Source organism: Homalodisca vitripennis, chromosome 6 (assembly GCF_021130785.1).
Source record: "Homalodisca vitripennis isolate AUS2020 chromosome 6, UT_GWSS_2.1, whole genome shotgun sequence".
Taxonomy (NCBI): Eukaryota; Metazoa; Arthropoda; class Insecta; order Hemiptera; family Cicadellidae; genus Homalodisca; species Homalodisca vitripennis.
The window spans coordinates 113,020,066-113,092,154 of NC_060212.1; positions in this window are offsets into that span (position 1 = coordinate 113,020,066).

A 72,089-nucleotide genomic window follows, 5' to 3' on the forward strand; every position below is an offset into this window, starting at 1 on the left:
TGAAATGAAAAATGCCTTTATTAAAGAGGCGGGGTTAGGGCTATTAAGCCCTCTCTACCACTCAACCTCATATTATATATACAGTCAATTTACAATAGTCTGATACAATTTCAGTAAATTATAAAATTATCATTTAAATATAAAATAACAAAATATCTTAACCTCCACAAAATTAAATGCGCTTAAAGTAAAAATCTACATATTAAAATACATAGATTTAGAAGGATGAACGCAAAAAATTAAATACTTTAATTTATATTTTCATTTTTTTTTTTTTTTTAAATTCTTTCATATTTTCCTGAATGATGATATTCATGGTTAATGGCATTAATTAAGTATTTTTCAACGTAATGGCTTTGGAATTTTTAACACTTTCAGGAGTTTTACACTGAAAGAATCTGTCAGATCAATTTTTTTTTTTTCGAATTTTAGTACACTTATTTGTCGAGGTCATAAAATGGCTAATTTAAAATGGTAGTCTATTTCCCTGAACCCGTATTTCTTGAGGCGACAAAAATAGATGATTCAATATGTATATGGACATAACTGTACCCTTAATTGTTGAGATAATAACAATAAATTTTACTCAATATGACTAAACCATTATAACATTTCGTAGTTTATTAGTATCGTGTGAACTTAAGGCTACACGACATGAACGTAAGCCTAACTTTTATTTTAATGTAAAGTAAGTAATTTTTAAATATTACGCAATGCTTACAGTGTTGATGTCCTGTCCTATTATTATTGTCCTGGAACCATGATGATCATAGTATATTAGTTGATAAACGATTTTTAATTTCTAAATATTGAAAATTTAATTTAATTTACTACTTCCTCATTGTATATTTGGTCAGAACCTTTCTTTTGGTTAGTTTACGTTCGATGTTTACACAAATGCGAGGGAAACATTAACCGCTAAAAAGTAAATGGGCGTTAGTAAAGAACAACTGTTGTGTTATTTACACCTCTTTTCATGGTTACCGAATAGAAAGTGTAGAGCACTTGGAAATGTTAGAACCTAGCTTTCTTGGGATTCCTACCCTGTATTTTAACTGTATTACAGGTGAAAATGTATAAACAATCAAATAAATAGTAACTAATTAGCTGTCTATGTTCACAATCACAATAGGAATTATACCGACTATTTCATAGTTGTTAAAATAGTTTACAACATAGTTGTATTTATTCACTTTTAATTAACATAGAAGTGTCACATAGCTCTTCATGTAACACACTTTACTGATGTTGCATACTGTTTCAAGTCTGTATATAGTTTATTTCATTCATGAAATATCCTGCTGTAAGAAATACAGACAGTCGTACTGTACAAATAATAGGACAATACAATTAGGACAGGACATCAACACTGTAAGCATTGCATAATATTTAAAAGTCACTTACTTAACAACAAAAACCAAGGGTAGGGTACGATAAGCGGACCCGCTTTTTTATATAGAAGAATGTAATCATCGATACCTAATATTCGCATCTCAAATCCTAGACTATCAATCGATATAAAAGTATCTGTAGTTCGCAACAACAAACATATGTTTTAAATTAAAATGTGAATTTACTATTAACAGTGATGAAACAAATTATTATAAAAAATTAGGAAAACTGAAGACGACCATATTTGCTCCTCTCACAGTTACATTTGTTTCTTTCCCACAAATTTCACATAATGGGTTTTTCGGTATGAGTCCTACATGTTGAAGCCACGAAAAACATGTCTTATCATCTTTAAAAGCAATGGTGTGTAGTTTTCTAAAATGGACTGCCATTCTTAATAATCAAATGTTACTTATGTAAAATTGAAATATTACCTTACGTGTATTATTTGAAAGTGTTTACAGCTGTTGATATATATTATTTAAGTTAATTGTTAAAAATAATTAATTAGTATCGATTGATTATATCGATGGTTATGATTGAGTAATATCGTTTGCCAATTTCGATATAAAAACCGGGTCCGCTTATCGTACCCTACCCAAAACCAATTATAGGCTTACGTTCATTTCGTGTAATGTTAGGTTCGCTCGACACTAATTAACTACGAACTTGTTATCATGGTTTGGTGATATTGTCTAAAATTTAATGTTATCATATCAACAATTAATGGTACAGTTATATCCGTATACATATTGAATTATCTATTTTTGTCGCTACCTACGTAATGCGAGAGAAAAATTAACCATTAAAAAGTAAATGGCCTACAGTAATGAGTAATTTTATTTTTTTATTATTTGTGGAATAACGTTGTCGTAAACACTTTTTTCGTGGTTATTAAATATAAAGAATAGAACACTTGGATATTGTAGAACCTAGCTTTCTTGCAATTCCTATTCTGCATTACAGGTAAAAAGTTGTAAACAATCAAATCGTAACTAATTAGCTGTCTATGTTCTCAATTACAATAGAATATGAATTATGCCGAAGATTTCATAGTTGTAAAAATTATTTACAACATAGTTGTATTTACTCACCTTTAATTAAGGTAGAAGTAACACAGCACTTCGTGTTGCAACACACTTTACTGAGGTTGCAAACTTTTTCAAGTCTCTAGATCTTTTAATTTTGTAAATATCCTGCGGTAAGAAATACAGACAGTCGTACTGTAAAAACATTACACTCTCCGAGAAGACAAAAGAGAAATTGTGACAGCATACTGAGTGATAGGCTTCTGACAGACAAATCCCATGGATGGTCATAATGGTACCATTGCAACGTAGAACTAAGTCTTGTCAAGCCTACAGATGAAATTCTTCTAGAAGTTTCTTGCACACAATTCGGGTACATGTGATATTATATCACATTTGTCGTATAGTTTGTTTCAACACTCAGCCAAATCACACGGAGTGACATGCCGTAACCTAAACTGCGTTTGTTATACAGAAAAAAAGCTTCATGCAAAATTTCAAGTCGTTCTCGATATTTCGAAACAGAAGTGACATTTATCCAACAACTCGGACGATAGGCTTCGCTGACGCTCAGCCAACAAGAATGATGGAGCCCGGAGCAATATGTATACATCAGTACAGCAGTACAGCAGGTGGAATGACTCCACAATTACCAGGTGACGCGTGACAAGGGTCGTGACGTCAGAGCCAGTTAGGCAAACGTGGTCGAACACAGCGCACACACGCGCAGCTAACCTTTATTTATGTCCGGCCTAAGTCCATTGTTTCCCGCTGGACACGAGTTGTGTTTTTGTAGGTGCTTGATATATTTGGCGCCCGAGTAGAAACCGGGGTAGACCATCAATCGTGGGGCGGGGTGGGGGCGGCGGGGGTGGCTGGCGGCGTCGCATACAAGGGGGCTGCTTATGATAACGCGATCACACCTCCGGTGGATAAATCTGGACGGGAAAATTACAAGAGGTACCGATGAAAAGGGTCGTACATAAAGGAGGCCGAGATAGAAAGAACATTGTATTTGCCCAGGTCTGAGGGGGAGGGGAGGGCGATGTATACATTTCCCCGCTTTATATTATACCAGTCGCTTTTCCCCGAGTTTAGAGAAGAAAGCACTTTCATAAATCTGTTTTAAGAGATATATCGCCAGCACAATTTCCGGGCCCGGCCATTAAGGAGCGCCGCCATACTTGCAGGTCTGCGATGACGATACGTGCAGATTACCGCTTTTATTGCGTTCCGGAATAATATCAGGTTTGCGCTTCCCGCAACGTGGAGGCGCGGGGTGGCGGTGGTATTTATGGTTATGTGCGCCAGATATGGTGGAATGGATCGTGCCTACCCCCCCCCCCCCGCCTCGTGCACATCCCAACCCTTCATTTGACGTTTTCATGCATATTTAGCCCAGATTTCTTCCTTCTTACTCTAAAGAATTGCCTTTTGTAATGCTCTTATTTAGCGCCCTTTCTAGAGCCAATTTAAAGATTTGTGTTTCGATTTAAACCACGTACATAAAACTTTGTCGACTTTTTTATATTATTTTAAAGTTCGCAGCAAAATAATAATAATGCCGTTTATTGTGAAAAGGCAATGTCCTAAATGTAATTTAACCATTCTCGCTGACAATGACCTACTCAACACACATGACCTCATTCAAACTTCTCTCTTACAGTTTACAGGTCCGGTAATACGATTTTGTGAATGTTTCTACTCGTGATTGTCCCAGATGGTGTACCTCTAGAGCTAAGATTACGCTAAAAACTTCTTGTACACCATTCTCCATTGTGTGTCTACTAACTTAAAAACTATTTCATAAGTCCAGCTTTACACAGTTAATTTTGATCATAATAAAATAAAATATTGTTCGTTTAAATTACTGTACATCTCGGGCTATGCTTATGATAAAAATGTTTGCCGAACTCCTTGTAGACCTTCCTCCATTGGATGTGAAGAGTCAATACCTACCTTAAAAACTATTTCTTCAATTCAGTATTCATTTACTAAGTTTAACTTTCACAACTTGATCCACGACAAGAAAACCACCTAGAACAGGACCTGCATTGTAAATGTTTCAAACTTTAAACCAGTATAAATTTTTAAAAAGTGAACCCTTTGAGGTCGGATTTGCGGCATTTGACTCTACTAATAAAGACCTTTAATTTGATGTACTACTCGACGTATGGTATCATTTAAGATTTTCTTCTTAAATAATCTTAATCTTAATATTATCTTCCATAGTTCCAGTCACATTGTTATAATTAATTTGTTAGTGAGATTTTTTTGAAGCTGGGCTATATGCATTGTATTAGTCACAGAAAAGATAACTCACCTAACGCTATGAATTGCGACTCAGTAAGAATGAACGCTCGGACTGCCATCTGTGGAGTGAGAAGTGAAGTAGTAAATATTTGAACAGTAACAATCAAAGTTACGTTGCGCAGCCCTAGCGTTGAACCTCAGAACTAACTGAGATTATCGCCTGGACCTCAGCACACGACACCTGTGTAAGTAATACAATCAAAGTTGTTACCTTATAAGTCTTTATAGAGCATACAGTGTACATCCGTATGTGGATTGTGCTGTAAAATACTTTCCGATAATAGCAAGTTCTGTGCCACGTTTCGTGGACAGCTTCACCGCACTTAATCATGTGCACAATAGAATTGATGGTAAAATCATGTTTTATACATTTTGATGAATTGAATTAAGATACAATGTAGTTTAAGTAAAGGCTAATTAAATTGTATTATCATTTTAACGATTTACATAATATTCATTACAAACTACTTATTACTAGTATTTTTACTTAATAAAGTTTCTGTTTGCAGTTATATATACAGGTTGTAATATAGTCCCGCACGGGCTTCATAATTTCGATTGCAGGTAAAGCAATAGAACTTCGTACATCATTACTGCACATATAAATCTACTTTTTGAAGTAAGTACCTTTTTTGTCATGTCAGGGGATGGCCCTGGCGCAAGGAGTCGTAAGAAAATCTTAAATTAGATCATAGGTTGAGTAGTACATCAAATTAAAGGTCTCTATTAGTAGAGTAAAATGCCGTATATTCGACCTGAAAGTGTTCACTCTATGAAAAATTTCGCTGTTTTAAGGTTTGAATCATTTACAATTTAAGTTATGTTCTAGGTGGTTTAATATTCTTGTCTTGGCACAAGTTGTGAAAGTTAAACTTAGTAAATACGTACTGGACCTAAGAAATAGTTTTAAAGATAGTTTTTGACCCTTCACATCAAATATTGTTAGTTTAAAATAATGTAGATGTTAAGTTATGCTCACGTTAAATTCTTTTGCCGAACTCCTTGTAGACCATCCTCCATTGGATATGAAGAGACAATAACTACCCTTAAAAACTATTTCTTCAATTCAGTATTCATTTACTAGTTTAACTTTCACAACTTGATCCAAGACAAGAATAACTATCTAGAACAGGACCTACATTTAAATGTTACAAACTTTAAAACCGGCGTAATGTTTTAAAGAGTGAACCCTTTGAGGTCTGATTTGCGGCATTGTACTCTACTAATAAAGACATTTAATTTGATGTACTACTCAACCTATGCTCTAATTTAAGATTTCCTTCTGACTCCTTGCAGACCATCCCCCTGAAATGACAAAAATGATAGTTACTTCAAAAAGTAGATTTGTAGGTGCAGTAACGATGTAAGAAGTTGTATTACTTTACCTGTAATCGTTAGGGAATTATCAAGCCCGTGCGGGACTTTTTACACCCTGTAGAGCGCTCTGATAGTACGTTTCAGACTAACAAATTTAAGCTCAATTAAGCTTCATGTTTGTTTTTACTATTTTATATTCTCACAGAGTTCTCTATTGCCAAAGGCAGCACTGTTTAACGAGGTATATAAATATCATGTATCTTGTAATTTTACCATAAATTATACTTGATCTATAATAAATTGAACCATCACGTTAAAAATGTACAATTTCCTACACTTTAATAGGAGTCTAATAGTCTAAAGTTTTTGAAACCTAAGCTGAACCGCTATAGTTGTTTTGGAAAAATAGGTTTCTTAAAAATTGAGTATGTAGTTCGACTTATGTACTAAAATGCACACCCACACGTTAATGTTTTAAGGATTATTTTGTTATCAGGGAAGCCGAAAGTATTTTTTTTTAATAAATCCAAACGAAACAACAAATATTTTTCCCTTTATTCAATGACAACGGTGAAAATTGTTTATTATAAAAATGGTTAGGTAAAGCTAAAGTATTCGAAATATGTATATATTATAGCCACCCACGGTTCCTTTCCTCATATCAAATTTCATATTCCTCATATACTTCCTCCTGATGCGTTTATGCCTATAAAAATCATTCGGATGATGATGAATGAACATTTCACATAAGTAAATAGGTTTTAATCTTTTAAAATTATACTACATGTACATTATAGCTTAACCAGAATTTTGCATGTTCTGTTCATGATAATTTTGTGAAAACGTGTTTGTTTATAAACAAGTTTAATTTTATCCATGCTATTTTTTTATTTTTATAAAATTATACTTAATTAAACATAACGTTAAAATAAATTGTAAGAATAAACATTTCACTTCATTAAGTTTAAAACTCGCATACATATTGTAAATTTTCAGATGTGACCCTAATTAAAATTTCACGTAGGTTGATAAAAAAAGTTTTCCTACTTGTCTTTTATTTAGGGAAGTTATCTTAAAGGGCTATGGATTTAACATAAAAAAGTTTCCAAACCCAAAATTGATTGTACTTAACATCTTTGATCCAAGGAATAATTACATCGCGAGGATTGAAAAATGTCATAAACCTAGTTTGAGGTAGAAGATTAAGAAGGTGTAATCGGTCATTGGATGTTTTTAATTTTTAAAACCATTTTAAGTCCCTGCTCCTTAATATACCTTTTCTGGAGTAGAAAGAAATATAAAATTGTTTACCATTCTGCAAGGAACAGTAGACATTAGAGGTAGATATTGTGTGTGCATCTTGAAATCAGCATAATACAGCTTAAGTTCAGAACACTGAAGATGATGTCATAAAAAAATTTAATAATTCAATACATGCAATTCCTCTAAGTAATATTTTATTTATAAATATACAATTAATTATTGATCCTTTAATTATCATTAGAAACATTTCATTGTCTGAACCCATAATCCACAAAAAATTAAAAATCTTATCTTCAGCAGTTTTGCTCAGAATCCCAACTTCAAATGCCTTGGTTTATGAAAAACATTTTCAATTTTTCTTGATGTCAGACAAAGACAGAGAAGGCTGAAGGCTTTGGCAGAATCCTGCCAAATTGTTTCCTAAAACACCTTTTATCTGTCCCATCTGTTATAAATATCGACGAATGAGGCTTTTTGGAGATTAAAATTAACTATTCATTTTTCAAAAGAGTATATGACCATTTATACGTGACGAGTGTCAACAATTTTCAAGACATTATGGATCATCAAACTTTTAAAATCGAGTTACGCAATGAAATACTCGTAGTATAGTAATATTTATTGCATATACATCAGAGGGCATAACAATGTCAAAAGTGCATAATACAGCACGCGCATTCTTCCTGTAAATAACTGAGCGCTGTGTTTGTTCGTTTATTGTGAGAAAAAAACATATATAAGATGGTGAGAAGGAAATAACGTTTGATATATGAATACAAACTACTGGACGTTTTCATATAGTAAAGACACGTAAGAATACTGAAGATGACTGGAACATTCTAGCGACCCAGAAATTCGTGAGAGATGAGTTAATAACAGAATGTCATTAAACATATAAATTAACATTTTCTCCGAATGCTGCGTTCTGATCATTTCACCCACCGCTTCTTCTTCTTCTACGGGGCGGCCTTTCGCCATGCACTTAAGCCTCAAAGGCCTCTTGCGCACCCCGGAAGCACACCATGAGGCCTACCAGTCTATGATTTCAGCAGTTCCACAAACTGCCGAAAACAACCTATCAGGTCCTCCTGGGGAAATTCACCACCCTTGTCCACACTACCAAAGATGGCATACCGCTTCCTTGCTATTGAAGGACAGTCAAAGAGCAGGTGTTCAGCAGTTTCCTCCTGCTCATCACGCGTTCTACAGAGCGAATCCTCCTGAAGGATGCCGACTCCGTGAAAATGCTTCCTCAGCTTAGTGCAGCGTCACTTTCACGATTCCTGGAATTTGGAGTCCACGTCCGTCTGAAGAGATCCGAAAAAATCGGCGAGAGGGAGACAATCCAAACGAACTTTTTGCATCGTCTCGACATCAGAGACACACACAGACTGTCTCTGTGTTGCCTAGATGGAAGGGCATTCTCATTGTCTCGTCAGTTGCACAATTCTCGACAGTGTTAGATTTCAGATGTTGCACTTAGTGGAAGAGAGACATGGAGCTGAACTGAACACTTGCATCTCAATGATTCATCAACCCTTCCCACGCTATGTGTAGAAAGCCATTCATTATTAAGGCCACTATAAAATGACATTATATGATGTTGGCATACATCTTGTGAAGACGCATAAATGTTAGTTTTTTCAAATTCATTATGTAAATAAAGACACACAAAACATCCCTTCCGGCTCAGTTGGAAGAAAGGTAGATTTCACACGTTGCCGTCATCTCTAAATGTCCACCGTAGATGCACTATTTGTTTAGATGTTTGATTTGCACAACACAGATGGGATAACAACTCTCAATGTTGGCGTAGTAATATTATCGTAACACGTTTAGTAACTGTATAATCTTGAAAACTTGCAAGATGAAAATTGTAGATTTACACCATACTTCGAACAGAGGCAATATTTTGTATATAGCTTATAGTTTGTTAGACAGTTTTAACTAAAAAATTGCTAAATGGCGGACAATCACATTCCAGCATAAGTTTTAACTTCACTAATTCCCAACAGAGATCCAAAACGATATTTTGTCAATATAATGGGTAATTATACAAAACATTTGTTCTTTAAATTTTGAAAAGAAAAGGAATATTTATACACTTATAAGTGTTTTAGAAATCCCAGATAATTTATAATAATGTTTGTTATTGCGTGATTTTTATTATCTCGTAAGACTTCCAGATAGCGAAATTACAACATTTTAAATAGTATACAGCATTGTGGGAATCATTGTGAACATGATAACTACCGTAGTTATTAATAGACTCAGATAAATCAGGTACAGATACCGTATTTGCACACAGCTTGGTTGAGTTTTTTTTTATCCAGGCTTAACCAATAAAATGTCTTTAGAATGACGGTAGATCATATTTTGGCAAAGTTATTATCTCAACTATATCATAAATAAAAATTGACAGCTTTCCTTACATTTTTAAGCAATTTAAAGAAACATTTATTCCTACACATCTTCGGTAACTCTTAAGGCTTTAAACTGGTGGAAGTTTAAAGTTATGTAAGTATATACTGAACCGTTTTAAGTGAATTTTTATCTTGTAAGTTTCAAGATTACAGATTTTCTAAAAGTTTAAAAGTGTTATACTTTTCGGCTAAACTGCACCAAACCTGGAGATTCGTATCCCATTAGGGGTATCATCAGAGTGGTTACGTGGATGGGAAGATATCCTTTCTGTTATACTAAGATTAAGAATGATTCTTAGGAGAAATACAAGTTGATCTAAAAAAGTGGCTTTCAAGAGAGATAACATCGATCATATGAATATGGAGGGATGTCTTTATGTAATTCAGTGATGATACTTGGAAAATGTTTCTACATCGAATGTCACACCTCAAAACAACAGACCCAGAAAGTTCGAGATTTCAGGGGAGTCAATGAGAGTTCAAGCACATCTTGCTTTTTAAATTTGAGGAACATTGCTAAGTTATGTAGTCCTGCAAATTTGGCATTATTTTGACCAGACTATGATGTTGTATCACCAATTTTTGTGTAATCACCAATTTCATAATAGGTAATTACAGAATTGTAAGTAAGAAGAGAAAGTTTTAGATGTCAAAAACTAGAAATTTTGTTGACCATTCCTGTTTTTGACAACACATAACGTAGCTTTGGTGGGAGGGATTGATTCAATGTGAATAATGATTTAAGTTTCAGTTCACCTTCTTCTGACTCCTGGAATCTGCAGTCATGTTCGTCTGAAGAGACCCAAAAAATTCGGACACAAAGAAGCTCAAAATGGACTATTCACATAATTTCGACATAGCTTTAATTACATTTGTCACCGAACAGCCTATTTTGTAATTTCATAATAAGGTTCAGACGTCATTTTAAAGTGTGTGATGTTGGTGAGGATCTCCTAAATACGTCTTAAATATTCCCTACAAATCTACGCTTTAAGACTGTGTGTTCACTAATTATTAAACTCATCAACAACAAACTTTTCTTTATTAATAACCCTGAGTTAACTATTGAAACCATTTAACATCAATGATAAACTAATTAAAATCAACATAAGTTTTTAAGTATTAAAGTTAAAATTTATTAACGTTTCTCCCACATAAAATAATTTACATTTATACACTTATTAAAAGTATTTCATACTAAAGTATTCATGTTATTTCATATAACCCAAATTTAGAACTATTTGTTTTAGTAATAAGTTTCAAGTCCAAAATAAAAAGCAATTAATACTACACGACCATCAAAAGAATTCCTTCGAATCACACAAATCGGCAAACACGTCCCCTAACCGACTCCAATAAGGGCGGAAATAGCCACAAGTAAAAGATTAAAGGGCCACCGACAAGCCAAAGGAATTATTGAAAATTGGTCTAATAGAAGTTGACGTCGCGTGTTGCGGGGCAATTTGGGAAGTGGGAAGTGGAAGAGGGTCGTGGGCGGGGGTGCAGGGGGTTGTATTAATCGCGTGCCTAGCGGTAACTACATAATAGAGAACACGGTCTAGATTGGCAATCAGCAGTCCAACAAGCGAAGTCGACAGTTGGCCGAAATAATCGCTATGAATACTGCATGCACATTTCTGTGGTGGTGCGGTCATTGACAGCTCACAATTGAGAAATCTTAGTGAGGCGTAATAGTGCATGCACATTTCAGTGGTGGTGCGGTCATTGACAGCTCACAATTGAGAAATCTTAGTGAGGCGTAATAGTGCATGCACATTTCAGTGGTGGTGCGGTCATTGACAGCTCACAATTGAGAAATCTTAGTGAGGCGTAATAGTGCATGCACATTTCTGTGGTGGTGCGGTCATTGACAGCTCACAATTGAGAAATCTTAGTGAGGCGTAATAGTGCATGCACATTTCAGTGGTGGTGCGGTCATTGACAGCTCACAATTGAGAAATCTTAGTGAGGCGTAATAGTGCATGCACATTTCTGTGGTGGTGCGGTCATTGACAGCTCACAATTGAGAAATCTTAGTGAGGCGTAATAGTGCATGCACATTTCAGTGGTGGTGCGGTCATTGACAGCTCACAATTGAGAAATCTTAGTGAGGCGTAATAGTGCATGCACATTTCAGTGCGGTCATTAACAGCTCACAATTGAGACATGTTAGTGAGGCGTTACATACTCTAAAAAAGTAATGTGGCCAGTTTAAACAATATCGGTGACAACGGATTGCTCTGCCTTAATACACGCACACGCCATAAGTCTGCAACTTTTCGCCTTTCGGCTCGATCACAATAGAAACTTTTGCGCACTAATACTACTAATTATCATGCGCTCTTGAAAAAATTTCGATACTCAAAGTCTTTGAAGTAAATGACTAAGTTCTCGAGCTGACAAACATGTGGCCTCCATATCATGTAAGGATACAACATGAAGTCAACACAATATTTACATAACTTCTGGCAAGAAACTTTTGTTTACGATAAATCCGTACCGTGCTAACCAGATCAATCTCTTTAATGTAAAATGAATTAAAATTATTTAAGTGCAAGTCTCCCAATATCCATTTGGAATTTTAACTGATGCTAAGTTCAAACCAAACATAATATTTTATCTACTGTAGTATGTAAATGTACCTTTTTATGAACTTTCGTCCGAGATCGACGCAGAGACAACCAAGTAGCAGAGAGTAAGCAGCCCTGAACTGTGATTAGTCAGTATCGACGTATTAGCCAAGTTCCTAATGATGTTATTACAACCGAGGATGGTACGAAGGAAGGGATGAGGGGGAAAGTCTGACCACGACAGCCTCATACTTCATCCCCCCACCAATGCACCCTGTCTGCTCGTTAGGGTCTTTCAATCAGCGGTGCCAGATCCACCGTTGGGGGGGAGGGGGGTCACTTTTAATAGCTCCATTTATGTCTCGGTTATAAATTTTGTGACGGTAATCTAGATCTGGAGGGGCGCGGAGGGGAGATGCTTCTTGGGGAAGGAGTTAGGACAAATTCGCAGGTCTCTGTTGTGGACAGGGTCATTCATCGTCAGGTGTTCTCTCCCCCCCCTCCACCGTACCACCCCCGGAGGGAACTCAAGCAACGCAACCCATTTTATGAAACAAACGGCCCAACTTGGCGCTAGCTCGCGCTAATTTAGAGCCCGGAGATAAAAAGATTTCTGAAGAAAGGAAGAGGCGAAATATAAAGGAAGATTCAGAGAGGAGAGCTGAGTTTATGTTTATATAAAGAAAGATTCAGTAAGGGACGAGGGCTGAGTTTATGTTTATTAGATTTCTCGCAGTGGGTTAACTTAAGTAAAGGAGAATTTATCCTGATATTTATTCTGCCAGACCGACCGAACTACTTTCGCTGTATTTCTATTTTGCTAAACTTAAGTTATTTTGCAACACCGATTACAGTAAATTAACATAAGATTATTTTACATCACAACAATAGAGGTCAAACATTGTTGGGGCAAACCAATTCAAACAGAGACAATAACACATTGATTAATAAGTACAAAAAATACACACTTTAAAGTATTAAAGTATTGTTTACACGAAATAAGCGTATTTTTATATACCTCAAGGAAAAATTATATCGAACTTTATATATTTATTGCAGTTACACATTTTGTAATATACCAAATTATTGTCTTAATATGAAATACGTACAACGTAAATAATAAAATTTAATTTGTCTCAATGTAAAGAAGTTAAAACAATTCAATTAATCATTGAATGGATGATAAACCAAATAATTGTTAAACCCTATAATATGAGCAAGAGTGTGACAAGATTCACTCTATAGCGATGTCTTTATTGATTATATAGTGTTTAAAAGTGAGTTCATATAAGCAACTTTCAGTAAAATGTCTTTCTGACAAGCTCGTTCATGTCCGAAGAATGATTTTCATTCCTTCAACAGATGTACTCGAAAATTAAACATAGCCTAAGAGCATATACGGTAGTCAACCTTACACTGAAGACAACTAGAAAAAAGATTGAAAAATCGTCATTTTCAAGTGTCTGTACATCGTTAGATAATATAATTTGATTTAAAAGGCAAGAAAAAAATGATATGAGAAAATAATAGGGTACTTCTCTTTGGTCAATAGTAGGCTTTACTATGGAATATTTTGTTAGGGTAGAGCCTATGAAACAAATCTAAAGCCACTTCTAACTCAACAAAAGAAATTCATAAGGTTGATTAAACAAAAACGAAGAATGGAGAAATCTTTTCCTCTTTTTCGTTGATTTAAATATTCTTCCCCTTAAATATATGTTTGTTTATAAAGTTTAAAAATATTTTATGTCATAAGTGGCAATTTACCAGAATTAAAAAATATTTACAAAAACAAATTAAGAAAGCAAGAACCAATACCAGTTCCAAAGCTTAACTTAGCATTTTTTTTTCAAATAGTTATTGTTTTTTGGGACCTAAAATGTTTAGTATAATTTCTTCAATTATTAGTTGTGAAAATATAAAGTTATTTCCAAAAACATTAAAGAAGTGGTTATTGGGTTTTGATAAATTATATTTTCTTCTCTGCATAGATTCCTAGTTAATTAAAGAAGGTAACAGTAAATTTTAGTTTGAATTTATTTAAGTGGATTTTTCATTTGCTTTGTAACTGCAGCAGCACACTTTTAATCAATTGTTTTAGGAGCTTATAAAAAATCAAAGTTTTGTTGATATTTTCTTTGAGCTGAAAAATATTTTTGTTATAAAAGGAATCTCTCCACAGGCACTTGCCTCTAGAGGCCCTAGTTATTTTTGAAAATATTTCTTTTAATTTACGAGTGTTTTTGTTTTAATTTTATTTACAAGAATGTTAAATTTTTAATTAACTTTGCACATTAGGTTTGTACATTGTGTATACATTTGGTTGTTTAGGTGACTTTATTGATTTATTACATTGTGTATACCATTGTATATAATGTGTTATTGTAATATTTTCAAAAATAAATCCTATTCTATAATTACCATTTCAAAACTTTAACCCTTTTGATACTCTCTCATTTCAACCTTCGCCAAAGGTAACGCGGCTGACGATCGATTCTTTCTCAATGGAAATTCCTCTATCGAATTCAGAAAAAAACTAGATTGTGGCTTGCTTGTACAGTGCGAGTTGGCTCTAGGCTCCTGGACTAATAGTTTGGTATATGTGTGTTTGAAACATATATAAGGATTCGTACATACCCGTTGCTTCGCTCACAATTTATATGCAGCATTCAGTGTAGTTTGTTTGGATAGCTCCCGCGATTTCAGTAGCACTTAAACTATTTTAGATATATGTAGAGGAACTCCAAATTCGAAGTTCATAGCTTTCTAGTGAAATGACTTGTGACGTAATATGGTGGGGTTCTATGATATTTTTGAAGTAGAATTAGTTATATATCGTTCATCAGGTATTCATTTTACGGAATTCATGATTAAGAGGACCAGAAGTTAAGCAAAAGTGTTATTAATTCTTATTTCAGGGTTTGCGCTTCTATTTCAAATTAATTATATTTCCAACGCGAATAGGAGTTTGCTATTTTGCTCCGAGAAACAATATACATAGAATATATTAAATATATATTTTTAATGATATTTAATATTATATATATTTAATATATATGTATATATCAATATGATATTAAATATAATTTTGTAATGTAATCATTCAAACAGCAGTTTTCTAAATTTTATAGGTATAAATATTGTTGTTGAAAATATAAAACTAAAATCAACATCCATAATACTAACACATTTAAATGCTTATGTTACGACAGTTACCGGTACCATCATATGTAAATATAATACATGATACAGTAAAGTTCTTGCTTCCCAATCCAAGTTCGCTGCATCATACTATTTCATCAGTGCAGTCTAGGAATTATAGCAGTATTTATATACCTAACTCATCAGTGAAAAATGGATGCGATGTCACCTGGACGATTCTCTGTCATAAAAATTCCATTTAGTGTCTCGTGTATTGCTTTGTAACCCAGAATAAATAAAGTGGTTTGCCTTGTTACAATGAATTGAAATAAGAAGTGTTGTTACTTTTTTTATGCTTTCACTCTATAAATGTAAACAAATTGAAAATATTGGTTAAATTAAACGTATGGTCATGCTGTCATATTACAATGTTTACACACATAAGAGTAGAATACATTTAACTCGCTCTTTGAATTCACATTACACAACTTTAGATACCAAGATGGGATATTTTGCTGCTTTATAAACCAGTGGGGCGTAGCCCGGAAGGATTTACGAAACAAGAATATACCTATGTTCATCCTAGGGACCCTAGGAATGTTCATGAAAGATTTCAGTACATTGGATGAATAGTTCATACGTGAATGCAAAATAAAGGCACTTTCGCAAATATAATATTGTTAGGATGATATTCTCAAAATTTGTAATAAACAATATGCGATATAGATTACACATAATAACGTAAGTAATTACGTAAGTAAATCCTTATAAGAAGTATTAATTTTTCTGTTACCACAAAACCTAGTGTACTGTGGATAGGATTATGTATTCCCATTGACATAATTCTAGTATGTAGTCTAATTCTATTACTGCTGATTTTATTTAAATGGTAGTTTTCCAGCTTCTTTCTTTGCTGGAAAAATAAAATTCATACAATGTTTTTGTAATTCAAGTACGAACTTCACCTGCACTACCCATTTCACTCAAATATGTGTCCATATCATTTAAACCAATTTGTAAGGGGAACTCTTATTTACTTACGAGGATTAAAAAACACTTCTTTGAGAACCTACAATCAGTGATAAACGAATCATAGTCGTTAATCTAGTAATACGAATCAAGACAGTCTTATCAAGTAAAGGGATTGTGGGAGGGAGCTCATATAATTACAAGAGCAAAAATATCATAAACTATTTTTGGAAGCAAAGAAAATGTGAAAACTATAATTTAAAGGAGATACAAGGCAGGTGTTCCCATTAGAGGGACAAATTGACAGATTGATGTTTGTTTAACCAGTTATGTTATACGAGTACGGCCTGAGCCAAGTCGTTTAATCATAGAAGCGCGTGGACAGGCGTCGCGACGCTATGTGACGTCACACGGTCATATCTCCGACACGGCACACCAGTCATAGTGCCACCACACGTCGCTCTCGCTCATTCATATTATTTATACAGGCACGTCATAGCCCATTAGTCACCCAGATATTTTCGACCTGCGGGAATTTCGATTGCTCAATTTCCGTGACTGAAAAGAAAGTTTGGGTTTCAAATAAACGCACTGTTCGTGGGGGGCTCTCAAAGGGTGCTAAATGTGGAAAAGAGGGTTGGAACGTTAAATTAAGAGGGAAATTTCCCGTATCTCAACCGTTCAGCGTGTGTATGGATAAGTGTTTATTACAAAATCAATGAAATATTCTAGACCTTTATGCATGCGAGACGTAGGCTACGGGAAAGCCTGCGGTTAGAGAACCAAGGGATCACGAATTCGATTTCCATTATGATAAATGACAAATTGCAAATGCTCTTGAGCCGTTTCCCCTTAAAATTATTCGGTAGACACTATTAAATACCATTTGAGTTGAAAAAAATACAAAATAAGAAGTTACCGTTACTGGAAAGAGTTTGGTTTCCAGTTTAAATATCACAATATGTGATATGATAAATCAAACATCTAATAGAAATTTTAAACATTTCTAAATTAATTGTAAAAGTAAAGTGAAATTGGTCGAATATTGTACTGAATGGATAAAAGTACGTGCATACTTGAGTACTGAAAATAAAAGTACGAACTGAAACCTTTTACGAATTTTTGTTTGTTTGTTGTGTTTCAAAGTTTATTAGAAGTAAAAATGCGATTTTGCCGACGTTTATAGACTGATTTATATACTGATTTACAGTAAACAATGCATTGAACATTATACAGTTATTAGCGCAGTATTTACGTTTGTTAAATTCTTTATGCCATTATTTTGCTTTTTATAAATTCAACACAACTTTTAAAATAAATAATATATATTTTTTGCACACGAACAGCAACCAACGCTTGTTACGTTAAGTAATGTAACAAGCTCCAAGACATAACAAGACTACTTTTACTTCGTAACAACTCATTAGTTTTAATGAGAGTTCAGCTCTAATCGGACTACAGAAATTAGTTTTCATGTCAATAGTAAAAAAATAACAAGGTGATTTAAACTGTACTTTTGACGCCTTAGAGTTTACGTTTGAGGTTTGATATTCAAATCAATTAAAGTTAAACATAGAAAACATTATTGTAAGCACAGTATTCATATACAGGATGCCATCTTAACGTTATACTATCATAGCTATATAAAAACGGCTCAATTAAATATTAAAATTAAATAATTTAAGTTTCAATATTTTTTCACTATTTCCTGGTGAAGGGGACCACGTTAAAATTTCTGTTAAATCACAAAACTGAAACACAAGATTAAGATTCAAGACTCAAACAATATATGTTCCGTTCTTTCTCTTAAATGAGGTATAGCGTTATTGCTATTTCTAAATGCTTTTCTAGTTTTATTCTATTTACAGATAAGCTTCTTAACGCTAATCAAAGGCAGATATCTGAAACATAATAGTTTGCTTTGTTCCTCATGATTAACCATTGCGTTGAGCAGAAAACCATGAATTTAGTAATTATACCAAATTTACATCGACAAGTTTGCCACGTAGAGGTTAAGGTTGTCGGAGGGTTAAGTAGAATATGGGTAAAGTTCAGCTATAACTGTTAGCTATTAAGGTGTTGCGTTTAAAAGAAGTTAAGTGTACTGGAGGTCAGAATTGATAAGGATGTTAATTTAAAGATTAAATGATTAGGTATCCCTCGTAATTGGACCTACAGTCCATAATTTTCACAGTGATAAGAACAATTGAAGAGTAAATGAAGAGCGACTATTCTTTGAATTATTTCGCTCGCACAACACGGTGTCCTGTAATATCTCAAGAACCAAAAGCTGTATTGTAATGCTATATTATCCGAAGAGGCACTATAACATTGTTTTGTAAAGAGTTTTACAAGTCCAGCGTGGCGCGGATATGTTGGTCTGAGACTCGCTGAGAGCTACAAAACTTACGAGAGGCAGTAACAGTTTATAACCTGGCTTTATTGCTTAAGTGACTTTTGACCTCATCGTCTTATAAAACTCGTATCTTACAGCGTTTACCTGATAACTCTACGTAGAAACCAATATCCTACCTTTGTCTTTGTAACAAATCGTGCACGATCTTTCCTCCGGCTGGCATTTATATGTGCTTTTTAAGTGAATTACTTTGTGACGATTTATAACTTAAGTGACTTTTGACCTTATCGTCTTATAAAACTCTCTTCAGCGTTTATCTGATAACTCTACGTATGAATCAATATTGTACCTTTGTCTTTATAACAAAATCGTGCACGATTCTCCGGGTAGTACTTATATGTGCTTTTTAAGTGAATTACTTTGTGACGATTTATAACTTAAGTGACTTTTGACCTTATCGTCTTATAAAACTCTTCAGCCTTTATCTGATAACTCTACGTATGAATCAATATTGTACCTTTGTCTTTGTAACAGATTGTGCACGATTCTCTCCGGGTAGTATTTATATGTGCTTTTTTGAGAGAATTACTTTGTGACGATTTATAACTTAAATGACTTTTGACCTTATCGTCGTATAAAACTCGTATCTTCAGCGTTTATGTGATAACTCTACGTATGAATCAATATCGTACCTTTGTATTTGTAACAAATCGTGCACGATTCTCTCCGGGTAGTATTTATATGTGTTTTTTAAGTGAATTACTTTGTAACGGACGATCAACAACTTAAGTGACCTTTGACCTCGTCGCCTTAAAAAACTCCTATCTTTCAGCGTTTACCTGATAACTTTACGTAGAAACCAGTATCGTACCTTTGTCTTTTGAATAAATCGTGCATGATTTTCTCCGGCTAGTTATTAATATGTGCTTTTTTAAGTGAATTACTTTGTGACGATTTATGAAATAAGTGAATTTTGTCTGAGTTGTCAGACACATATGCAACTATTCTTATTTCAAGGTCTCTATGATGGCTGAGCGTCAGCGAAGCCAGTTACTCTATGAGCTGGAAACATTCTACATAATATGTCTGTCTCTCTGTCTTTCCGCATAATATCTCGAGCACAAACTTGACCTACGGACTTGAAACTTTGTACGAAGCTTCATTTCTATTCAAGCAACTTCAAATATGATGGTGGTGTATGTCACGCCATGGGATTTGGCTGAGCGTAAAGAACATCTAATGGGTTTTATGGGTTTTATGGGTAACCATGATGAACGAAAAAATTGCAGAATAAAAGAATCTGTAAACAAACTAAATACAACCATATGCGCTTTTTACATGTGACATAGATATTTCTTAAGTTTTAAGTTTCAAAATTAAAACTCTAGGAGCAAAAATGTAGGTACATTTGAATATATAATTGGTTTACGCAATTCAAAATGCAACATGTACGTACGATAAAGAATGTCACTCCTTAAGTATATTTCCAATATAATTCCGTGGTTTTTTTTTTTTTTTTTTTTTTTTCCTTTGGGATATTGGGGTGGATTCCTAGATCCTCACACGTCAACCTGAGCTTATTGTGTGCCCCTTTGATGTTAGAGGGGTAAGCCTATCTTCGTGCCCTTAATTAGGCTAAGAAGCTTTTCCCCGATACTAGCATCTGGTTCGTCGCCTGGTTGTTTATCACCGAAAAGAGCCCTTCTCCTTGCTCCCAGTCTCTCACAGTCCAGTATTATGTGTTTTGCAGTCTCTTCAGACTTATTGCAGAGTCTACACTCCGAGTCCTCATTTCGTAAACCTAGAGTGTTTAGGTGTTTCCTGAAGTGGCCGTGTCCAGTGATCAAGGCAATCACTTGCTTAACCCGATCCCTCCCCAGCCCCATCAGCCATCTGGTGAAATCCGGAGCTAGAATCGGCAAGCAGTCTTTTGCCGAGTGCTTGTCCTTGGTGACTCTGCCACCGCACGCAAGCGGTGTGTGTTCTTCCTGGACCATTTGTTTATACTTTGATAAGCGGCTGACTTGCTTATACCACAACTCGGTTCTGGACCGGTGTATGGCATGCTTGCTCCGCTTTTGGCAAGCCTGTCGGCGCATTCGTTGCCACCTATGCCTGTGTGGCCCGGTACCCAACCAAGACGCACCACAGTTGCGTGATCCAAGCTTGCAGAGAGTGTTAAAGCACTCCCACACAAGCTTGGATGAAATGCTGTTGGAGTCAAGAGCTTTAAGAGCTGCCTGACTGTCTGACATTTATACAGATGTTCATTTCCTGGGTACCTTCTGGTGAGGCCTAGGTTGGCACAGGCTAGGATACCATAGATTTCGGCTTGGAAATATGGAGCAGTTCCGACCCAAACTTCCGCTAAGGGCAGTTCTAGGGGATTGACTAAACACTCCATATCCAGTTCTACCCTTAATAAGCGAGCCATCCGTGTACCAGACAAAGCTCTTTCTTATTGTTGGGATGTTATCTTGCGATTTCCACTCATCTCTGGAGTAGAAGTCAACAGAGAATGGCTTATTGAATACGAACTCCGTTTCATTGTGTCGGAGACCATTTCGAGAATAGCGCTTGGGTTTACAGCTTCAGTGATGGCGCCATGGCTCGCGTTAGACGCGCCATTCCTCCACAAGCCAGCAACCATCAGCCGATAAGCTGACTTACGCGCTTCAGCTTTTATATGAACATCAAGAGGTAGAAGTCCTAAAGCCACCTCGAGGGTCGCTGAGGGACTGCTCCTGAATGCTCCGGTTACAAAGATTGTGCCAAGCCTTTGTAAGCTTTCAAGCTTGGCTTTGGCAGTTACCTGATTCCCTTTGTCCACCAGACTAATGAACCATAAGTGATTTGAGGCCTTACAACTGCTTTGTAAAGCCATAGTGCTATATGGGGTTTTACGCCCCATGAGATTCCTGCAAGTCTCCTGGACGTCATGAGCGCCCACTTTGCTTTGTGCAGGATATTATTAAGATGATCATTCCACGTAAGCTTATGGTCTAGAGTCAGTCCTAAATATTTGACTGTCTTTGACCACTCCAGCTGAGTGGATGCGAGTTTCAGCCTAGAAAGAGACTCTAGGTTCTTTTTTCTAGTGAATGGTACAACTACTGTCTTAGAGGGATTTACTTTCAGTCCCTCTCCCTGACACCAGTTGTGTACATGTTGAAGGTTGGTATTCATGATATCAACAACAACATTTGTGTATTTTCCCTGTACCATAAGGACTATGTCGTCTGCATATCCTTGGACATAGATTCCGTTGTTAGTAAGGTCCTCAAGTAGACCATCTACTACTAGGTTCCACAGTAGAGGTGACAGGATGCCTCCTTGAGGACATCCCCTTGATTCCGTGTTTAGTTTCAATCGTTAACAAATATTTCTTCCTGATATTAAGGTTAGCGTGTGAAAATAGCCGTTTAAGTATAAAACCATACTAAATTTTAAAACATGTACGTAACTGTAAGAAACAATATCAACACTTACTGTGAACAAAAAACATAACAAATGGATTTATGCATAATATATTACCGTCACTTACAGATTTTGAAGTATACTTAAATTTGTTCTAAGTTAAATACGTACCAAAATACTGGTACTAAGGCTGTACATGTTGGAGTTCAACATTTGCCTTGAGGTACGCCAACTGCCAAGAAATTAATGAGGAGCGTATCAGCGCAACAAAACAAAAATGAAGTTGTACCGTATTGTTCCATTGTTTCCAACGTATTAAACGATCCCAGAGAAAAATTAAATAATAAATTTACTGAGGCCACGCCAGGAATTATAAACAGTTCTAAAATTAATTTACATACTGAGATGAGTAACAGTCCAATCCCAGCGCTAAAGTTAGCACAATACTGTACAGGGCGCTGGTCCGCTACCATGACACACGGGCGACCTAATGAGCCCGGGATCTGAGGGACAAATCGGCCGCTGGTGATTATACGGAAATAAACGGCGATAAAACATATTCCACTGGATTTATGTGGCACTTACACGCAGTTTTGAAAAATGATATGACGCGGCGGTTTATAAACGGGCGGGCGGGTCAGAGCCTGATAATTGGCCGAGTGTGTAGCCGCAGCGCCTGTCAGCCTGTCATCGCAGGATGAGTGGCTGCGGTCTGTCATTTCTGACATTATAATCTTTCTGTGTGACTGATTCATTTGTGGCTGTCCAGACGGTGAATTACTCTTCATTAAGGTCGCGTTGTATTAAATGTTTTTATTTTACAAAGGATTATATATAATCTCGAAGAGAAAGGTTAAAATTATAGTCCAGATGAGAAAGATTTTCATAATCAACCGCACAAAATGAAATGTTATCAAAAGGGTTAAAAATATAAAATAATTTTTTCTTAGTTCACGTTCTTTATTTTTTAAACACTTTTAAACCCGTGTTAAATAAGTTAAATCGCGAATACATGTTGAATCAGCGGCAGTTAACACAAATAAACGCTTCATTAGAACAGGGCTTTCAGTATGTTTATCTAGTTGCCTGTCAGTGGTACTATTATTTTATGATGCTAAGTGTAGAAAGGAAAAATAATTATAATCTTAACACAAAAACTTTCGTTTTTATTTTTTAAACTTATTTTTAAAAAGCACGCAGTGTACTAATGCAGACCAAATTGGTTCTTGGCTCTGAGACTAGTCACTAGAATATTGTCACTAAAAATTGATCTCAACGTCCTCATAAGAATTAAAAATGGAAAGATTTTTCTGCAATAACTTATGAAAAACAGTTACATAGGCAACGGGTGGTATTACAATTAGCTCAATATGGAATATTTAATTTACCTGTGTAACTAATTTCCTAAAAATAAAGTAGGGGATTATTGTCTTTACATCCTGATAAGCTACCTGGTATCAGTAGTAGTGGTAAAATATTCAAGAAGACAACACTATCTGGAGGAGGAACCTCTATTGTTTACAATAGTTCCAGCGACAGGAACAAGACAATATCGCGTGCAGACAAGACACAATGCTGGGTGGTCCACAACAACACAACGTTGCCCCGCCATATTAGTCACCAGATATGATCTGGTCTGTAGCAGTTATACAATGCCCAAGAAGACAACACTGTCTTGAGGGAGAACCGCTATTGTTTACAATAGTTCCACCTACAGGAACAAGACAATATCGCGTGCAGACAAGACACAATGCTGGGTGGTCCACAACAACACAACGTTGCCCCGCCCCGCCATATTAGTCACCAGATATGATCTGGTCTGTAGCAGTTATACAATGCCCAAGAAGACAACACTGTCTTGAGGGAGAACCGCTATTGTTTACAATAGTTCCACCGACAGGAACAAGACAATATCGCGTGCAGACAAGACACAATGCTGGGTGGTCCACAACAACACAACGTTGCCCCGCCATATTAGTCACCAGATATGATCTGGTCTGTAGCAGTTATACAATGCCCAAGAAGACAACACTGTCTTGAGGGAGAACCGCTATTGTTTACAATAGTTCCACCGACAGGAACAAGACAATATCGCGTGCAGACAAGACACAATGCTGGGTGGTCCACAACAACACAACGTTGCCCCGCCATATTAGTCACCAGATATGATCTGGTCTGTAGCAGTTATACAATGCCCAAGAAGACAACACTGTCTTGAGGGAGAACCGCTATTGTTTACAATAGTTCCAGCGACAGGAACAAGACAATATCGCGTGCAGACAAGACACAATGCTGGGTGGTCCACAACAACACAACGTTGCCCAGATATGAGACATCGCCGCGGAACAATATTTTGACACGTCGCGACGCGGATATTAATAATGCCGCCGCGCTCAGTTTTACCGGCATTTGTCAACACGACGCCGTGACGGGGGCAGGGTGGGGTCGTCTCGCCGCCTCAAGTAAATACAACGTTTCATTTACCAGCAATATTATTAGTCTCATGGATCTGAAAATATTGCTCCAACCTCCCTGTTTTCTTTCCGGTTAGGCACGTATTACAGAGGGGTCTTTTGTTTATTATTTTCCTCTTACTCAGGTACAGTAAATTTTAAAATGTCATGTCTTACGTTTTTTTAATTTATCGTTGGTCTGATGGATTCACAGAATGTGGTTATACACAGTCAGAGGATGTGTCTAAGTGGATGATTACTATGTAAATGGTTAACCAGTAATAGTGCTATGATAATGCTAATAAAATAATGCTTTGTTCTATTATGAAAACAACTGGCGACAAACAAACCTTTGTTTATGTTTGATTAAAATCTTACTTGCGTATTACAATATTGAGTTAGTTAGTAGATACCTTTTCCCTGCCCGGTGGAAATAACTACCGATAAAAGATATGGGCGTTTCTACAAGGTATATAGGTATTTAATTAATTCCAGTTAAGGTGGGTTTTGAGGGCCCTCATCCAGCAACCTTTGGAATGTGAGAAATGCCAATGGTAGATTTACGATCTGGACTCACAGTCCCTTTACCAACCGAAGGTTAAACCTCATGGGTGGTTGCCAATGTGCCAGAAATAACAGCTCATATGCCTGCGAATTTCAAAGAATTTTTAGCATCTTCACCTAACAGATTCAGGGTATTATAGTAGAAATCTTGTTGTAATGCACTTGAATTTATTGTTTTAAAGTGTTAATTATAATTCAAATACGGAATGAAATACGTCATTTTTATTACTGCCATTCTGCACTATAATCTAAAACATCTTAATAATATTGTAAACGCGAAAGTGCCTTTGTTTAGTTTGTTTTGTTTTCACGCTTAAACTACTCAACCGATTGTACTGAAATTTTACACGGACATTCTTATTTTCCTGGTATGAATATAGGGCTATTCTAATTTTTGAAAATCCCTCCGGGCTACGCCCTACTGGTCCTTAAGCAAGCGTAAAATCCCATATAGGTCTCTAAAGTGAATGAGCCTATCATATGTAATAAACTGTTTTATGTAAACATTGTTTATTATTATCAACTTGTTTAAATTTATAGCAAGTAAATTGTCTGAAAAGTAACCATAATGTTTAATGCTGTTTTAGATTTCAGTGATTAGGTAAGTACTAATCTACCTCAGAAAATGTCCTAAGACTCTCTTTGATGCAGTAAACAAGTACAATGCTGAATAAAATTTCGCTGGATTCTACTTTTGAAGTAATATACCAATTCCAGCTCTAAATGTTCTAAAATATTAAAAAACTTTTACTATAAATTTAAAGACCGATATAAAATCAATCTTAGTTCTCTTTTGAAGAAGTAGGCTTCTCTGATCTGTGATATATATCACAGTTGATATATATATATATATATATATATATATATATTATAGTTGATTAGGTTTGGTTTCCCGATATATATATATATTTTCTTGATCGGGAAACCAAACCTAATCAACTATGGAACAAAACATACTAACAACAGAGTAAGTTACAATGGCCATAATTATAAACTTGTTGACGTATTATCTTGATCGTGGCAACAAGGAAAATTTCACATTGGCGTCGGAAATATAATTCACTCGAACTAGATGTGCTCATTCAAGTGCAAAACCTACGAAATTGCGTGCGAAGCCGCTGGTATATACTGCTAGAATGTTTAATATAACTAAACTAACCAACAACATTATGAACATTATGTTAAACCAGCTGTTTATAATAGAATACTTTTAAAACGTAATATTCTATGTGCGAAATCTTGATAGCATCGTTTTAATAAAGTAATTATAGTAATTTGAAATTGTTCACATTTAAATTTCAGTTGCATTGTTTGTTTTTTTCTGTGAGATTTCAAAATATGTGATATTTAACCATCACTGTAGATGAAATCTTTTTAGTGATGAACTACTTCAAAACTGTTAGTGACTTTAACAATTAACGAAAAATTTAGTTAATTAACGTGATTCTACCGGTACTAAAAGAATAAACAAATATAATTTCTGCGAAATAATGTCTCTGGAAAAAGTTTATATTTAATCAATGTTTGAATGAAACATGCCCAGCCGTCATTGGTCTACAGTATCCTGATTTAAAAGTCAAATCGAAGTGATTCGCTTGTAAAAACTTCAACGCTTTAAAACCACTCTCAATATTCCTTTTTAAATAAAGAATTACAAAAAACGAAGGTCCTTTCATGTAGATTCTATGGCTCGTTTCAATTCGCGGTTACTTTGAATTATTTCCTCAGCCGGGGTAATCTGCGGAATTTTCAGAAGTACTTCGCAAACTCTTCCTTTCTTTGACAATAAACACTGAAACTTTGAGGGAATTCAGCCGGTTTTTGCTTTGATATATTTTCAGTTTCTCTTTTCCAGCTATTTACTAATCGCTTTTGCAGCTGTACTTAATATCTAAGAATATCTAAGTAGAATGTCAAATCCAATCTTGTTCTTGTTGCACTAATTAGTAATAAGAATTACACATCTATATTTTTGACATCGAGTTAAAAAACCTCATCTTTAGAGAGAATATATTTCATTAGATAAGCGTTTCGTAGTTTATGTAAAAAATTTAACAATATATTTTTACCATAAACCCGAATTATTACCAACATACTGAAATTATTACACATTTAAAATTATGAACCACCTAAGATGAAAAGGCCTTAAGTTTCACCCATTGAGCGCAATACTTGGAATACTTGATTGCAAGTATTCGTTGTCGTAAAATTATGGGATATATATTATTTTAAAAGATATCGATAATGTACTTCTAAACACTTTTTAGTTTTCTTCAAAAGTTGTTTTAAATATTCAAACGATGAGACGATAAAGCACAACAATTTTGAGATTTTTACGATACCGAATAAAAATTTCAAAAAACCAAAAAGAGTTTGGATGCGACTGAACTGTGAAATAAGACATTTCCAACAATTCTAATTGTTTTAGTAATTATATTAAAAGTAATAGTGTTACAAGTAAAGGTGTTTAAAGTTGACACTTGTCGTTATTTGAAAAGAATGAAGACGGCACCAAGTATATCCCACGGTTCATAAGTTATTACAACTAAACATAACCAAATATACGTCATTAAGTACAAAGTTTAATGGAATCGTCGCTGAAGAAATAGAAACTAACCTCCAGAAAGACATTAGCACGAGGCAAATGACCCGGATATGAAATTCAAAATGAGTGTGTGCGAGTGCGTGAACGAATTTTACAAAGCAATCTCAGTTTAATTAAGGCAGCTGCTGCGTCGACAAAGACAGCGTCACCTTTGCATATTTCAGCTGCGGCAATATAGTCTACTGTGTTACCTTGCATACTCCACTGTGTTAATGTTACACGAGCGTGGGGGCGTGTGTTCTGGTGTATAGAAGTGAATCTTGTGTTACTGGTAGGGATTCTTGTTGTGACTTCAGAAATGTGGGTTTTGGGCTAGATAGTCACTTTAGCGACTTCATTTGCTGAGCTTTAGTGAAGCACTCCACTTGTGGGGCTCTCTGTCTGTTTGCATGAAATCTCGAAAACGAATTTTAAATAGACTGAAAATTTTGCATGAAGTTTCAATTCTAAATGAGGAAAAGTGAGTACCTTTTTGGTGTATGTCATTCCATGGATTTCTTCGGCTGATTATTCGCGATTATTTTTAAATTGGTCTTATGATAGCCATGATAGCAACGAGAACATAGCAGAATAAATAATTTTGCAAGCTAACACAATGCACACATAAGAGATTCAAACATGTGCCATTGTAAAACATGTAGCCTAACTATCCCAACAGATACAACATCATTTGATATTCCAAATATAATGAATACCCCAATGTAAGTAATTAATATCTGAGTGTATCATGTGGCAAGATATGTTGAGAATGATTTCATATCTAGACTGCAAACTTAGCTTGAAAGTTCATTTAATGGACTGTTATGAAACGTATCTAAGTTGTTTTTTTTGGACAGAAGTAGGCTTCTTAGAGCTGTGTATGTATGTATGTATATATATATATATATATATATATATATATATATATATATATATATATAATTTCAATAAACATTGAATCGCAAAAAGTACTTGCTCCGCCGGGACTCGAATCCGGATCTCTCTCTTTCCGGGTGAATGTGCTACCATTACACCACAGAGCCCTCAATTTTTACGATTTAATTATTTTGTATTTGGCCGTATCTGTCACATATGCGTTTAAATAATCAAACTAACATATGATCAGAAGACCAAATACCTGTCAAATGACTTTTATTTACATTAAATTTGTATAAATGGCAGCCCTATTTCATTTCATTTCAATAAACAATATATATATATATATATATATATATATATATATATATATATATTTGCAAAGAGGCAAAATCAGCTTTAAAGCAAAAAATACTAAGTCCGGAAAAAATAAGAAATCCATAAATATACATTTTTTGACATTTTCTTGGCCGTGAGAATAAGGCAAACTCAAGATTGGCATCGGAAATATAATTATTCGAACCAGAAGTGTTCATACTGGTGCCAAACTTACGACATAACGTGCGAAGCTGTGGTTAACTGCTAATGAATTGTAAAAAACCGTCCATTGTAAAAATATCTATGCTTTAAACACTACGAAAGTTGAAAAAACCAAAACAGAAACATGAAAATACGAGACTTCTGGTTATTTTTAACACTCAAACGTTGATCAGTTCATGTTTCACCTTCCCGACTAACACAAATAACCCCATAGAGATTCACTAATAAGAGGGCGCTACCTTTTCCTATGAGTGTAAAGAAGGAGAGGTAGCATATCATCAGGACAGCAGGATTGAGTCGTAGTCGAGAGGCTGTATTCCCTGTACTGCAGTTACAACAAATGTGTGATTAGCCGAGGTAATGCGGTCTGCGGTCCCTCTCTAATTATAACAGGGCGTCACAGTCTCTGCTGCTTCTTAATCTCTCATGACTCCAGAGTATTCCGTAATATGCCGTTCTTATTACATCGTTTTTTTTCCGTCTTTAGTCTCTCTTGCAACAATGTTCTAACAGTATTTCTTTTTCTATGAGTAAAGAAGGACAGGTAGCATATAATCAGGACAGCAGGATTGAGTCATAGTCGAGAGGCTGTATTCCCTGTACTGCAGGCACAACAAATGTGTGATTAGCCGAGGTAATGCGGTCTGCGGTCCCTCTCTAATTATAACAGGGCGTCACAGTCTCTGCCGCTTCTTAATCTCTCATGACTCCAGAGTATTCCGTAATATGCCGTTCTTATTACATCGTTTTTCCGTCTTTAGTCTCTCTTGCAACAATGTTCTAACAGTATTTCTTTTTCTATGAGTAAAGAAGGACAGGTAGCATATAATCAGGACAGCAGGATTGAGTAATAGTCGAGAGGCTGTATTCCCTGTACTGCAGGCACAACAAATGTGTGATTAGCCGAGGTAATGCGGTCTGCGGTCCCTCTCTAATTATAACAGGGCGTCACAGTCTCTGCTGCTTCTTAATCTCTCATGACTCCAGAGTATTCCGTAATATGCCGTTCTTATTACATCGTTTTTCCGTCTTTAGTCTCTCTTGCAACAATGTTCTAACAGTATTTCTTTTTCTATGAGTAAAGAAGGACAGGTAGCATATAATCAGGACAGCAGGATTGAGTCATAGTCGAGAGGCTGTATTCCCTGTACTGCAGGCACAACAAATGTGTGATTAGCCGAGGTAATGCGGTCTGCGGTCCCTCTCTAATTATAACAGGGCGTCACAGTCTCTGCTGCTTCTTAATCTCTCATGACTCCAGAGTATTCCGTAATGTGCCGTTCTTATTGCATCGTTGTTCCTTCGTCAGTTCGTCTTGTAACATTGTTCTAAAAGTATTTTTTTTTTAAATACTAATCAAGTGATTAGTTTTATAAGTATAAAACATTTACTCAACTTAATGTTCATTTTATACAAAAACAAATTTGAAAAGTATGTTAAATTTGAAAGAGTAACGGGATTTCGGTAATTTGACATAGTTTGTGTTACAAAAATAGAACATGACGTTCACGGTAACAAATTAAACAGTATGGCGAAACTTGCCACACACTTTTCCCCACAACTTTTATTCCCTCTCTTCTACCTTCACTTGTGCGAGTGAAATGTGTTGTGTTAATAAAACTAAAAAACATCGGTATTTATTGTGTTTTATTTATTGTGTAATAAATTTACGACATAATTTGCTAATTAAAAAAAGTCAGTGAAACACATTGGTTAGTAGAGTGAAACTCCGCCAACCGCATCAGAATACGACGATCCAGTCAGAAATGGCAGCGCATAATGTACTTTACAATGTGAATGTGAGATGCGGTTGGCGGCATTACTTTACTAAGTGAGCTCTTTCAAATGAGGTATCACTCTACCCATGCTTCAATTTAAGATTTCCATGTTTTCCTCTGTGGGCCGTCCCCCCATGGTTGGTATGTCACGGTAATACCAAGAAAAAATAGTTTACATAGCCATATGACACTGTGCAAAGTTTATAGATGTTATCTCCTATGGTTTTTAAAATATTAAGCCGTACCCATACTTTTCAAACACCCTGTATAGAGTTAGATATTTCCTGTCCATGTTTACAAGTCGGTACGCTACCAGTAACGTATTGTTTCGTTTTTTTCACCGACAACAATATAGTTTGTTGCCAAATTTACTTTAGTATGTAGCAAGTAAATCGCCGTACATTTTTGTTTTTAATTTTATGTGAATGTTTAGCTTTTTTTGTATTACGGTTTGTAACACCTCAGGAAGATTTGAAATTTCGTCTTCAAAACGTAGTGTACTATATTTTTGTAACATATAACAATGGCAAATCCTATTATAAGTCCGAAATCCAATTATCCTTTCAAACTGGTTTACAACATTCTTAACGTAATTTTTCACATACGGGAAGATTGTGGGGGGTCTGTGGTTAAAAATCATGAACAACGTAGCTATTACAATAAAAGAATAAAATATAATAATATTCTCACGTAAATCGTTATTGGTTGTGCAACATTTCGGATAAGAATCGTAATATTTTATTCAAATTTAAACCAATTAAATTGATTTTTTTAATGATTGTAGGTGTTATCAATTGGATTTTGATTTTTCCGCATTAAATTGATTGGGAATAATCATTGTTTTTGTGTGTGTCTTGCCCACTCAATGGGTAAACAAATCGTGAGACAATTCAATATTATATCAAACAAAAGTGATACAAATGGATTTCTCTTCTACCCAAGGAAAATATTAATTTTTAAGGAAAAGACATTCTGTCAAAATAAAAAAAAGTATACTCAGCATGGCATTACAGTGATTGAAATAGAAACTAAACTAGTGTTTCGATTTCAATTAAAAATGTTTTAAGACAATTTGATTTGATTATGTCATAACAGGTAGAGTCAAGAACCTTAGAATACTTTTGGATTTTTTATAATATTAGATAAAATAGATTCCTCTAAGCTAGTGCAAAGTGAAATTCTAAATCCGTTTACAAATTAGACCGGAAATCATATATGAATCAGATATGAACACTCATTTGTGATCAGACGAGTAGATTTGGGTTTACAGATAATTGATAATGCTCCCAAACACAGATAAAGTTAATATTTTACCTTTGTATCTAGAGGCGTATGATAAATTCTGTTGGTGGTACACTTCTAAAAAGTGTTTATTCCAAAATTGGGGAAGAAACATTACGCCCACCCAAGTTCCACTTTTTTAATTAAATTAATAACTTTCCAATTTTAAGAAATTCTAGTAGAATTAATGTTTTATTTTTTAGAATAGTAATGAAATCCTGAAATTTTTGGAGTTGTTTTAGGGAAGGGATGACATTTTGAATATTTTTTAAATTAAGTTTTTTAAATCATACATAAAGAATTAGGATTACATCCTTAAATCAATGTAGTTGCTTTCATTTCGAACATATATAACATCATATACTCTGAGAGTAGGGAAAAATGTAATAACCAAATTCCTTAAATCAAATCAAACTATAATGATTGCAGAACAGAATAAATAAGGCAAAATACTTAATGAAGATTCCCATATAAGCAAAGTCTAAGTGAACTTGTTACATGTTGATTTCAAAGAATAAGACCCACCCACTGCGTTACTTAAACACGAATTCTTTTATTTTTCGTTGAAAAGACATCTTTGGCCCCCTCTGTCAGAGAAATGTTTGGTTTATTGCTGAGTTTTTATAGCTCGCTTACTGCACGCTAGATTGATTGACAATAAAAACTGGAATTTGACAGCCTTGGAAAGAAATGAGAGATTTAACCACAAGAGTTCTCACCAGAATTTATTCTAGTTTCACTTTCGTTTGTACGAAAATCTATTTACCACAACTGTTTAGTATTAATAAACATGTAGGCTTATGTAAATAAACGCTTTTCTGTCAAATAAATGGTAATTAAATGTCATTAGTATTTCCGATGCATATGTGGAGGTAAAAAATGTTTTGCAGTAAACTGTTTCTTTTTTATTGAAATATAATCCGGAATTTTTATCGTTAAATGCCGGTAAGAATTTTAAGAAAAATCCAGTAGTTTCAGCAATCAAAAAAGAGAAAAGTTTAGGTTCAAGCAAAAAGAGAAAATTTCCTTAACAAACGTGGTTTAGACAACATTTTTTATCAAAATCTATGTTGAAGTAACAACAAAATCGTTTGAAGTACAACTGTGTATGTTTTCAAAATACAGAATTTTACCAATTGTACATAAACTCGTAAAATATTTTTTTTAACGGACATGAAATGTGTTATAAATGTATTTTTTGTTGTCACCTAAATATTTTTCTTTCAATCAAACCGCATTATAAACCCTTTTAATGCCTTTAATACTATTATTTATGGTGCAAGACAGTTTTCTACTCGTGTTATGACAGTTATACCTACTTTTAATACTAAAATATTAATATTAGAAAAATGAGTTTGGTAATTTAACTATAGTAAATTCGTATTTTAAACCATCACTAAAAACATTTATTGATACCAAATAAAAAATAAAAATTGGTTGTTATTGGAAAATAACTAATATTATCTGAGTTCAAACTTACACTTCGTCCATTGAATATGAAAAACATTATTCGATAATAAATTACCTTATAAACTCATCTGCCCGTCTTTCAACTTACCCAAGAGTTTTGTATCGCATTTCGTTGCCTTCTAATTATATTACTATATAATTTTGTAATATTTTAGCCAGTGTAAACATTTATTAACATCATTTATTTATGTGGAATCATTTATAATTTTCTGATAATTCTTCATTAAAATATTACGTCTGAGCCAACATTTGAATTCGAATATAATCAAATAGTTAGTTATGGCTTATCTGCAACTACTTAATGCTAAATAATGTCAATAGATACCATGTGTAGTGGTAGATTTCATTATCCTTAGTAATTGCCCTTAAAAGCGGTAAAATCACTAGAGATTATGGACTCTACGAGTGAGTGTATTTTAGTACCGAGCACTTCGCTACCCAATATAGAGAATCTTCTCTGTAGGTGGTGAAACTCCATAAATCCGTATGTACAGCTAACCCTATCTAGTGGATCTTATCACAACCAGAGTTCGGTTTTATTCAAACTAATCCTAATTGCTCGTATGGAACTAAGTAAACTTGTTCTATGTACGTATGTGTGATGTTTCTTAAAAACGCATTTTTGACATTTATGTGTGGTATTTCATTATGACGTGTTAATTGGAAATACTTTGTATTTTAAAGAATTAAGTTTACTAAAAGGACCAAAAAACTAAATTTAACACCTTCACTGCGACTGTACACTGAGTAAGACTGTACTCCGTGAGTGTAGTCTTAGATAAAATTATACGTGTACAATAACTGTCTGGCTATATACAGGGTGTTAAAAAAAAGTTCCGTACGGGCTTGATGTTTCCCGAACGATTACAGGTAAGAAATAAAATGTACACATTTAAATCTACCATACCGAATGTACACATTTGAAGTCACTACCACATTTGTCATGTCAGGGGGTTGGCCCGTAAAACGTGACAAGGAAATCTAAAATGAGAGCATAGCTTGAGTAGTACATCAAATTAAAGGTCTTTATTACTACAAATGCCGCAAATTCGACCTCAAAAGGATGTCTCTTTAACAAATTATACTGGTTTAAAGTTTGAAACTTTTACAATGTACTTAGGTAATTTAAGAAATAGTTTGTAAGGTACTTAGTGGCTCTTCTAATCCCATGGAGAATGGTCTACAAGGAGTTCGGGGGGAAATCGTAAGCATAGCTCAAGATGTACTTTGTTTTAAAGAGTAATGTAAGTGTAAAACAAGTAAAGCTCAAAGCCCAACCTAAAAAAAAGAACTTTTTATTTAAATAAATAATTCCAAAACAAACAATCCCTCTAAAATGATGTACATCTTAAGTTATGTAATCACTAAATTTAGAGCACACAAACCAGAACTTAAAACTTTTATTATCTTCAACATCTTAAGTTGTGCTTAAGTTAAATTTTTCCCGGAACTCCTTGTAGACCATGTAGTTAAATTTGTCTCAAAATTACAATTAAACTTAGGTAAAAAAATTCTTTTTTCTTAATTCACATACACAAGACCTTATTGTAAGTGACATATTTTATTTAAAAAATGTTTAGTACGGAGATGTACACATTACTTTTTGGGGACATTTATGATTACACCGTAGACATAGCTAACTATTCACTCTTTAAGTTAAGACTAAGATGCCAAACAGCAGCCACATATTTTGTCATGGAATGGAAAGTACTGTTCGTCTGAAAGGGTCCAAAAATAGTCCTCAAACGAACATGACTCCAGATTTCAGGAGTGAAGTCTGCAACAGCATCAGATTTCAGATGCTGCACGGTAAGAGGAAGGTGAACTGGAGCTAAAGCTCAACATTCGCATCAAATCACAACATAACAGACGGGAAAAAAACTACTGGAACGATGTTTAGACACAACAAATATCGTGGTGAGTGACATAACCGTTGTGAACCACTTGGGTGGATTGATTAATACTCCATCTAAATCAACCGAAAACATGCGAAGAGTGTAATGCAAACCGAAGGTGTTTTGCGGCGGGAGACTTGAGCAGCGGTAGCGGCGAGAGGGTCAAAGGTCGCAAACCTTGATAAATAGATCGGACTAACAATCCATTTTAGACTCTGAACGAGGTGTAAGCCAATATCGAGTGTCCGACGACACATTAGCGGATGAAGCTACCGACAACATAGCTGAGGACAACATAGGTCCTCAGGACCATTGGAAGACAATGAGTTGTCTGGGAGTACCCAGTTAGTGTATCAGTTGTTATAACAAAATACATATTAAATATGTAACACAAATTAATACAGAGTAAACATTAAATCAGGAAAAATGTTATAAATACTGTCCACAGACAATACTTTCTCTCACTTTGCCAATGGCGCCGTGTAGCGGGTACAGCGGTTATCACAAGATAACCGAATCAAAACAATGTCAAGCGTGGTTGCTGCTTGCATGGGTGACCGCTGAGCGATCCTATTCTTGCAAGCAGCCTGACCGGCCGTTGGTAGTGGTTCGGAAGTCACCTTTATGCTGTTAGTCTCCAGGTTAAGTGTTAGAGAGGGGCTTCTTAGTCCTAACTTCGTCTGGTAAAAAAGGACATCTTTACTTTACTTTACTTTAACTTTCTTCTTGCTTACAAGCAAGAAGAAAGTTACAAGAAGAAAGTGTTACAACAAGGAACAATACAACGATCAGAAAGAAGAAGAGAAGAGAAAAGAGGGATCGTGCATACCCAAAAGCTGCTTGTCCGCACAGAATGCAAGTTCTAAGCACAAGTACGAGGATGTACCACTGTAGTCTATGTTTGTGTGATGTGTGATTATGATCCTCGTACTTGTGACTTGTGCTCCGGACTTGCATCATGTGTAGTGACAACACCTGGACTGGACTCCAAGCAGCTTTTGAATATGTTTGAACTATTTTCTTTCCCTTCTTTTCCTATTTCTGTTCTTTATTTTTGTATGTATTAATACCTCCCCCACCTGATGAAGTGGATATTTCAATCCTCCAAACGTTGTGTTATACCTTTTGTAACATATAACGATGGAAAATGTCCGAAACCCTGTTATAATTTCAAACTTTTCATTGTCAATAACACAGTTTTTGTAACTGACACCGTAACTGAATAAAATTCTCGAGGAATTGATCAGAAAATGCCTGCGAGAGCTATAATATACTATTAGAAACTCATTTGCATAGATCTGATACTATTAAAGAGCTCGGCTGACCAATTTGCAAGCCCGTCCTATAGCGTTATATTTATCTCAACGTTATCTTTATAGCGATTAGACATTTATCCCGACGTTTTTACAGATAACCCCATACAACTGATTCTTAGATACTTATAAAATGTTACTTATACTGTTATACCTTCACCACCTGACGAAGAGGATAGATTCCAATCCTCGAAACGTTGTGTTATACATTTTTTAAACAATGGCAAATGTCAGAATCCTGTTATCCTCGTCAATAACAAACTTTAAACAAGGGAAGGAACAACAGAATCTAATTCACTAATACCTTGCTCTTTTGTATGAGAAGTGCATCTCCGACATTTGCAATCGAGACGAGAACAAGACGCTCACAGGTTCGGGTGAAACGACATTTGTTTAACCGAAAACTGCGGTTGTTAAGCTGTAGCAGCGCAAAGCAAGGATGGGTTTTGCAAAGCAATCTCAGTTTAATTAAGACAGCACAAGCGAGCGGTGGGTTGACAAAGCCGGAGTCACCTTTGCATATTTCAGCGACACCGCGCCGCCATACTTGCTCACTTCTCTACATTACATTAATGTTGGCTGTAACGTGATAATACACAACGGCTTCATTACTAATTATGATGAGTTCACTGTAGGGTTGTTTTATATGCTTTATCAAATTATACATAGTTCAAATTAAGTCCTGATATATTCCAAACCGATTGAGATATCGATGTACAACCTTCATCATACTTATTATAATAAGTTTTTTTTTAATTTTTGATCAAATAATTTTCCCCGGTTTTCAAAGGGGCAACTTTAAATTTAAAATTTCAACACCTACCTATCTTGTGACATGTCATTTTAATGGCCTATTTAATAGAAACACAATGAAAGGAATAAAACATCTCTACGACGTTCCTGGCAAAAGTTATGGGCAAATAACGCATTACAAGGTAATGCCACCTGAAAAAGACACCAAAACAAATCCATGAAAGAACCAAAACTATGCACACTAAAACTTGAGTTGAAATGCGCAGGACATTGGTATTATCCCTACAGATTATTTCTTTATTTTATTTGCCCATAACTGTTACTAGAAACGGCGAAAAGATATGTTCTTAGTGTTATTGTGTTTCTATTAAATAGACCTGTCACAAGATAGCGGTTGCAATCTGAAAATTTAAAGTTATTCCCCCGTACCCTCCTTTGAAAAGGGGGGGGGATTTTTTTATCATTCAACAAATCCAAAAAAGTATTTTAATAAGTATGGTGTAGGTTGTACATCAATATCTCAATCTGTTTGGAATATATCTAGGCATATCAGAACTTAATTTATACGCTGTATGTATTCTCTAGTAAAATAACATTCGTTTCGCCCACATATGTTGTTTATGTAAGTGTTTGTGTTTTTGTCATTCACTGTTTCAGCTAACACAATGTTTTGAGAAGCGCTATTCTCTTTCTCTCTCAGTTATCTTCTTCCTGTTTACTTTATCTATCCTTGCCTGTAGTAGCATTATAAATAACTGTGGATATAAAGAAAAAATGTAAAATGTGTAAATGCTATAACTAGCCGTTAATGATTATTGTACACTTTGATGTACAATTGTAAATCACATTAGTAATTTTACTCCTCAATTCAAATGACTTCTTTTGTTTAAAGTAAAGTAAAGAATTCTTATTTTACCAGGCGAAGTTAGGGCTAAGAAGCCCTCTCTCACACTATTAACCTGGGGACCAACGGCTTAAAGGTAACTTCCGAATCACAATCAATGGCCGGGCAGGCGGGCTGCTTGCAAGGACAGGATCACTCAGTGGTCACTCATTTTAAGCAGTAGCCACGCTCGACGTTGTTTAATCTGGTTATCTCGCGATAACCGTTGTACCCACTGGACTACACCATTGTTTTATATTTCTCAGTTCCACTTTTGCCGACTAGAGTCGTTAAATGCACTGATTCTCATCTTTAAAATACAATCAGGTTTATTTAAATTCGGTTTATTTAATCCAATATTTCCCCTTTTGTTGCCTCATATACTGATTCTCTTTTCTTACTATGCCATCCCTAATTTCTTCCAATTAAAAAAAAATCAGTTTTAATAATTCCAATTATCACCTCTCAAGACATATAAATGTTATCAATCTTTAAATATCTGGATATATGCGTCAGTCTAACTTATATATTCATATCAAATTATTGACAATTTCTAAATAATTTATGACAACAAATTTTCTGGAACTGTAATATAAAAGGCGAGAAAATTATATGATACAGATTCTAAACAGGTAAACATAGCGTCCGAAACATTAACCCTATATAAATAGCATAAGTCCATTTTACATACAGGGTGTAACAAAAAGGTTGGGCTGGCTGTGTATTTTCAAATTCTGTGTATGATTTTAAGGTGAAAATGAAGAATAACTATTTCTCAATTTCCACTTCGTTTGACCGCTAGCCGCCATTTTGTATTTTTGACTAAAATATTATTATCTCTTATTAGTAAAGCTAAAGAAACAAGCTGGGGCGCCAAAAATGTCATAGTTGAGAGCGATCAGTTGTTTGTTGCTCCTGGCTTCTACAAGAGTATGTTTAAAGTGGTGGAGATCGCTTATGTATTGACGAACTTCGTTGAAATTGTATTGTTGGAATTGTAATAACATTGTCTAAATAGTTAGTACCTTGTACATTTTTTACAACTTATATAATACAGCTGATGCCTACCAGAAGACAAAATGTTTGCTGCTTCTTGCTCACGCAAGCGTACCTTTAATAAAGTGATTGTGCTCGCTTATACCTTGATGGATTTCGTTGAAATAAGTACCCTTGGAATTGCAATAAAGTCTCCAAATAGTTGGTGTCTAATAAATGTTTTATAACTATAATGGGTGTTTTGTTATTTTACTTTAAAAATTTCAACAGACGCAATTTTGTTAATATTAAAGAAAATAACACGATTATTTTTTTATTTTTCCCTTACCTATTGTATGTGCCATATATGGTTTCTTTAGCTGTACTAGTTTTAGAGATAATAATTTTTTAATAAAAATAAAAAATGGCGGCTAGCGGCTAAATGAAGTGGAAATTACGAAAAAGATATTCATTTTTAGCTTAGAATCACACATAAAGACTGAAAATGCATAGCCAGCCCAAACTTTGTTGTTACAACCTTGTTTATATTCACGACAAAGTGTAATCTTAGACGCGTGACACACTCACTATGTACTGCAAAGTAAAGAGTTGCGAAGATCATAAACCTGTAGGAGAACACAAGGCCTCAATTTAATATTCAATTTCATCTGGAGAGGCGCTGCGCGTTATTCCAGGGAATATAGGAAGCTGCGCGGGCGTTATGCCGCCCTTAGTGGTCGTAAAACCTAACTGCCGGGATACGACCTTCTACTCCAGGCTGCTAAAATATTATATCAGGCATGTTGGGAAGTTGAAGCTGTATTACTTACATTCAACGTTAACAATAACTTCCAGTCCATTGCAAGTTCCGAAGTTATAAAAAACCCAAAATTACCTAACTGCTTATTAATGAAACGTAAGGACACAGAACTAACTGTGTCAGATAGAATATTCATTAATAAACCTTTTAATAATGTGACGTATTGTGTAGCCATACTAGGCAATACAGGGTGTCCCGTAACTCTCTGGACAAAGGTATACAACGTTATTGCTCAGGTCAAGACAAACTTATTTCTCCATATGGACGTGGGTCTCCAATGCTTAGTTTCCCATCTGTCTGTCTGTATGTGTTTTTAAAAACAAATTTAAAAACTAATAAATTAAATTATAAACATTTGGCTCAAATGTATGATAGATAATAAGGCCAGTTACTGGAAAAATATAATGAAATTATTGTTTGTATTTGCAAAAAGGCGGCCAATAAATCTTTTATATTTTGAATATCTTAAAAAACTAACAATTTTTCTCATGAAATGCAAGAATAACAGTTTCAGAGGGGTTGTCACAAATCTAATGACTCAAAAATTATTTAACTCGAACAATAAAAAACTGATTTAGAGCAGATTTACTGTGATAAGACTTGGCCAACATTGAGAGCTGCCGTTTATTCAGTTTTTGTATTGTTGGCTATTCGCTGAGAACCTCTATCCTGTAAAATCTGTTATTCTTGCAAACCTTGAGAACACAATATTGGTTTTTAAGATATTGAAAGTTTTAAATGGCCGCCATTTTGAAAATACTAAAGATAATTTCATTATATATCTTATTCTGTAACCAGCCTTGTTATCATAAACATTTGAGCCATATTTGGTATAATTTAATTTATTAGTTTTTAAGATGTTAATTTAGATGTTTAAATAAAAAACATACCAGAGAGATAGACGGGGAAGTAAGTATCGGAGGAAACCCATGTTCATATGGCGAAATATGTTTGTCTTGAGCAATAATGTAGTACACACACGTTTGTCCAGAAAGTTACGGGACACTCTGTATAATGGAATTGTATAGGCGTTTGAAGTACTCGTACATATATATTATGTTTAAATGTTGTCGATCTTCCACTGTCTCCACCTCCGATCACACGATTTACTTGTTTTTTTGTTTTTTGTTTGTTTTGGAATATTCTATAAGACGGTTGATTAATGTACGAGAAATATAACACATAATTCACCGCCCCTCACGTCCTAAAAATAATTTAATTGCGTCTTCTTGAGCTCTTGTAATTAATTCATCGAGGAAACGTGTAAAATATTTTCATACTTTAAACGAACTGAGTAGTGTAATGCCAAGTTCAGCTTTAAAAATGTCACAGTTTTGTAGAGGGATTTTTGAATAGTGGACAGAATCTCTAACCAAATAGTTTTAATGGTTTTGAAGCTACAATTACATTGTTTAAATATAACAGATAATAGGCAGTAAATAATATACCGTTACAACGGAATATCTGGCGGCTCGACATAACCTAACGGAAGAGTTACACAGAGAATGACTAATAATCGAGTGTCATGATGAATAAAGCCATTTTACCTTTTTACCCCACAATGAATAGAGTTCTTCTATGTACCAAGTTTCAAGTGTCTAGCACCTTTTTGTCCAGATCGATTGCACATGCAGGCAAACGGACAGACACACGGACTGACCTTTGAAATTGTGATCTTAAAATCAATAATCTTCTTCCATGAGTCAAGTGAACCCATGCACTAAGTTTTTAGCCTCTAGGACTTTTTTAAGATCTACTCACAATTTGAGAGCAGACGGACCGACTGCTACACTATTTTATGAAACCCCCGCGCGTCGAAACCTTGTTAGCCAATTTGTCTGTGTTTACATTTAAAGCGAGGTATAATTTTCTCCGAAGGATTTCACTCGTGAATACATCCAGGAGTAAAATAATGACAGCCAGATAAGTGTTAGTACAGTCCAGATAATGGTTAGTGGTCAAAAACATTCAAGGACCAAGATGAGAGTTTCTGCACCGTATCTGAAGGTGACGATGCGTAAATTTTTTAGATCTGTATGCAACACACATTGAATTTTAAAACATTGTGGGATTTTTCAGTTACTGGTTACGTAATTGTAATTAAATTAAAACAACCTATATTTATTTAAATTAGGAAAACCTTTCGGACATAAAATATCATGTTAATTTATTTTATCACATGTGATAAGATTTTCCTATCTGTCATACTACATTGAATAGTCATATTAGTTTTTTTACCTTATTTTTGTAATGAAATTATGAAATGTATTCCGAAAAATAGAAACTTTACAAACAAAATTATTATGGAATAGAATCTAACCACATTAACAAGTTGCGTGGTTAGATAAACTAAGCAATAGACAAGGAAAGGTTAGATAACAGTCTAGTATTCTCTGATTAGGACTTGATGTGCAGATTACTGCGGATATATTAAAAGTGTCTTACTACATTTAACTAAAATTACATCTTAAAGAAAAAAATATTTACGATGATAAGAGCATAACTTAATCCATTTAAACTGTTGTTAATCTTAAATTTACTTACTAGTGAATCTTTAAATATACGTAAAAGATATGAAACTCTTTATATATGAAGACTTTAATCATCTATTTTGCAAGTATAACTTTATATAGACAATATATCTTGACATTTTAGACCAATTAAATAGTATTAAGATTCTATAAAATTTAATGTTGTGCTTGGCTACTACTTAAGAAGAGAAGTACATTTAAAATTAAAAGAATTATTTATAAAGGGGACGAATTTTAGTTTGCAAATAAGAATAAGAAAGAATTCAATTACGGATGCAATTTTTTAAAATTTGATTAAATAAATGTGGTGGACGAAAATAGATAGGAAATATATATAGGAAATTGAACGCCTGAAAGCTAGTACGAGTATTAACTTTGGGTTTTTTGGATTAATTTAATGAAACTGATTAATTCTCTTATAATATTTAATAATTAATATACATTTTAATTAATTTATATTAATTATTTAATGGAGTAAATGGTTAATTTGAATTTTTAACCACCAAGCCCTACGCAAAACGTGCGTCAGCTTATCACTAAATCTGACTTACACTAAAATATTTACTTTATTATAAAAGAGATTTTTTTTGTAGTTATAATGTATACATACATATACATATACATATATATATATATATATATATATATATATATATATATATATATATTACGTGTGTGTGTGTGTGTGTGTGTGTGTGTGTGTGTGTGTGTGTGTGTGTGTGTGTGTGTGTGTGTGTGTGTGTGTGTGCGTGCGCGTGCGTGCGTGCGCGCGCGCGTGTGTATGTGTATATATACATATATAATAAAATATATTTTATAATATAAATATATAATATATATTTTACAATGTAAATCTTATTTTATATTATATATTTTTTGTGTGGGATATAGCTAATTTATCCATTTTGAATTTCAAAGGTACATGTGAAATAAACCATAAACACTTTAACTGCTGGGTTCCCCATCGCATATTTATACACAAAGTTATGTAAATGCACTGCAGTAAAGAATGATCAGGAATCTAGATTCAATAAAATTGGCCGCTATCGAGGCATGGAGGGGAACGGCAAGCGAGTTACGTCTATCACATATTCGCCCGGATACGCGGCCGTTTTTTGTAGCGCTCCGTTTATCGGAGCAATACAGAAATGTAGCAATAGCGTTGTGATCTTTGACCAGCGGCAGTGGCGCGAGAGAGGCATTGAGGCATGAACACGCGCTCAGTCAGGCATCGGCTCTAGGCATTGTTGAGTACATCGATAAAATTGTTTGCTATGTTACTGCACTCGAATATTCAATGCGGAGTTTGTCTCGCGCCCGATTAACTGTCGGTTATTTCAGATGAAAGCTGGCGTTATTTGTTTCGCTACTTCCATGCCTACGTTATTTGTTTTACAAACATATTCAAACCGTAACTATTTTAGATTATTGTTCATGGCGTGGAACGAAAATAGTTGTTTAAATCTCTATCAAACAAAAATATGAGTTTAAATAAGGAGAATAATTTAATGGTTGTGCGAGTAACAAAATATTAAGCTCAATTCTGACTTGAAATGCAAAAGTAAACTACTTGTTAAAAAAAATTAAAACTACTACAATTCCTTGTTGGTTTTGGAATTGCTTTTTTCCAAAAATTGGTTATGACTAGACAATACAGTATTATACGCGTCTTGCGTTAGAAGGACTATTTAAGAAATTAAGTAAAACATCTTTTTTAGGAAGACATTTATTTTGCTGTTTAATATATATATATATATATATATATATATATATATATATATATATATATATCATATACTGTATGTATAGCTTCTTTTGATTTATGAGAAGCTAGGTTACCAAATTTAAAAAAATTCGCAAAAAAACTAAAAAAAAACCCATTAAAAGCGACACTAACTATCATAAATTCTAGTTATTTCATTTTATTTATGCATTTAAATAAATTACCACTTGTATGGTTTGGATATAACAATGTTGTAAATATACGATATTCAGCTATAATAATAATTCATTTAAAATCAAACAATCCAACATTAGAGTAAATTTTGTGTGTGAGCGCTTTCACTCGAGGACAGCATTAATCAGACGCAGTAACTTCAATCCAAAGTGGTTGATATACTCAACAATACATACAGATGTGTACTTACAAAATAAAACAAGTAATTTAAAATAACAATGACAGTTCTTTAATTAAAAAATTAGGAAAGTATGTTTGTTGTAAATGTAAAACACTAAAATGTTAATTATTGTTTATTAATTCAAAACATTGACAGAATAAAAATCTACAATATTAATTGATTCTTTGATTTGTAACGATGAAGAAGTTTACATCCAAGCAAAGAGCATTTACAATGTATAATACAAGATTAATAATTATTATTCTTTTACTTATTTAAACTAATTAATACTGTTTTTTGACTTAAGATTATTAATTTATAAAATAAATATTAGGTTGGATAGTGATGTTACTTTTCTCTAGTACATAGTGTATTTTGTGTATTATTGTATCAAGTAAATTTCCTTATTCTTAGGTATGTGGTAAGTTTGACATTTTTTTGTTTTTTATGAAATAACGCGTTCTTATTTATAATACAGAATTCAATTAACTGCATCAAACGCAGATTACTGGATGCATACAAGGAACTATAGGCAAAAAATACATATTTTTATAACGCAGTATTAATGTTTCAAAATATGTTACCACGGGTTTTCCAGATGTCAATGAAAACATAACTAATATCGATTCAAACTTTATTAATAAATTAATCTGACCAAACCTTTAATATACTTAATACTTAACGAAAAACATGGTTGGGATATTATCTTGGGTTGTCTTACAGAACTGATTAATTATTTAAAGTGAATAGTTTAGTGCTCTTCTATCTGTGTAAATATTTTCAAAATTTTGAATAATGTCCTGCAAGAACAACAGGATTTCGGACATTTTCCATACTTTTACTAGGTTTAAGGATTGGAATCTATCTCCTTCTCAGGTGTCAAAAAAATTCCTTAAGACACAAGATCAGGAGTGAACAAAAATAAAAATATTTTTTTTAATTATTTGGTCTTTCACAGTCTCCAATGTTTTATAACATTTAAAAATAGCCAATGCACGAAATTCTGTTGACCTTTCAAAAATCCATAATAAACAAACTTTAACATCCATAATCAGTTAAACATTCAATCTAAATGTGTGACTGCGCACAAAATATGTTTAACAATGTGTTATAGCAATTGTTTCATGTATCCTCTTCAATGACATTCATTTCGGCTTTGGACACATTCCGAAAATCGAGGTGATGAAGAAACAAATAGGATAGCAGGGAAATGATGGGCCCTGGTAAATTCATCAATTTCGACACCTAGAGTAACGGTTACACCCTGTAGGCTACCGGTGGTTATTTGAACCAACCGAAGTTCATATGGTACCTCGCATAACTGTAATTTTGATTCTTTCTGCAACCGAGGATCCAGGCCCAAACACACCAACTCAACGTTTTAAGATTATCTGATCTAGAACGACGATAACCACGTACAACGATGGTCACGTGACCGTGTACGACGAGAAAACAAGGTTACCAACCCAACTACTTTGAACTACTACTTGGCTTCCTTTGCAACACGCAAACAAATCATCAAAGGAAATTAGTGGAGCAATTGTTTTCCGTTTGGTTTATATTTTTAATTTAAAAAGCTCTTTAGTTAAAGATCTTAAAGATACTTTCCCTGCAGAAAGGAAAAGTAAATGACTTTTTCATTATTACAAGAGGAATTGTAGACATTCAAATCAAAAACTGAATAATCTCAATAACCAGGGCTACAAAACAAAAACGGCTGATAAAAAGGGTTGTATGTTTGCACAAAGATAATATTTGATATATTTGAAAGATATCTTAAAGGGAATGCCATAGGTTTTGTATAACATACAATGTTCTAAAATAATATTTTTAAATTTAATCTTCCTGAATTAAATTTCATAACATACTATTATTTGATTAAGTATAAATAAATTAAGTACATGTCATTCCCTGAAGTCGTAATTCATATACATACTAAGAAACATTCAAATTCTAAGTTATTATTCAGATGTCTCTTATGGATCCGGTAAAATTACCCGGAATTCCTACTTTAAGTAGTTATAACTCCTCGAGGTATGGTTCAAAACAATAATTTATTCTTGCCTTCAAAGAATTTATCTTTAAGTACTATGAAACATATGTGTCAATCTTACTAAATAGATCATAAAGAATTTAATAAATTATCAATAGTTATTAAATTTTCATAATGATTTCAAGACAGTGCATTGATGATATTTGAATAGTAACTATTTCAAACTAATCAATCAAATTTAAAAAGTAGTCAATCGAAATCAATCATTAAGTTAGTAATATGCAATTTCGTTGGTAGATTATGCAACGAAATGGAATGAACCATTAAACATGTTCATTAGTATAATTTAAATATAAAACAAGAGGGGTGTTTTTAATGAAAGTGACATTTAAGGTTATACCAGAACCATGGCTCACGATGTGTCTCTTTCATTCACCAATCTATATAAGCGACGTAATACTTACGGAGCACCTCATTTCAAGAGAACTCGTACAAGACATATTTATGTACACTCTTTTCATCTTGAAATGGTACGTCTGGTAATAGAGCACCTAGTATTTCCTGTTAGGGCTTAATTTGAATTTAATTTAAGCTTTCATATGCTATCCAATTTTCTTTTTTGTTATCAGTCAAAACATTCTTATTCTCGATTATAATTTAATGATGATGAGACCTGATAAACTTGAAGAAAGGGATGTCTCGCTTGTGTGACGAGGTCTTACGGCCGACTGTGGAATTTCAGAAGTGGTAGTCAACAGTCCTGGATGCAGAAGTCTTGATGAAAAGTAATAACTTATAATTTTTCAGTAATTATATTCACAGCTTTGTTCGAGACATTCTTCCAAATTGTCAAGACAATGGATGGAGCCGAGTACGTGTAGAACCGTGATGTGTAACTTAAGAGACAGGTGTAGATTATTAAGAAATGAAAGCTGATTTTTTTTAAATCCATGAGCTGTCTACGATGTAATTTAGAAAGATAAAAAGAAGAATGAGCTAATGACATTGTATGCGCCTTGAGGTACTCCGGAGGCAGCAGTGACAGATCTGATAACATCAGCATACCAGGACTCGAAGACGTTAGTCATTAAAGATCACCTGTGGCCGAAAAAACGTAGATTTCTGAATTCACAAATATGCTCTGTCTGTAGCGTCAGAACCCCAGTAAAGCTGCAAGTTTTAACCACTCAAATAGCTGATTTAGTACTACGTTTGGTCGTTCCCAGAAAACGGATGCTCAGAAGACTTATTTTACGTAAAGCATCAAAATATTAAATCTAGACCATTTAAAAAGAATTTGATATCCACAAGAGCTATATATTTTTGTGAAACTTCATGCACAAGAATTACTTGTTTCATTCGGAGAACGAAAGACCCAATTTCGAGTGTTGACGAAATAAATGTTTTTTGAGGAGTAATTTGACAAGGTTATGATTATTTATAGAAATCAATTATATAAAAACAATTACTATCGTAAAACTGTACTAAAATTGAAGAAAATCTAAAGTAACATAAAGGTTGTGCATTTGTTTTTGGATTCGGAAATTTGTCATGTTAAATTGTTAATTTTTTATAATAAATTCTCCGAATGAAGACTAAGTTAACAAACATTTTATTACTAAGCCGGAAATTACATGCATTTAATGTAGAAACCCTAGGCATTTTTATCATATAATCAAGCAAAAATAAAAATGTTAGAGGATGGAAATGTGAACTTTTACATTATGTTCACGAGTTATATCTTCACTTTATATATTCTTTCTTTATTTGTATCTAAAGAAAATAATGTCCATATAAATACAATTAAAAAATAAGTCGTATAATATTAATTAAATAGTTTCATAAGTAAGACAACATGGCACTCGCTGAAGCTATAAACCGTGCACATACTGTTAATATTTTAATTTGTATCTGTAGCAGTTTTTATTTTGGGTTAAAACACAATTCTATAAATTTCGGAATTTAAATATCCTATAGTTTCACGTGTAGCGATAAAAAATTGTTTTTAACTTTTTAACGTGTTTATCTCTCCATAAACAGTTAGTTCTATGAGTAATATTATTTTTTTATGAATAGTATGAAATCGGCTTATTAGTGTCATTGTACAATACAAAAGCAGCAAGACACAAAAACGCAAGTAATTTCTCAAAATAACCAAAATTAAGATTATAGTATTTTAACATAAAACAAGACACAACACAGTCATTGCGCACAATTTGTACGTACTCACTTGTATTTATAACATGAGCATACTATTCATACTATAGTATACTATCAGGTCAACAATAGTTTTGTCCTCTCCCCACTAAACGTGACGAACGACTCTCCACGATAACCCCCCCCCCCACCACCGAAAGGAACGGTTTACGGCCGGCATCAAAACCGCTGGATTGATAGCGAATATAAACGCGAGTTTCCCGCGTTGGTAAAAAAGCGAACGTTCAACCCACAAGATGTCCCCTAATAAAACATTTCGCGGCTCTTACTCTATTTTATTCGAGGGCGTAATTTCACACCCAATTTCAAACGAATGGTTATTTTTGACGATATAAAATTGTAGCTACCGGTATTGGTTCAGGAGATTCTAGTAATGAATGAATGGAGGAATTGATATATTTCACAAATATATGTACAAAATTGCAATATTAATTATAAATTTGAAGAAAATGAAGAAGGTAAAAAATGTGTAAATGTAATTTGTAAGTATTCTAAGTATTTAAAGAAAAATTTAAATGTCTTACACTCATACTCTCTCATATACTCTTACACTCACACAAAAACTCTATAATATTGTAAAGGATATATTCAACAGAATAATAATTTTAACACCCATGTTAGACATTGTGTCATTTAAAAGAAACAGGAGATATCCAAATAATGTAGGAAAAATCAGTTAAAATAAAGCAGCGTGACTTCAATTTTTTATTTTTACTGTATAATTTTAATTGTTTTGAACAAAAATGGTGATATTGATTGTGTTTTGCGTATAAATATAAGATAACAATGATTCTGCACCTGTAAAAATTACTTTATTTTAAACGGGTTTCATATAATTGTTTTATTAGTTTAGAACTCAGTAAAACCTAAACTTGCTGTTTCAATGTGAATGTGGGCTAAAGCCAACATTCACATTGAAACAGCTAAAGCTACAATTCACCTCCCTCTTAGTGGATCGTCTGGAATCTGACGCTGTCAAAGACTTGAATCCTGAAATCTGGAGTCATGTTCGTCTGAAACGATCCAAAGAGTCAGCGAAGAAGAAGCTAAAAACGAACTCTACATCGTTTCGACACCTACAACGTATAGTGGAATCTAGGCGAAGTACTCCGATGATAACAATTGAGTGTACTACGATGTTCCTGACCTGATCTCTAAGCACGGTGGAGCAACCGAGTTTTCTAAACATAGTGCAGCTGTGTTGGGAAGGGCTGATTCAATGTGAATGTTGTGTTTAGCTCCAATCCACCTTCCTCTTAGTTCAGCGTCGAACGTTTGCTCCTTAAGTGTTAAATAGTTTTACCTGATTTTAAGTTAGTTTTTACACGATAATATTAAATTTTATATTTTTAAAACGTATATTAGTAGGTGACGATTTTGTCCAAAATGAATACTAGCCTACCTTTTCGACAATATTAATTTAAAAACTAGGCAAAATTAATTAAAAAGTCTTGTTTTAGGGTAAAACGTCTGTAATGATTTAATTTAACCCAAAATAAAAGGTACAATGTCTACTAATCAGTGACGTTCAAACGAGTACTATATGTACTAATTATATATTAAATAATGCAAACAAATATATGAAACATATAATACAATAGTAGTAGTAGTTAGTGAAACAAATAATAGAAACATATTTTCTATTATTTGATAAAAGAAAAGTCACAGTTATCCCATAATTTAATGTTTTCACACGAGGCCTTTCGACATCAAAGATGTGAATCAACAATTCGAAATAATATAACTTAATTTATGATATAATTAAATTAAACTATAAATTAAAATAATATAATATAATTTATATTATAATGTAACTAAATTTAAAATATAACAAAATTCCTTTTTACCTAAACTTTTATACATATATTAATATTTATTTTATTTTACTTTAAAATAAACAAATCTTGATTTAAGCTTTATTCAGCTGATAATAAGTTGTAAAATATTTATATTATATAAAATTGTTGATTTACTCCTGACGATGACATCTGTGATATGGAATGGTTTAGTGTGAAAAAAATAAAATTATTGGATAATTGTGACTTTTCTTTTATCAAATAATAGAAAATAGTGTTTACCAATAAGGAGAGCCCTTCCTTCAATGAAACTATTATAGTGTACATAAATTTGTTCTTGTTTTATTTATTAGTTTACATGCTATATATTACGACTCTATCTAACTACAGTGCAACAAATTATAAAAAAACAAACAGTTTACTAACACAAAAAATATCCGATACAACATCGGTGAATAAATTCCCGTAGCTTTTACACTTGCAGGAGGTGTTTGTGTGCGGTGAAGAGAGGGATGCTCTTTTACGACAGTATGCTAAACAGGTAACATGGCGCCGGCGGAATTAATGAAGTCATAAACCGGCAAGGAAACTCGGGCCCTTAATTTAATATTCAATTTCATCGGGAGCGTCGCGTTATTGTAGGGAATATGCGGAGCTGTGCGAGCAGTTACTCCGCCCTTAGTGGTCGTAAAACCTAACTGCCGGGGGATACGACCTTCTATACCAGACTCGCTTATGCTATAACAGGGCCCCGCCACTGGGGGAGGCTACGCTTCTGCTACACCCTCACACAAAATTATATTGTGAAGAATTTTGGAAGGCTACGGAGAAACACTATTTGTGGACAACACAATGTTCAAGATGAGGTATTTGTTCAACATACGTTGTTCAAATTTATGATTGATCACTCATGATGCTGGAAACATTTCATTTATGTCTGTCTGTCTGTTCGCATGTCTTGAAATATAGGGAGCTCCATTTCTAGATAGAGGATGCTGAGTTCAAGGATGATGCTTGTCATTCGATGAGATTTGGCTGAACGTTATCAAATACTTACAGTTACCCGCTGCTTCGTACGCAATTTCGTAGGTTTTCTACCTGTATCATTACTTCTGGTTCAAGTTAATGATATTTCCGACGCCAATGTTGAGTTTGCCTTGTTCCCACGATCATAAAAATATGTTAAAAGTGTATATTTATGGTCATTGTCATTTACCCCGATCTTAGTATTTTTTGTTCCATAGCTGATTTTGTATCTATCCTGATCAAGAATATATATTGATATTGATTCAATCCTATTTAACTTTATATTTATTTTCAGAGCCTGGGCAAATTGTGGTAAATATCTTTATGTGACACATCATTTCAACGGAGTATATATACAGAATATAATTTATATACATATATACAGAATATATTGCAGAATAAGTATTTGATGGTTTCACTTTGATGGAGAAAATACAGGATGTTATGTAAAAGCCCAACTATTTTATGTTATTTCTGCCAATTTGAAACGGAAAAATATTTTTCTAATCTTATTACAAGAAAATTTCCGGTTAACTACAGTTAAAAATAGGTGCTGTATGTCTTAGGTTTACATTTCCAAATCTTTAGACTCAAACCTGGGACTTCCAGTTTGGCACGGCCTGTACCATAAATTTGATAAAATTATTTTAAATAGATTCACTGTTATAATATAATGTAGGAGGGACGCATTTTGTTTCTTTGTTGCAGCTCTAACCGTTCTCATAATATACGTTTAGCCTACCTTGGTTAACCCACCCTGTAGTAGTCTCTCTCTGGGTCTTACCATGCATATCTCTTTTGACAGTTAACGTAGGTTACATGATCTCTCAACATAATGGTTGAGAGAACATTGTTTGTTTAATGTGTGGTTTTAACAATGGAAGGATTTTGATCAGTCAACCATCAGTCGAAACTAGACCACCTCAGTTGGCTATTATGGAAATTAGTTCATTCAAGGAGATCTAAATTATCAAACAGATCAGAGATTTCTTGTAAATCAATGCAGGTAGCACAGTATGATTTTAAGAAGTACCTCTAGAATAAACCCATAAAAAAGTCCTAACGCGTTTTCTGCGTTTCTTGCATATTTTGTTATGACGATTTCACCATTATTATTGGATTCTAGTCAGTTTTCACTGGTTGGTTGTTTAGTCAAGTCCTGTTAAGACCTTTTTCTTTAGTTCGTTTCCAGTGATCAGTGTTTTGATTTTATTAAGTGCATAGTTTACAGATAGCGCCCATAGAGTTAACACACAACATGGTGGTTGTGTTATGTGTGTGACTTATGTGTGTCACAGAGCTCTGGTATGATTTGTTTATATTAAACTAGATTGTAGATATGTTTCAGGTTTGTCTTTCACCATAGGAAGGGATCAGATTGCAGATCTGGAAACTTAGTGTTACTGATTGGATTGTATCACTGAACGATAGCTAATTTTCTGCTTTGTATTCTTGGTGGAAGTGAGTTGGTTTTAATGGAAAAGGCATTTTCATACTTCCACAATAAATTTATTCAAAAAGCGCTTTTTCGCCGGTTAAGGCATTTTGCCTCCATTAAAACGATAGCTAATGTCCGAAAAATCAAGTTTCCTTTACAATCCTTCCATCGCCAAAAGCACACGTCACACAAATAATTACGTTGGTACGGACCTGAAACCAGTAACAAATGAAAGAACTTGAGAGGTCGCATCTTAAGTTAACTAATCATGTAACTTTTTTTGCATAAATGTAAGGTTGAACACCGTATTTCGGTTGGGTTCGCTCTAAAAAAAAGTCCTTTTAATAGTAGGAAAGCCAATAAAATCTTGCCTTCTCTGTATAAATCATTACTTAAAGAAAGAATTGCATATCACCATCGCGAAGAAGACTTTCCAAAATAGTTTGGAATGATGCATTAGTCGAATCTGATACATGGCATCATCCTGGACGATAAAAAATAACGAAGACAACCCAATTTATCGGCTTTTGCCCAAATTTAGAGTTGGAATACTAAGAATTGACTCCTCATAATGCACGATCATTTGGATATATTCACTGAAATCACGGAACTTCTGCAGGATGTGGGTCTTACATCGTTGTTAACAGGAATCACGTCGAGGATTGCAAGTGGCACCCGCATGGACTTTGGTTGTCTCGTAGAGTTGACTGGAAATCTGCGTGGGTGCCGAAAGATCGTCCACGTACGATTTCAATAAAGCCAGAACTATCGAATGTGCTCCACGTTTTAGATCCCCTGTGTTGTGACAGTGTACTTTGTGTTACATACTTTTTATCCTTCTTTCATTTCCTCATCATCTCAGATTAACCCGAGTGGAGTGCCTCACTAGCTATCAGCTACTGGTACTGTAATTTGAGATACTAATGATTGCCTCAACGATCTATTGGTTGAGCGTCAGCGAAGCCTGTTTCAACTGTTCCAACTCGATGGGTTGAAAAAAGTTAATTTGTTTGTCTGTCTGTCCTCACGATACCTCAAGAATGAAGTGGCCCACAGATTTGGAAAATTCGTATAAAGCTTTATTCCTACATTTTTGAGTTAGGTAATTGAATATGTCACACCATAGTATTTGGCTGAGCGTAAGTATATAAAACTGTTACACTGGTCTTATATAAAACCATGACTGCATCGAGAAAGTGGCAGATTAATCAATTTCTAAACGAATTGAGTAGTTATTTGACATTTATCCTGATGAAATGCGCTATAGGAATGACATCTTGCATGTAACCTCAACTAAGCCTGTTACGCAACACGAGGTGTACCGTTCTCTCCCCGTATTGTTTAAACAAGAGAGGATTTTTTTAAATATGGGAAACATATTCTAGAGTGGCTATTTCTCCGGTTCTAAGAATATCGGTAACGATCTCTGTTTTCTCCTTTTTCAAATAATGTTATTTAAATTGACGAAGGTATTATTATTTTATTTATAGCCCCTGAATGGAGTTAGAACCTAAATAAAACAACTGAAATTTTTACTGGTTAATACGTTTGACTTATATTAAAATCAAATTCAAAGTTCATTTATTTTCATAAAAGCATTGATTAACATTGCAGTATAGGTATAATTAACTATATCTAACCCTCTATATCATTGCTAATCGAGGAAGAAAATTTGATTAAAAAAAGTGTTTTGATTCTATTAAACATACTTTAAATGCATATTATTTTTACATAGATACATCTACATTAATGTGTAAAGGGATTAATTCAGCAATAAATAATTAATTATTCTAATAATAAACAAATTAAAATCATTTGGATATTAAACACATTTTTTCATACAATAAAAATAACAGAAATTCTTTTTGCTTGAAAATTAAAAAAAAATTGGAGTCATAGATTGAATATAAAAAAAACTATGAAAAAATTATTAGAAACATTATTGAACTTTTTACATGTAATAGAGTGGAAATTTGTTCTCAAAACCATTGAGACTGACCTTTGCCTGCCAGTACTTTGAAAGAGAAAGTTGCCTATGGGGTTATCAGTGCTGGGTTGTTTAACTGTAGTGATATGTCCAAAATAATTAGAAACTAATGTGAATCAAATTTACAAAGTCCAAGCGTATAATTATACTATATGGATTTCAATAATATATATGTATGTGTAAAATATAATTTAACTACTGTCTTTGTGCATCTTCTTATAAGAATCAAAATATATAAACATTTCCAATTATTAAAATGTATAGAGCTTAAGTACACTATTTCCGAACACATCTCTGAATAAATATTTCACCAGATTGCGAAAGCGGCAGTATTATATTTTAACTCAGAAGCACTGAAGGTGTAAATGAGTTGAAGATTTGTTTGAAGGGGCGGAAGAAGGGTTAGGTCGGTGTTGGGGGGGGGGGGGGAGGGGGAGAGTTCCGAACACAAAACAAATCTATAAAGTAGCCCACTGCAATGGATTGCGCCATTAGAAAATTAAACAGTTGCTCAGCTAGTGGCGATAACTCGATTATTTCAACAAACTTTCTATTTGTTCGATGAATGGAACTTATTTCCTAATTGCTGGAAACAAACTTCATAATATACAGCTGTTCGCGCTGCGAGAACAGGAGGCTGAAGGGCCGTAGGTTCGCTGTTAATGGCCCTTTCTGTCCTTCGTGCGCTCTGAATAACAACAAATGCCCTTTCGAAGGGGGAAAATATTTTTAATTACTTTTTAGATTACCATTTTATGATATCAATTGTCATATGTGAAACTAAGGAGAAAAAAATTATATTCCTGTTCTTGCAAAATTAAGTTAATTTATTCTACATATACATGTACATAATTCTAAAATTGGATACTCGAAAACATGACAGTTTTACCTATCTTGTATCAAAAATAATTGTCCTTAATCGAATTTCAAGCTTCCGAGTTATTGAAGTTCCAGAATGGTTGGTAAGCGCCAAAAGACGGTATATTTTTGATGCTACCGGTATAGAAACTGGAAAGTGTTGTTTGAAAATAATTTATTTATATTAGAGATGTAGCCTCGAAAAGTGTTTTATAATAAATAACATAATATTAATAAACTTTTAACACTTTTAAACTTTTATTCTTCTTACTATGTACATTTCGGAATCATTGATTCCATCTTCAGGTACAAAATAAGGTTAAGTTAATTATAAAAATAAATAATTAAAATAAATTTGTCATGTGTTTTTTACTTTTTAAGAGTAGTAAAAAACACATGACAAATTGATTTTAATTATTTATTTTTATAATTAACTTAACCTTATTTTGTACCTGAAGATGGAATCAATGATTCCGAAATGTACATAGTAAGAAGAATAAAAGTTTAAAAGTGTTAAAAGTTTATTAATATTATGTTAATTTATTTATATATCTAAACAAAAAAAATACAAGGTAACTTTTATAGAAGTCCCGTTATTGTAGCTCTACCAGTTAGTTTGCGGTTAACGTTCACACTATACTATTTTTTCACACTAGGGTATTTATACTTTTTGACCTTAGAGTAGGTCTGAATAGTGCTGCAATAATGCATACAGATGTCTCAATGTTAGAAAAACTGTTAGTTTTATACATCTTTCGGCAATTGAAATGTATCAAGTAGGTTACCTTGGTTTGTAAGCATACCGAATACAATTATAAGACATTTTATCGTATGGAAGAGTAATACTGAGTAATGGCTGTGTGATGTAGCGCACCCTACGGTTTTAATAAATTTAGTATACAAAATAATAATCTTTGATTGTTCAATAAATTAAATACTCTACTACGTAAGCTACTTTGGGAAACATTTTTACGTATGATGGACAATATTTAGAGCACTTTAAAAAATAAATATTTCAAAATATGAGAAAAATTGAGAAATTAGGGTTATGTATATAATTAGGGAACTTGTAGTAAACATTGGATATAATTAATTGTGGGGGTTGAATAAACGCACTGAGGTGGCGGAATATGTTTCTTACATCTGCGATGTATGGACCATACCTTAAGTAAAGTGGAGAGCTTGAAACAAGCAACCCGGTGTAACAGCATGGATATTACATACAATATTGACACTCCTCGCGCAACACTTTTTACCACCCGAGATTTTACGAAACTTGTAACAATAACGAGCTGAAAGATCTTGTTTGTGTAAAAATAAAATGTTAATTTCCTTTATGTCTGTGATAGCAAAATTATCAACCTCGCGGATCTAAACCAGATACTGAAAAAGCTGCAATGGAAACAAATACAGCGTTTAAGAAACAAGTAATAAAAAAATTTTACAATAGCGGTCTTTTAATTTCTCCAGGACCACAACGAAATGAGTTAGAACGTGGACAGAATTCTTGCGGAATAACCCGAAAGCAATAGCAAGGGTTAAGGTGAGTTTATGGAACTAATTCCCTTAATGAGACCAGGAACGATGGTCCGAGGAGGTGCATTAGTCTTAATAATTAGACATGGTTATAGTGGCCATAATTTATGAGGGGAGTGGGAGGTGGGGTGGGATGTGTGTGGGGGGGCTGAGGGGGGGGGAGACCGCAAGGGTACCGGTCAGCAGACGTGCCAGGGATATTAACCGTTACGGCCCTTACATGTTATGAGTTTTGCGAAGGAAGGGGAGAAAAGTTTAAGGGAGAAAGAAAGAAAGGGATGATATGTAGGGTGGTCAGCCGAGTCGGTCTACACATGCGCGGGGGCGGGGGGAGGTTGTCCACTATCCCATATTGACGCTCTACCCTCCACTCTATCTTGCGGAATTTATATGATGCCAAGGCGAGCGGCGAGCGCGTGTATGGCTCGATATATGACCGGCAGGGCGGGGGACTACACACTAAATATCCAATAACGGCCGCCATTTTGACTCTAAAAAGAGGATTGCTCCCTCTGAGAAGGTGAGGAAAAACAAAAGTTCTAATAACCCGACAATTTGTTCTCGCGCCCCCCACCTCTCGGCCGGCCTGTGCTTGTAAAGACGGATGGGAGCGTGCTCACGTTATTGCGTCGTTAATATTTTCTTTACTTTTATTACTTTTCTTTCTTGACCAGAGGTCACTTTTCTTTACGAGATCACGGGTTTAATATTCTCTGAACTTTCTTTTACCTCCCTCCTCGACCAGAGAATCCTTTCTTTCTCGGAACTCGTAAAGGGAGGTCTTTGGAAAGTACGTTTTTACAATACACTTTCGTGTACAGACTCTCCGACCCCTATGTACTTAACGTTGTCTTTTGAAATGTGTTATTAATTTTGTTATAGAACACCTTCAACAATAACCAACTTATCCACTTTGTGCTATTTCGAGTATTCCGTTGATATAGTTGACTCACATAGTAAGAATCAAATTATGAAGTATTTCGCCTGCATACATTTGTTTATTGTTATACAATAACCGAACAGTATTGCTATTTACCAACACGAAGGAACTTCATCAATATCGTCTTCTCCTCGTCATTCGTATTCTTATTTAGAGGAAGATAATCCAAAAGGACGTGAACTTTCTTTTTTGAAATTCCAAGATATCAAGAGATCATCATTGTACAGCTGAGAAAATCACACCCTGACACGTACAGAGAACATCCTGCTATTTGTTTAACCATTATGGTCATTTTTCATAAGGGACCTTCATCAATATCGTCCACTTCTCTTCATTCGTATTTTTGTTCACAGGAAGATAATCCAAAAGGAAGTTAACTTCCTTTTCGGAATCCCAAAATAACAAGAGATCATCATTGCACAGCAGAAACAATCACGCCCTGTCATACACAGAACATCCTGCTGTTTGATGTGACCATTATGGTCACTTTTCACAAGGGAACTTCATCAATATCATCTTCTCGTCATTCGTATTCTTGTTTGGAACAAGATAGTCCAAAAAGAAGTGAACTTCCTTCTTGGGATCCAAACATATCAAGAGATCATCACAGCAGTTCAGGCGGTCACAATTAAATTCTTTTCGAGTCTTTGCAAATAAAGAGCTGCAATCTATGATGGATAATATTAAATATAAATTTTTCACCACCATAAAAGTTATTCAGCAATTCCCTCTTCGAAACACTTGGAAAAAGAACACTCCTGTAAAGACTGGTAAAGATGAAATAAACTTAGGAGCCTACCATGGTGAAAGCCGCATAATGACACATAGACCGTATAGTCGCACATTACAATCAACTGTAAAATCTCCCAGATATAAATTACAAAACACATATTCAATAATAAACTAAAAATTTTTTAATTGTAAACTTTGTTTGTTAGTAGAATAAAGTATAGAATAGAATATCGTTTTACAAAAAAAGAAAGAAAAAAACATAAAGCACAGGAATTTAGTGGAATAAAGTTCACATTGTGGTCATACGAACTGACCCAGTAGCTACCATTTAAGAACATGCACTTGCGATTTGTTTCACTGGTCTTAGTTCTATTCTCAGTTGCATCTGTAGGTTAGCATTGTATCAGTTTCAGGGTCAGTTATAAAAAGTCAATTCACACATTTTGGCAAGCTAATGTAAACTAATACATTCCTTTCAAAAGCTATTGAATAAATGATTTATCATTATTAATTGATTAATTTAGCATAATATGTTGTCTAGGTGTATAATTAAACAGCGTGCACACATAGTACAGTATGTGTGTATAAATGCAGTTTAATATTTAATAGTTTTAATTATATATTATAATTGGAAGTCATTTAAGTTCGAGCATTACAATTTAAACTCATTCATTTACATAAAACTTCAACTCTACATTAACAGGATAAGATTATTTTAGAAATGATTAAAATTCTAATTAGAAATATTTTTCACATTTTTTTTATTATTTATTATTTTTCAAAATTCAAAGAATTTTTTCTATTGGTTCTGTACTTTCATTAGCCTGACTGTCTTGTTTACAGATGACTTGTTAGAATACTTGAACGTACATTAATATATTTTATTTATTAGCTTACCTAATAGTAGTAATTAAATCTACTGTAATAAGTTTACCAATTATACACAAGTTTATTGGCTACAGATAATGAATCTCTTTGATAATGTATAGACGTTAAGCATAGTCAAATATACATGTATTTGTAAATTGTAACAGTCAATCTTATGTCTCCACATACTTTATTACTTATAAAAAACTTTTAGAATAGCGTGACAGCATTTTCACTGTGAAATACTCGTAGATACAACAATGCCAAGAGTTGTTATACTCAAGTTCTTTACGATTCAAGATACGTTAAAATGGTCCAGAAATAATCCAGTAAACTTAATTTCATTTATAGTATAAATAGTTTGAGAAATAAAAATAAGAAAAATATCCAATGAGTAAAATGGTTTAAGATATTTATTTCAATATTATAAAGTTGCTGCAACATCTGTGTAATCCATGTACATTACCGGGAAGAGAGTAAAACGAATTATGGTGGTAATTATGTTGCTGTATAATAAAACATTAGCTACCAAAATAAAGGTTATATCTTAACCTGAGACATCACTTTTAATACGACTTAATCAAAGGCAAAGGTTTAATGTAATAAAATATTAATTACATTTATTGTCAAATGCTTGATCATAAATGTAATTTTCATTATATTTCACATACTTTCAAACAACCAATCATGCGTACCAACCTTGTGACTACCGCAAAATTGTACATAATGGTAACAAATAATGTTTAATGGAGTTCTTGAGAAAACCTCACGAGAAAATGGCATGCATCGTATTTTGTTTTTTAATAAGATAACACATTTAGCCTATTTTAATTACTTAAAGATTTTACGGAGTCTATAGAAATCCGAGATTATAGCACCAAAGCCTCCTACGTACTGGCTCAAAATAAAACTATTGCTATAGTTTTAAAAAACGAAACAGAAATGCATGGTTATTCAAAATATTGGAAATGTTAGATGTTGGAGCTCAATAAAACAATAATAACAATATGAAAAGTTTCGGTTACAATTTGTGAAAAGTAGTCAGAGAAAGCTGTTATTAATTTTAAACTTATGCATAAAACTGTTTAATGTTTTATCTCATTTGAATCTGCAAGTTTCAAACCTTTGTCTACCAAGCGGTGCAGAGCCATATATTGGAGATTTTAAGACATGATCATTAATGTATTTCGAAATTATTAATATGTTAGATAGTAGCAAATTAATGATTTAGATACAATGTTTTACTTCTTTATGATTTAATAAAGTCTGCTTCTTTAAGAAAGTTCTCAGCTTAAACGTTAAATTAAAAATTGGTTGTAAAATTAAATAATGATACTTCGTTTTAGTTTGTACTAATCCAGTAGAAAAAATCCAAAGTTATGGATCTTATCCACCTTAAATTATGTATTTTTTTAATTATTACTTTCATCAAACAATATTTTATGTTCTTTTTATAGTACAAGGAACGTTAATAAATTTTTTTATTAAATTAACTAAGATTAATTCAATAAAACATTGAAATTAAAAGTTTTATAACAAACGAAATTTTCAAATAAAGGATGACACTTAAATCTGTTTTCTATAAATTGCTTACCATAACGAACTAAATTCTTTCGTTCAATTACATATAATCCAATAATTACAATTTATATTTTAGCTTAGAAATTAATTACTTCATTTGTTTTAAGATAAACAAGTAATTCATACCATTTTCAGGTTTTCATGGTGTTCTAAAGTACCTGTCATAGTTTTAAGATGAATAGTTTATTTTAGTCCTCATAATATTTATTTTATTATTTTCTAAATTTAGTAAGATTATTTAAATTAGTCTCAAGCAAAATCAATTACCAATTAATATTACTGTAACCTCTAATGACGACTGTATTATAGTAGTAGTTTTCATCACACTAGCAGAACTGTTTGTGTTCAGTACGCAAGCGCAATTGTGTTTTACGAGTGAGGCGAATTCAAGGTTAAATTGATTGTAACGATGCGTAAGCGCAATAGTTTTTTTTACGAGCGAGGCGAATTCAAGGTCAAAGTGGTTGTAACTAATGCGTAAGCGCAATCGTTTTTTACCAGCGAGGTGAATTCAAGGTCAAAGTGGTTGTAACCAGTGTGCAAGCGAATTCGTATTTAATGAGCGAGGCGATTCAAGGTCAAAGTGGCTGCAATCAGTGTGCAAGCGCAGTATATTTCACGAGTGAGGTGAATTCAAGGTCAAGGTGGCTGTAACCAATGCGTAAGCGCAATCGTATTTTACGAGCGAGGCAAATTCAAGGTCAAAGTGGTTGAAATCAGTGCGCAAGCGCAATCGTTATTTACTGGTGAGGCGAGGTGAGGTGGCCAATAACAGAAATGCGATTGAGCACCAAAGGACACTCTTTTTTATCATAGGAAAAACAAAACTTAAACTATACATTTTATTTAGATTTTACTACAAAATAACTTAAAATAATCAACATTATTTGTCAAAGACCGGTGTACCGAAGCAATAATAAAGTTTGAAGTTAGGACATTAAAACACTTACATTGCCCCACCAGCAGACTTATGAGATCCCTCATAAGAGATAGAACTGTTGTTGAATCCATGCCAAAATATACATTGTTTAAAAATTTTGAAATGAAATGTTGCTCAAAAAAATCTCAACATTCTGAGATTAAGATTTGGTCACGTCAAAAGAAATAAAACCATATTTTCTAATAATGGTCAGTACTTCACTCTACCATGTCTGAGTTGTGCTTTAGGTCATAGTGAGACTTTGTAACACATCTGTTTTACATAATGAACTTTCAAAACTTTGCTAAGTTTTTCCAGTAAAATTATTTAGAGATCTTAAAGAATTCCTTGCATTTTTGAGTTCAATTAAGAAATTTATTTAAAACAAAATAACACTCTGCAGGCTGGTAACATAAATGAAGCCTGGTTGAGGTCCTCCTTTTCGGATTAGGAATGCCTGATGGACCTCTGGTTATCCTAGATCCTTACCAGACTCCTATGTCAAAAATCATATAGTACGTTGAGGCGGCAGTTTGTTGAAGCCTATTAGCATAGAGGTAACAATAAAAATAAATGTTCAGATGAGCACTTCGTGGACAACTTAAGTTAGCTAAGTTGTATTGGTATGATAAAAAAGTCTTATTCGACTCAACAATCGATTGGATAAAACATGTGGACATGGTGCAATCGGTACAATCGGTAAGCACCTTGCAAGCGAAATCGATAAGAGGTCGAGCGGAAATGAGTGAAACTCTCAATAATTCAAGAGGAAAGATTAATGTGGTCGCGGTGACCTCTGTCGATGAGAGGGGCTAATGAAATTGCCGGAAATGGATTCAAAAACCGCCTGAACGACCGTGGATGGTGGGGGTGGGGGGTTGGAGGACCGTGTAAATCAGACCATGTGGTCACCAAGGGGTGAAAGTTGACTGCTATCGATTCCGGGACATTAGTCATTGCCGGACAGACGCGGGGAAGACAATCGGGGATCGATCGCCGCCGGGGAAGATGACGAGGGAACGAGCACGTGGTCAGCGCGGGGGAAAGAGAGAGAGAGAGTAGCCGAGTCCGCCATTCTACCGGTTGTTGCCACATAAATAAGATTAATGCGCGGCGTAAGACTGCTGGCCGGCCGGGCAGGAGTGTTATAGTCTGCACTGCGCCACTTCCAGGGAATTACCACTCCGGTAATTGTTCAAAATCAGGTTCTCTTCCATTCGCTGATTGCAGCGCCTCATCGCCCCCGCTGCACCGTACTCCCTGCACGGACTCTGGCCATCCATCAGCCATCAGCCATCACCAGTTGTGATGAGCCAAGTGGACCTTGCGAAAATAGATTATCTTCTTAATCCGATATACTGACCGATCCGGTATCTTAAGGCCCATTTTGGTCATAAGGCGGCAGTTTTTCTAGCTTTATGTTTATTTACACAAATAAGCAGGATAAAGTGTTATTTCATATTTAACGTGTACCAATTTTGTGCATGAATTCAAATTAATCGATCGCCATAACAGATTTTAGTATGTCAAATATTTTTTTCAAATTGTTATGAAATAAAATTACAACATAAAAAGTTAAAACAGAACAACTATCGTTACACAACAGAAATAGTTATTACAATAAATAATACAATATACAATATAAATTTATTACTCATAAAAACAGTACAAGTTTACACAACAAAAATGAGCCAAGTGGAGCTTGCGAAAATAGATTATCTTCGGTAATCTGATATACTGACCGATCCGGTACCTTAAGGACCATTTTGGTCATAAAGCTGCAGTTTTCCTTGCTCCTTGCTCTACACGATACGGTATTTACCCAAAATATACAGGATAGAGTGTAATTTCATATTTGACGTGTACCAACTTTGTATGAATTCAAACTAATCGTTCCCCATAACAGATTTTAGAATGTCAAATACTTTTTTCAAATAAAGTTATGAAAAATTAGAACACAACAAAGTTAAAATAGAATATTAAACGAATCATAACAGAAATTGTTAGTGTAATAAATAAGAAACTATAGAATATACATTTATTACTCATAAAACAGTACAAGTATTACACAACAACAAATGAGCCAAGTGGAGCTTGGGAAAATACTCGTAAATTATCTTCGATAATCTGATATACAGACGATCCGCTACCTTAAGGACCGTTTTGGTCATAAAGCTGTAGTTTTCTTAGCTTTATGTTTATTTATACAAATAAGCAGAATAGAGTGTTATTTCATATTTAACGTGTACCAATTTTGTATGAATTCAAATTAATCGATCCCCATTACGGATTGTAGAATTTAAAATATCTTTTTAAATACAGTTATTAAAAATTAGAATACAACAAAGGTAAATAGAATAATAATTGTTACACAACAGAAGTTGCTCTACACGATACGGTATTTACCCGAAATACGCAGGATAAAGTGTTATTTTGTATTTAACATGCACCGTATGAATTCAAATTAATCGTTCCCCATAACAGATTTTAGAATGTCAAATAATTTTTTCAAATAAAGTTATGAACAATTAGAACACAACATATTTAAAATAGAACAGTAATCGATATACAACAGAAATAGTTACTACAATAAATAATAACATATACAATACAAATTTTTTACTCATAAAACAGTACAAATTTTACACAGATGAGCTAAGTGGAGCTTGGGAGAATAGATTATTTTCTTAATCTAATATACTGACCGATACGGTACCTTAAGGACCATTTTGATCATAAAGCTGTAGTTTTCCTTGCTGTCTGTTTATTTACTCGATCCCCATAACAGATTTTAGATTTACTATCACTGGTAAATTAATACAAAATTTTCCTACATTAATTTTATTATTTTTGTGTAGTGCCTGATGATGGAATCATTGATTCCGAAAGGCCTAGGAATAATAAAATTAATATTGGAAAATTTTGTGTTCATTTACCAGTTATAGCAAATTAAACTTGTTTCCGATGCTCTAAGATTCTTCATTCAGATTTTAGATTGTCAAATATTATTCGAGTCAAATAATTTACGTAATAAAAGTTATGAAATAAAATTAGAACACAATAAAGTTAAAATAGAACAATAATCGATATATAACAGAAATTTTTAGTACAATAAATAATAGAATATAAATTTATTATTCATAAAACAGTACAAGTTTTACACAACAACAGAAATACCTCACCTCCAAGGCTAACCTGACTGAAGGTTACATATTACTTATTGCTTTCAGATACAGTAATATTATATACACACATACACATACATTCTCGATATTTATTACTTTCCAGCAGTACAAGTATAATCAAAACACATTTTATCATACTAGTTATATATATAAATATAACATAAAATATTTCAGTGTAGCCTATTGTAACATATAAATAAGTGATACCCTTAAAAATATGGCACTTCCCTAAAAATCTACATCAGGACAAACAGTACAATATATGTTTTGCAAAAATGTGATACTATTAAAATTTATTGTTAATAAATACGTAAATGGATTACATGATATAAAACTGCCGTAAGAAATTCTGACGTGACAGTCTCATTACATAGTCCTTTTACAACAAAAAAAGAATTATGATTAAAATATTTTCAAACTTTTGCAACTTTGATCTTCAATTTAACATGCCGTTTAAAAATGACTCGGTTAAAAATCAGAGTACAAGTACTAATTTAAAAAATGCATCCTTTGAAATACTACAGAATTTCTTTGCCTAAACCTATGTTTACACCAAATCTGACTCATTCCAGAAATTTTGAACATCAAAATTTTCACAATGCTTCACCTCTTTATAAAAAGGTTCGATATTTTGTGGTAAATCTGCTAAAACATCTTTACACAAATTAATTTTATTGATGATACAATACAATATTGTTCGTTCAAAATAATGTAATTAAACCATCTAGATCAGGAACTACATTAAGACGTGTTTCAACTTTAAACCCGCGTAATATTTTAAAGGACCTATTCAAGTTAGATTTGCGGCATTATACTCTACTAATAGAGATCTTTAATTGTATGTACTACTAGAACTATGCTCTAATTTAAGATTTCCTTCTGACTTCTTGCGGTCCATCCGCCAGACATGACAAAATAGCACTTACTTCAAAAAATAGATTTAAACAGATGATGATGGAGTAGATTTTGGCAGTAATGATGTACCAAGTTTTATTGCTTTATCTTTAGCCAAAAATATATTTTTTAGAAAAAAAACGTTCAAGTTTGTAACACCTAGAATGTTTAATAAACTGGCAGAAAACATAAAAATTTCACCTAGTAGTAAAATATTCCTTATGAAGTTAAAAAGATTATTGCTTGAAACCGATATTGAAAAAATACTGTCCATATAATGGTTAAAAACTTTTCTATATATTGTATAAATACTTGTAAGTGTTCAGATTTTTTAAGATTATAAAGTTATTTTTAAAGGTTCATTAAACAGTAGTACAAAAAAAGGATTTATTATATTATAATTTTTGTTGTGCATTATGAAAGATATATTTTTTTCAGAAAAAGGCATATTTTATTTTTAGTTTTAGACCACTTTAAAAAAAAGATTAAGAATTATTCTAACGATTTTTTCTAATCGCACATTAAATATTGTATTACTAATGATAGAACCTTTAAACAGGCTTAGTTTTAGGGGACCTTAATTTTATCAAACTGTGTACTGTATATATTGATATTTAGTTGTAGACTTGGTGATTCAATTGAAATTGTATTTACATTTTTAACCACAAACTGTTGTGCGAATTAATTTATGTTTAATATGCAAGTGTATACATAATATATATATATATATATATATATATATATATATATGTATATAATTATAATCTTATACAAATTATGTTTTATATACTGTATATAATTTTAACTTTAGTCTTGAGGTCAGACCTGGTTTCTAAGTAATTGTTGTTTGTAAAACAACATATTTACGAAAACAATACTCTATCACTATTATATAATAATAAAAAACATTGATAGTTCAAACCTGACATTCGTTACGATTGTTACAATAACAATTTACACTCCACCAAAGACAAATTAGCTTAAAATATAGCACAATAACAAACAAGCAAAATGTAGGTTTTAGGTCTGTGCTCGTGACCATACACTTGAATGTGGGCCACATTGGAGATTTGTGTTTTTGTTTTATTTCAGATGTATTAGGAAATATCGGTCATTATAAAAGTTACATATAGATTATATACCAACATTTTAAATGTATTATAAGTGTTTCTATTGTTATTTGTTGTTAACTATCATGATACATATTTAGTATACGGTACTTTCGTAGTCGAATCAATTATTAATGTATTTTTAAAGTTTGTTATTTATTATTATTATGTATTTAATAATTATTTCGTTCCTGTTATTATTAAAACTTTGCTTGTTACTAAAGCCATTATCCGTTAAGTTATTTGATGACTGGTCAGTTTTGATTTTAAGTTTGATATTGGTGTGAGTATGTCCGTTTGGGCTTGTCATTACGGTTATTACCTTCATCACTCATGATGTTACAAAATGTAGAATGTGCTTGTTTAATACACCACCATAGTTAAATGATTTATTAATTGTTAAGCTTTTCATTAATTAATCTTATTCGATAATTGGACGTACAGTTAATTTTGAGATTTTAGGCATTTTTCTATGATGGGGTTTTAAAAAATTTTAATTTATGTAACTAGGAACTTAAATCCGGATTTGACAGTGTTGACTAATTAATAATTATATAATAGAACATTCTAAAATAAATAAAGAACAATGCTCAATGCTATCGGTAGGTTATTGTTTAATCTACAGCCCGTCTTATATGGTCGTACATATTGGGCACCAGCCACATAAAAGCACTTGCCACTAAAAAGGGTCGCAGTGGGTGGCGGGGGAGGGGGGAATCGAATCAGAGTCCCGGCGTGTTATAAAGTGTCCTGGCTTCTTATACAATTCCGTTCCAATTAGGATTCCTAAATCATTAAATTCCATGCCGGGGGTGGACGCTCAAATCAAATCAGCGTGTCGCACGCACACGTTCTCTTAACGTGTGTGTCTTTGTGTGTCGCGGTGAGGGGGTGAGATGTGTGTGGGGGGGAGGAGGGGGTTACCTCCTCTGTGGCTCGTGTCCTACCCACGTTATCTTTTCTAAATTGTTTAACACACCTGGCTAGCCGTCGCGGGTAATAAAGTAACTAACCCTCCCCCTCACACCCCCTCCACACCAGCGTACCTGTCTCTTCGTGTCCAGCTACTTAACTCTTAAACGGGATCAGGTTTAAGCTAGTTAGCTCGGGATTACACAAGAGAACTGGCAAATAAAACATTGAACTGGACATAGAGATGTGCCATGTTGAAAATTAAAAGCAATTATGTAATTAAGGCATTCAATAGAATTAAATGTGAAGAGAGCATATAATTTAGAATAATGTAGAATACATGTTTCATAATATATTTGACGTCTTGTTGTGGCTTACAGAAATGTTGTCGAATATATCATTTAAATTCTGAAAACTTGTATAGGAGTTATTATAATACCATGCCACTCAAAGGGCACAATATCAAGTAACAAAAGAATTATCAAATAGAAGAAGTGACGGACGGAAGGACATGGCAACAATGTCCTTTGACCTTGAGTTCTCTCTTAGACCATGTAGAACTATGTACCAAGTTTCAAGTTTCTATTAGCTTTCTATCAAGAGTTGTCGCACATGTACGGACATACAGACGGACGTAATGCTCTTTGACCTTTTTATCTCAAAAACAGATATTGCTACACTAGGGTGCACTGAAATAAGATCCAGTCACCAACTTTTAACATAGGCTTCCCACTTTTCCTTTTTAGTTTGTGAATAAAAATATCAAATGTTAAAATTTAATATGATTTTCTGCAGTTACAAATTGACTTATTTTGCTATTTTCTCGTTGTCATGGTTACCCATAAGATCAATGTAAAGAGTTTCACTAAGCTTAGCAACATCCCGTGGATATAAGCTTAGATGACATGCACCGTCATCGAATTTAGTGTTACCTGCGTAGAAATGAAGCTTCATGCAAAATTTCGAGTTTATAGGTCAGTTCGATGTCGTGTGGATATATTATACAGACAGAATTTGAACGCATAACTCTTTATTGTTTGTTAGAAAACCAAATAGTTATTTACTTACAAAAGGATTTTTTTAAATTACTCTACTTAATAAATACTAGTGTATAGTTTATAATTTATAGTACGTTCATACTTTTGTGATTTCTACATCACGTTTTATGGTGGCAAGTAAGTTATGGTACGCTTCTGCTATAAAGAGGTTCAAAGAATCCGTATTAATTTTTTCTCAGAAATCCAATAAAGTTCCTCCAGAGGAATCCATTATCCTCCACTCAGTCCGAAGTCACAATAAAGTCCAGCCTTACATGGGAGAGGATAATTCTGTTAGGGAAAACAATGAGTATCCAGATGGAGGAAAAATTGGATTAGAACCGACGGCCTTTGAGTCAAACCCCATTTGAGCGCAGCGATAGAGCCTATTATAAGGACACCTGTGTCTCAAAGAATGACCGCTATCAGAGCCAAGTGCGCGATATGTCCTGGCAATAGTCCTGCAGGATGTGTCCTGTCCCGGGGTGGATGGGGGAATACCTCAGCTGGCCGAGGGTACAACCTGAGTGACATCGTTATTTTAAACTCAATCCCAAGAATACCTTTCTTCTCACTAAGAGACATTATTTGTACTCTCCAAAAATCAAATCGTTTATTCTTTTCTATAGACTTTTGTTACCTATTTCACCGTATCAAAAATGCAAATGAGAGAGAACATTTTCCTTATTATGAAATTGTGAATTCTGTTTAAATTCGAATACATTTTGCGTAAGATATATTTCTCTGCAATATTTGAATTCCAATAAATGTGTTTTCGTGTATTAACTACAAGTGTATTAACTTTATTAACTACAAAGTTTTTTCGTATACAATACGGCAAGTAGAAGGTAAATTCACTAATCAACAGCATTTATGATATTGTTTAAGATTATTGTTAAAATTCATGTGCTTTGAGGTATAAATCCTATTAGTAAAACTTTCACTCTAAATTTCTTTCTAAATTTATATAATAATTAATATATGTTGACAAAATATGTATCTTACACAACAATGCTTGATGTATAGCTGTATGAGATGTATCGGCGTAAAATTGGCCGGCACATTCAATGAAATACATTTCAACCAAGAATAACTACCCTGTGCTTTTGGGTTAAAACACTTTTATACGCAGCGCAGACAATATCCTATTCCTAATAGTAGCGAATTGTTATGAAAATATAACATGGATTTTGTATGATTTAGTTTTCTTAATATCCCAGCTGAAAGTATGGGTAATTAAATAGATATATTACTGAATCCCGATCTTAGGATCCTGTAGGTTTCATCCTCCAGTGACATTAAAACTCCCAGTAATCGGTGACTATACTATACGCTAGCTGATGTTTTGGTTAGAATGGTACCTAAGGTATTTAGATGTCCAAAACCCTCAGTTATCAGGCTTTTGGACTTCTAGAAAGACGTCTAGTTGACCTATGGCTCCATGAAACGTTGAAGGTTACATAGCTTCGTACTTCTGGGAGCTGGAATGTACCTTAGTCTATAATTTTATACTACCGAGAATTTGTCACAGTCAGGGATCAGCTAAATCTGTGTTTTCAGAACTTGGTAACCCTTATGGAGGAACTTTCAGTTGGCAGATTCCAACGTCTAGATGAAACTAGATGATGCAGGCACCAGATCTGATTGTTTACTTAGGACAAGACCTTAAGAAATCTATCATTATATTTAGGCCAAAACAATATTCGCGCTTGCTTCTGGATTGAGAAGCTATTCATGATGGGTAAAGTTGAGGATAGTAGTCACCTCCTGGTGAGACCCGATGTTACTAAAAACCACGAAGAGGAATATCGGACACTAATACTCCAGTTATATCACTCTGATGAAGGGGGGCTAGGTCTGCTGCAGCCTCTTCCAGTAAGAGATAGTACTTCCTCATGTTTCCGCCATTAATAGTAAAGGAGCTCAACCCACTCCAACAGTTAACTTCCGCAATGAGCTAGACATTTGTTAGTGATGTGCCATTTCTGGACATCCACGGGGTTGTCAAATTTAGGTGACATCGAGTTTTGCTGCTCCCCG